The sequence below is a fragment of the Abramis brama genome, assembly GCF_963993115.1.
Source record: "Abramis brama genome assembly, chromosome: 6".
In the NCBI taxonomy this organism is placed as follows: Eukaryota; Metazoa; Chordata; class Actinopteri; order Cypriniformes; family Leuciscidae; genus Abramis; species Abramis brama.
In genome coordinates this window covers 11,460,088-11,532,176 of record NC_139968.1, presented here as the reverse complement: position 1 = coordinate 11,532,176, position 72,089 = coordinate 11,460,088, and the positions used below count along the sequence as shown (strand labels likewise).

Sequence of the window (72,089 nt, the reverse complement as noted above, 5' to 3'; positions counted from 1 at the left end):
CAGTTATACAATGAATTAGAGTAAAATGAATTAAAATAGTAAATAAACTTCTCATCTGGCAAAATACCAGTGTATCTTATTTTGACTCTGAGCCCACCAGATTAGTTATCTGTACCAATCCAGACCAGTAATCTGTACTAATCACCACAGTGTTCTCTTGATAATCAGTACCAGACTAGTAATCTGTACTAGTCACCACAGTGTTCCCTTGACCGTCATGAGTCAATCCCTCTCAAACTCCACAGGACCATCAGGGTTTCCCCCACTACTACAATGCCCTTCACAAAACACCGGTTATCAATCAGTGCCATTTGAGTTCAGTTTAGAATCAAAAGGAGAATGCAGAGATAAAATACAGTGTAATCAGTCGGACGAACAGTGCTCATTCAGTAAATGCACAGCTAAACAGAAGTGTTTTGAGTCTGGATTTGAATGTGATACTGTAGGAGCACATCTGATCTCTTCTGGAAGCTGGTTCCAGCTGCGGCTGGCCTAAAAGCAGACTCATCATGCTTAGAGTGAACCCTTGGTATTTTTAGTTGATGTGATCCTAGTGATCTGAGTGATCTGTCGGGTTTATATTCAGTGAGCATTTCTGCAATGTATTGAGGTCCTAGACCATTGAATGATTTATATGCCTGTAAATAATGATAAGTAAAATGTGTGGAGCACCTTTTAACACAATACCCAAATATTCGAAATATGTGTAATTCCCAAATGCTTTGCTTACATTGATAGACATCTTTAAAAAGAGCAGATACACCCCCACCTCTTCTACCCGCTCTGCATACACTCATAAAAGTAAAGTTAGGAGGGGATGTTTCATTGAGGATTGTTGCACTGCAGCAATCTAGTATTAATTTATTTGTTAGTTTATCTGTCAGGTTTTATTGATTTTTAATATTTGTCCAGGTTTTCTTTATTATAACATTAGAACAACTCAGTGTATGTATTTAAACAGCCTTTTATCTATAAAAGGATTGTTTCAAATTTGGTGAAGATATTCTTGAATGAGTGAATGAATGAGTGAATGAGGCATTTATATAGCGCTTTCATATGTACTACCATACACCCAAAGTGCTTTACAATCATGTCAGGTGATCTCTCCTCAATCCACCACCAGGTGATCTCTCCACCAGTGTGAGCATCCACTTGGATGATGCGACGGCAGCCACAGAACAACGGCGCCAGTGCGCTCACCACACACCAGCTATAGGTGGAGAGGAGAGAGAGTGATAGAGCCAATTCAATGGATGGTGATTATTAGGAGGCCATGATTGGCAAGGGCCATTGGAGGGATTTTGGCCAGGACACCGGGGTTACACCCCTACTCTTTATGAGAGGTGTCATGGGATTTTTAATGACCACGAGGAGTCAGGACCTCGGTTTAACTTTTCATACGAAGGACAGTGCTCTTTGACAGTATAGTGTCCCTGTCACTATACTGGGGCGTTAGGACCCACACAAACCTACACAGGACCACATAGGACCCACACAGCGGCCCCTGCTGGCCTAACTAACACCTAACAACTAACACTTAGAAAGAAATGGTATCTGCAAGGATTTTCAGTCAGGATTTAGACCGTACCATAGTACTGAGACAGCTCTTATTAGAGTCGCAAATGATTTGCTCTTATCATCTGATCGTGATTGTATCTCGCTATTTGTGTTACTCGATCTTAGTGCTGCATTTGATACTATTGACCACAACATTCTTTTAAATAGACTCGAAAATGATGTTGGCATTAGTGGAATTGCATTAGCATGGTTTAAATCATACTTATCCGACCGTTATCAGTTTGTAGCAGTAAATGAAGAGATGTCTTATCAATCAAAAGTTCAGTATGGCGTACCACAAGGCTCAGTACTAGGACCGTTGCTGTTCACTCTGTACATGCTACCCTTAGGAGATATCATTAGAAAGCATGGCATTAGTTTTCACTGTTACTCAGCTCTATATTTCTTCACGCCCTGACGAAACTTACCAATTCACAAAATTAACGGAAGGCATAGCTGATATAAAAAATTGGATGACTAGTAATCAATTTAATTACTTAATTCTGAAAAAAACAGAGATTCTAATTATTGGACAAAAAACTTCCTCATGTAATAACCTAGAGAATACTGTCTAACACTTGATGGCTGCTCTGTCAAGTCTTCGTCGTCGGTTAGGAACCTGGGTGTGCTCTTTGATATCTGTAAAACTGCATTTTTCCATCTTAAAAATATATCTAAATTACGTCATATGAAAAATGCAGAACAATTAGTTTATGCGTTCATAACATCAAGGCTAGATTATTGTAATGCTCTTATGGGTGGTTGCCCTGCATGCTCAATAAACAAATTACAGCTGGTCCAAAACGCAGCAGCTCGAGTTCTTACCAGAACCAGGAAGTATGACCATATTAGCCCCGTTCTGTCAAAACTGCATTGGCTCCATTTTAAACATTGTATACATTTTTAAATATTGCTGATTACTTACAAAGCACTAAATGGTTTAGCTCTGCAGTACTTGAGCTCTTAACGCATTATAATCCTTCATGTCTACTGCAATCTCAAAATTCCAGCCAGTTGAGAATACCTAAAATATCAAAATCGACTGCTGGCAGTAGATCCTTTTCCTATTTAGCACCAAAACTCTAGAACAGTCTTCCTACGTTGTCCAGGAAGCAGACACACTCTGTCAGTTCAAATCTAGACTAAAAACACATCTCTTTGACCTAGCATACACATAACACATTATAGACTTCTATAGCTCAATGTTAGGCTGCATAGATTAGGTCAGCTGGAACCGGGAACACTTCCCATAAATCCTGATACTTGTTACATCATAAGAAGAATGGCGTCTTTTTTCAACAATTTCTTCTCTTCCGTATCAGTCTTTGAGCATCACGATGCATGTGTGTGTGGTGATGACGCAGGAGCTGGCCTTCTGACATATGACCCTGAAACACAGGGCTGTGTTTACAAGCAGAAGAAAACGCACGCTCAGATCATCAGTGCCAAGCGATGCCTACTGAACAGGCAGCTGTGCTGCATCGATTGTGATATTGTCATGCCATCTTGAAAATTTGGATAATTCAGACGATGAGACGACACATGTATCTCGCTGTATAACAGAGGATCCCGGCTTTCCACATGCATGCGTCGTGGTGCTCTTGTGAACGCGCGTCGGAGACTGATACAGAAGAGAAGAAGTTGTTGAATAAAGTCGTTATTTTGTTTTTTTGGCACACAAAAAGAATTCTAATTCATGAACTAAAATGGGAAAAAATATTAATTCTCAATGCAATGAATCATTTTTAACAATTCAACATAGAGGCTACCACTCTTCCTGTTGAGATTAAGAAAATCGTGAGAATTTGATGCATAACTTCAAATAGAAAAACTATTGATTCGTTTGCACTTTCTCACAAAGCTGAGACTTTGTCGTTAATTGCTTGTAACAAGCAAGAGCAGTCACACTCTTTACAAGACCATCTCTAAACTTAGCACTTAGCCGATCTCATATGAGGTAAACTCCAAGGTGTTAGCCACAGGTTAGCAGAGCTGTGCATTCTAGCTATAGGCTACTTGACACCAAACTGTGAAAAAGTTATGTAGCTCATCTTGTTTCAAGGTTGTAACTGAAAAAGGCTTTCAGCTGAAACATCTCTGAATATAGCCTAAGGGTAGGCCTAAAAGTAGGCTAACTGTTCATATCCCAATATCACCCAGCTACTTACCAAATAAACATGAAATACTGATCTAAATTTAAATTAGTTTATAAGGAGAAAGAGAAAGAAGAGATACTGTATATGAAACTATTACAGCTGAAATCAGTTTAACAGCAGTCAGACAAATCTGACCAATGCCCTTTTGTAGGGGTATTTACAGTTAAAGACCCAAGGACCAGATATGATGAATGAAAGACCAGGAGTCAAGAGATGGAATCAACAGAAGAATATTTTGAAGTTTCATCAGCAGCTTCAACACTCAGCAAGGAGTTTGTAGACCGCTCTGCCATACATTCACAAAACCACAGCAATTATACTTTACACAGGTCACTAATCTACATCATTACTTCAGGTTGAATTATTCTGATTGGTTAAGAAATAGATAAACTTAGAAAATCTCCACATATGGACTGATAGACGGAGCCCTATCTCCATTGGTTATCCAGATGACACAAGGATGGCTTTAGACACGAAGTAACTCTCTGAGGTCGTGGAGCCAGTTGTTCACCTCACCAATACAGGACCTGTAACAAAGAATACTATAGCGCACACACAGCTTCTTTATGGTTGAAGTTGATTGAGCTCTTGCTCTAATCAAGATGCATTCCCAAAACATACTGATAACATGTTCGTATTCTCAGTGAGAGGTTCAGACAATATTCATCATTATTTTCTAGTGACTTGAAGATGAAAAAGTGTAGCAAATTAGCTCATAAGTCAAATATGTATAATTACAATGAATTATAAATATTTGGATTAGTTTCAGAATTGACTGTTGCAGAATTAATATTACAATTATTTAATCAGTCCGTCCACCGAACAGACAGCATAATCAATTATAGGATATAAATTATCTTCCTGGCCAAGAAAGAATTTTGCTGATGTACTAGAAGGGTAATAGCATGTAGCAAAACCAAAACGTTTCAGTGACTTATTTGTGAGCGGCAAACACGGAGACAATAAATCGTGGATATAATGGTCTAATAAATGAAACTATGAGTATAGGCTACATACAATTAAACTATAAGCAAAGATTATATACAGTATAAACAAAGTAAAAAAAAGAGAGAGCAAGATGGCAAGATTACAAACAGTTAACCACGGCCTATGAGAAACATCAATGAATCTGGGTCACCTTAAAAAAAAGGCACAACTTTGAGATGCATCTACTGGCTGCAAAACAGAGACATGCATTGACTTTGGTTGCAATAGAGTCCAGACATTCTTGATGATTTTGTTAGGAGTGTGCTGAAGGGTTCTTCTGGATGGACCACGTTGAATCCAACTGTAATAAGGCATCCACTGAAGGCAAGTGTAGATGAGAACCCAAGTGCAATTTATTATAAACAAAACCAAACATGAAACAAAAACATGGCGTGGCATGAAAACTCAAAAATCAAGACATGAACATGAACATGAACATGACTCACAACAGTGGTTACAGGAAACAATACTTGACGAAGACACATGGCAAACATGAGGGCTTAAATACACAGACTGATGACAAGACAAGGGACACCGGTGAACAATGATCAGACAATTAACCAATGACAAGACACATGGCAGGATCACATGACAAACAGGGAATCACATGACAGACATGGAAACATGACATGAACAAACCCAACACGTGACACCAGTGAAGTTATCTTGAAGGTAAAATAGCCGGAGGAGTCAGGAAACGTAGTGTCTAAAAAGAGATCGAGCAAGGATGTTCTAGATAAGGAACTCTAGAGATAGGCCCTATCAGTCACACCCATTTCTGGCACAAAGGCCAATTAGAGATGACCGGGAGGAAGTCTTTGTTCTATCTTCACCCTATTAGCATGTTTATGCTGGTCTGGAGAATTTGTGCAGTTTTGCACAAAAGGATGGTAAAACGGGAGATTGACAGGCGGATCGGTGCAGCTTCTGCAGTAATGCGGTCGCTGTACCGGTCTGTCATGGTGAAGAAGGAGCTGAGCCGCAAGGCGAAGCTCTCGATTTACCGGTCAATCTACGTTCCTACTCTCACCTATGGTCATGAGCTGTGGGTCATGACCGAAAGGACAAGATCCCGGATACAAGCGGCCGAAATGAGCTTTCTCCGTAGGGTGGCTGGGCGATCCCTTAGAGATAGGGTGAGAAGCTCGGTCACTCGGGAGGAGCTCAGAGTAGAGCCGCTGCTCCTCCACATCGAGAGGGGTCAGCTGAGGTGGCTCGGGCATCTTTTCCGGATGCCTCCTGGACGCCTTCCCGGGAAGGTGTTCCGGGCATGTCCCACTGGGAGGAGACCCCGCGGAAGACCTATGACACGCTGGAGAGACTATGTCTCCCGGCTGGCCTGGGAACGCCTCGGTGTCCCCCCGGAAGAGCTGGAGGAAGTGTCCAGGGAGAGGGAAGTCTGGGCATCCCTGCTTAGACTGCTGCCCCCGCGACCCGGCCCCGGATAAGCGGAAGAAGATGGATGGATGGATGGAGGATGGTAAAAATATTATGATGCATTTTATCATAACATACTATACAGCATTAATTATGGAATAAAATGAGGATTATTTTGATACCAAATAGATGGGGTCTATAAACCTTAAAAACAGTGATGCATACATAAACCTGGATTTCAGCATTTGAAGTTTCCCCAAGAATCCCTAAAGAATCACAACTAGGCTAATATAGCCCAGGGACACATAAACACTATATACTGTACAGTTGGGGCATTTTATGTGTATTGCAAGTTTGTCTTTAGGGTCCGCTAGGGTCGGTCAGGGAGAAGTTGAAGAGAAGATGTTTTGTAACTCTTTAGGCAGGGCCAGTGATCAAGTTTGAACAAAGGGAAAAGGGGACTTTTATATGATGCCTCAATCATGAGATCATTTTGATCATGTCAATTTGTTACATAAGAATCGGTCACGTAGGAGACAGGCTGGAGTGACCCCCGGTGACCTCGGCTGTCTTGGTCAACCTCAAGAGTAAATATAGGCTATGTTTTAACATATGTTGGGTGACTTGCCTGACGGCTCATGCTACTGCTAACCCGGACATTGACGTCACTGAAATCACAGTGGTTTGGGAAAAGCATGTAAAAGTCCTGGCAGAAAGCAATGCATAAGGATGTAGTGTAACGACAAATTATTATTATACAACTTAGTGTTAACTAATAATTGTTGCAAACTGGTACTGCCAACAAAATATTAGTGCATTCCTGGAACTGGGTGTCGTTACACTACATCCTTATGCATCACTTTCTGCCAGGACTTTTACAAACTTCCAATGCCTCGTTTTATGAGTACATAACCTATTTGTACTACTGTAGAAGTTTGGTACCATTCTGGGCATTATTAGTTGGGTAATTTACGAGATACATCATAGGATCCATTAGCGCCTGCACTAAGCCATCCGGCTGATTTCTCTAAATAAGCTCTAACTTTAAAAATGTTCAACCAAGGGAAAAAAGGCTTCTGGGGGGGTGTTTGGCTCGAGGTCATGGTGCAAAGGACCCTAGGTTGAAATTATTCCGAACCATCCCTTTAAGGTTGTTCAAGATCCATAACTTGGAAGTTGCTGTAGGTTTGTATTTTGAAATTGTTTGTCTCTGGTTCTCTTCTTTCCAAGAACAAACATTTTTAATAGTCACTTCCTTTTTTAACAGAAGAGTAATAAAATGCAATTCTATCAAGGAACTCATAACAATGATCAGAACACCATTCAACAGACCAACTATAGGGTAAGAGCCGTCTATTGTGTTATTGTGTTAAGTATATAAAAAGGATGTTGTGTAATAACATGATCACTGAACTCACCAAAGATGTGCAGTCTGCCGCCATTGCTGTATTTTGGAGGAACGTCTTTGGTCACTCACACAGTAATAAAGTTGCAAATCATCAACAGTGACATTATATATGAACAGGCGTTGCTTTCTTTGCACTGAATATTTGTGTCTAAATCTATTATTGTAGTAATGAGGAGTTGTACATGAGAAAGTGTGTAATGTCAAAACCGGAGAATCTGGTAGTTTTAGTAATAACCAAGTTAACCTTCTTTACATCAAGATCACAGTTTATAGTCACATTTTACTGTCATCTGTTAGTTGATCTGTTAAAGTCTCTGCAGCTTCACATCATAAGCAAGTCTGCGACATAAACACACACACACAATATGGATCATTATTGTGTCATTAAACATCATAAAGTATTAATTTCCAAAGCACATGATCTTCAGGGTCTTAAAACACTTCAGCAGGACCTAGTCTTGTTACTTTCCCATGACACTATACCTCACAGCTTTAAAACGGTCACACATCAAGAGGAAGTTAAAGTCAGGCTTGCTCTGACCACAAGTGTAGTGTTTAATTCTGTTCACTATATATAGCCTAATCTTTTCACTTTAAAAAAAAATTTGAATTCATACTTCATACTTGTAACAGAAAGCAGTATGAGTCAATATAACACTAATTTGATATTTTCTTCAACTGTAGCCTAAACAGCCATTATATAAATAAATGCTAATGACGTTTTTGGCAGTCAGTAATTTGCTGCACTAAACACTGTGGTCGACACAAAACATGTTTATCCTCAAAGCAAATGAGCATGTATTAAAATTAGCCTGGATTGTATTTCTTTTACTTTTTTTAGTTTTGTTCATGTTTTTTTTTCTTCTTTGGAGTCAGATGGTCTAGTTACATCACCCACCAACAGGGGCTAACAGGCTATGATAACCAGTTTTTTGCTTTTGACTCATGGTGAAGTCCTAGTTCGTTCTTCTTTTTAGGGTAAAACGAAGTTCAAGATATACGTGAGCAGCGATATACTGTTATTGATCATCTGACGCCGCCAACACTGCTGAGAGCGGTGTTTAGATGAATATGTAAATGTTCTGCGTGCTTTCCTCTCAATATCAAAATAAACACAACAAAATTTAAAAAACAGTAAGCATTTTAATAAAGCATAAGAAAAGCAACATGGTTATATTTGCACAAGCTCTATGGCACTCTAGTCATGTCAGTTATTTATATAGCACAACCATTGAAGGGTTTTACATACATTTTTGTAAATACATTACATACATTTTTACATGCAAGTATGTATAATTTATAAAGGATGTTGTGTAATAACATGATCACTGAACTCACCAAAGATGTGCAGTCTGCCGCCATTGCTGTATTTTGGAGGAATGTTTTTGGTCACACAGTAATAAAGTCGCAAATCATCAACAGTGACATTATATATGAACAGGCGTTGCTTTCTTTGCACTGAATATTTGTGTCTAAATCTATTATTGTAGTAATGAGGAGTTGTAGATGAGAAAGTGCGTAATGTCAGAACCGGAGAATCTAGTAGTTTTAGTAATAACCAAGTTAACCTTCTTTACATCAAGATCACAGTTTATAGTCACATTTTACTGCCACAATCTGTTAGTTGATCTGTTAAAGTTCCTGGAGCTTCACACACACACACACACACACACACACACACACACACACACACACACACACACACACACACACACACACACACACACAATATGGATCATTATTGTGTCATTAAACATCATAAAGTATTAATTTCCAAAGCACATGATCTTCAGGGTCTTAAAACACTTCAGCAGGAACTATTCTTGTTACTTTCCCATGACACTATACCTCATAGCTTTAAAACGGTCACACATCAAGAGGAAGTTAAAGTCAGGCTTGCTCTGACCACAAGTGTAGTGTTTAATTCTGTTCACAATATATATAGCCTAATCTTTTCACTTTGTGAAAAAATTTAATCATACTTCATACTTGTAACAGAAAGCAATATGACTCAATATAACACTAATTTGATATTTTCTTTAACTGTAGCCTATACAGCCATTATATAAATAAATGCTAATGACGGTTTTAGCAGTCAGTAATTTGCTGCACTAAACACTGTGGTCGACACAAAACATGTTTATCCTCAAAGCAAATGAGCATGTATTAAAATTAGCCTGGATTGTATTTCTTTTAGTTTTTTTAGTTTTGTTCATGTTTTTTTTTCTTCTTTGGAGTCAGATGGTCTAGTTACATCACTCACCAACAGGGGCTAACAGGCTATGATAACCAGTTTCTTGTTTTTGACTCACGGTGAAGTCCTAGTTCGTTCTTCTTTTAGGGGTAAAACGAAGTTCAAGATATATGTGAGCAGCGATATACTGTTATTGATCATCTGACGCCGCCAACACTGCTGAGAGCGGTGTTTAGATGAATATGTAAATGTGCTGCTTGCTTTCCTCTCAATATCAAAATAAACACAACAAAATTGAGAAAACAGCAAGCATTTTAATAAAGCATAAGAAAAGCAACATGGTTATATTTGCACAAGCTCTACGGCACTCCAGTAAAGTCATGTCATGTTTATTTATATAGCACTTTATACAATAGATTGCTTAAAATCAAGCAGGTTTACCGTATTAAACATGAAAAATAGTGTCAGCTACATTTTCTTCTATAAAGCAGCTCTCCAGTGTGTTCATGTTATCACTTGCGGTCATCTGACCTCAACCGCCTGAACAGGACAACTGAACAAGAAAATATTCTGTCATGAAAGAAGGCGGAGCCTCCGCATACCTACTTATTACGTAATCGCCACGGACCAGTGGGAGTACAAATGTGTTTACCAGCTTTGGCAAGCTGTTTCAAACTCCCAAAACCAACTTTGTTTCGGCCTGATGTTGTTCTAAATGACATCACACCAGTTCGTTCTTCGATTTCGCTTTAAGTGTATCGGGGTCTTGACCCCTGAAAATTTTGTTCGGTTTGAGGAGTTTTTTAAAGTAGGACACGTACAACAGAATCACTGCAAACACGCTGGCTTTTTGCGGGAACAGTGGGCTAGGGCCATAGCCTGACGTCGTCATACTCAGATTCTAGTCAGAATGTGAGTCTGATACTGCTCCATTGAGCTTTGATTATGGGGCGTGTTTCAACCGAAAGAAAATGCCTCTGCACTCAATTGGATAGACCTACAACCAATCAGAGCAACAGAGTAAGTTTTCATTCATGTTTCCGATCCACAAATGCCTTGATCGCGGTTCTCTGTTCCTCTTTTTAAATGAATGCGCGGTCGATATCTTCTATAACAGACGCGATGGCGGAATCTACACATAATGTTTCATAAACAAAGTTCGGCAGGAGCACATTCAAATAATCAATCCAATCAACCGTCTACGGTCTACACTATAAGCATGAGAGGAAACATATATTCACTCTGTCAACTCACCTAACATTCCTTGACAGTTTTCAGCATCCCTCCACTCACTCTCGGCTTGTTCTTCCACAGCCTGGAATACGGGGGGAGTACTTTGGGTTCGGGCCGAATACCGAGCCTGAAGCCCTCTCCTCGGACAGCACGCCAAATATGCATTTATTCTATCTGACTTATTTGTAAGTGTGAACTCGTGAAATCTCAATTCTCCAGCGGCAGTCATCTTTGTTGTAAACGAATTCAACCCAAGCGCTCGTTGGTGACGTAGATGATTACGTTGCTCATCTGTCCATCATCGTATAAAGCCCGCCCTGACAATTTGATTGGTCCGAACAATTTTTGTTCGGGCATAATAGCTCCTCAACGGATCGAGTCCACACCGAACTTCCCGACCTAAACATTTTGTGGGCGGGGCTAAGTTCGGCTGGCATCCAGGCTACTAGGGCCAGCCACACCAAACCTAAACAGGCCCACAGCTTTGGGCTCACCGCGGGCTCTCTGTGGATTAAGCCCATGATGATCCAATGTGGGCTTTTGTACCTTTGGGCCGGTTTTGTGTAGGCAGCCGACTTTCGTTTCCTACGCTCTGTTTGGCTGCTTTTTAAAATGTAATGTGAATTTCAATAAGACTTTCCATTTATAACTCTGCACAGAAGGAATAATAAAACAAAAATATATTATTTGTGCTGGATTGTGTCTACAAGATACCCTGGTAATCCAGAGTTCTCGCGAGAGCACAAGTTGAATTTGCTCAGCGAGTTACTCTGGTGTCGAGTAATGATGCTCATTAAATATGCCCCTCGATCTGAGCTGCACCAATCACATCGGGTTATCTGATATAGGCGGGCCAGAGGCGAGCTAAACAGAAGACGACAGCGCTGTGACGTCGAAGTCATTAGTAAACATTGCAAGATGGCTATGGATGAACACCAGTTGTTTGAAACGACTTTGGACGCTACAATGAACGAGTTAGACTTGGCGTTTTATCTAAAAGAGGAACAGAAGACGGCGCTCAAATCGTTCCTTTACAAGAAGGACGTTTTTGCTGTTTTGCCGGCAGGATACGGTAAGAGTCTAATCTACCAGTTAGCTCCGCTGGTAGCTAAGCGTGTGGGGTTTATTGTTGTGATTGGTCGTAGTGTTATCCAATTGCGTGCTGTGAGATTTTCAAATGCATGCTTGGTGCCGCCCCTCGAGCTGGCCGATTTTCATTAGTCGACGCCAGACCATTAATCTTTTAGATTTATGTCTGGATTTCCACACTGTAAAAAATATTTTTGCAATTTAGTTATTTCAACTTATTTTTGTGAGTAGAGATAACTAGATTGTCCAGACAACAATAAATTTTAAGTTTTCTTGTCCTCAACTAGACTGAAAGTTGAATGAACAACTTAAATTGTTATTTTAACTTAAAAATGTAAGTTAAAACAACTGCACTAAATTTTCTGCGGTAACACTTTACAATAAGGTTCATTAGTTAACTACATTAGTTAACATTAACTAATAATGAACTGCACTTATACAGCATTTGCTCATCTTTGTTAATGTTAATTTCAACATTTACTAATACTTTATTAAAATCTTGTTAACATTAGGTAATGCACTGTGAACTAACATGAACAAACAATGAACAGCTTTATTTTCATTAACTAACATTAACAAAGATTAACAAAAACAGTAGTAAATGTATTGCTCATTGTTAGTTCATGTTAGTTAATACATTTACTAATGTTTAATAAAGGAACCTTATTGTAAAGTGTTTGTCACGGGGGTGACGAAGGCGGGAACCTTTTTTTTTTTGAGAATGTTTCCCCCGGGGAGCGCTTCTGCGGAAACATCAGGACGGTTCCGGGTTCTCACGTGAGTGTCATGGCGGCGGGCGAGGCTTGATGAGGGAAACTCGCGGCAGGTGTGAGAGGAGAGGATACAGGATGGTGATTGGGACATGGAGGAGGAAGGGGGGCTCATAAAAGGACACTTTGGCGGTGAGGAGCGGAGAGAGAGGCACGAGGGAGAGAGAGGCCCGAGCGGAGAGAGAGGCCCGAGGAGGGCACGAGGAGGGCACGAGGAGATGTGAGGCGCGCAGCACGTGAGCGGCCGCGGCCGCGAGAGAAAGAGAAGGACAGAGACAAAAGATTTCGGCTGGATTGCGTGTGTAAGCCGTTGTTTGCACCTTGAGTCTGTTGAATTGCAGTTCTATTGTGGAGATGAGCACGAGTGAACAGTGTGTGGTGAATATACAAGTGTGGGAATTGTGTTTCTGCTGTTCACACGCAGTCACAGCTGTCTATTAACCTCTTCTCTGCCTGAGTCCTGTGAGTGTACAGCTACGCTGGTGAAATACGATTAATCTCTTCTCTGCCTGAGCCTTGTGAGTGTACAGCTATGCTGGTGAAATACGATTAACCTCTTCTCTGCCTGAGTCCTGTGAGTGTACAGCTACGCTGGTGAAATACGATTAACCTCTTCTCTGCCTTAGCCCTGTGAGTGTACAGCTACGCTGGTGAAATACTATTAACCTCTTCTCTGCCTGAGTCCTGTGAGTGTACAGCTACGCTGGTGAAATACGATTAACCTCTTCTCTGCCTGAGCCCTGTGAGTGTGCAGCTACGCTGGTGAGATACATAACCTTTGCTCTGTCTGAGCCCTGTGAGTGTGCAGCTACGCTGATGAGATACGTAACCTCTTCTCTGCCTGAGCCCTGTGAATGTGCAGCTACGCTGCTATGCTGGTGAGATACGTAACCTCTTCTCTGCCTGAGCCCTGTGAGTGTGCAGCTACGCTGATGAGATATGTAACCTCTTCTCTGCCTGAGCCCTGTGAATGTGCAGCTACGCTGCTATGCTGGTGAGATACGTAACCTTTGTTCTGCCTGAGCCCTGTGAGTGTGCAGCTACGCTGATGAGATACGTAACCTCTTCTCTGCCTGAGCCCTGTGAATGTGCAGCTACGCTGCTATGCTGGTGAGATACGTAACCTCTTCTCTGCCTGAGCCCTGTGAGTGTGCAGCTACGCTGGTGAGATACGTGACCTCTTCGCTGCCTGAGCCCTGTGAGAGTGCAGCTACGCTGGTGAGATACGTAACCTCTTCTCTGCCTGAGCCCTGTGAGTGTGCAGCTACGCTGGTGAGATACGTAACCTTTGCTCTGTCTGAGCCCTGTGAGAGTGCAGCTACGCTGATGAGATGCGTAACCTCTTCTCTGCCTGAGCCCTGTGAATGTGCAGCTACGCTGCTATGCTGGTGAGATACGTAACCTTTGTTCTGCCTGAGCCCTGTGAGTGTGCAGCTACGCTGATGAGATACGTAACCTCTTCTCTGCCTGAGCCCTGTGAATGTGCAGCTACGCTGCTATGCTGGTGAGATACGTATCCTCTTCTCTGCCTGAGCCCTGTGAGTGTGCAGCTACGCTGGTGAGATGCGTAACCTCTTCTCTGCCTGAGCCCTGAAGAGAATGCCGAAGAGACTTTTAAGAGACTTTTTATTTATTTAATAAAGTATATTTATTTTGAAGTCTGTGTCTGCCTTTTCCTTTGTGTCCACGGTCAGCTCCTCAGGGGTGGCACGCAAGTGGAGGGGTGGGGGGCCCGCTGGCGCTCCACCCCGACCTGTGACATAAATGGCGTAGTCGGCAGGGCGCCGCCCTGAGTTGAGCGACCGTGGGCCGAAGGTATGGCGACGGTATGGATATTTTTTTTTTTCCCTTTTTTTGGTTTTGCTCTGTTTCTTTTTTCTTTTTTTTCTTTTCTTCGGCGTGGAGCGGATTGGTGGGGGAGGATGTCACGGGGGTGACGAAGGCGGGAACCTTTTTTTTGAGAATGTTTCCCCCGGGGAGCGCTTCTGCGGAAACATCAGGACGGTTCCGGGTTCTCACGTGAGTGTCATGGCGGCGGGCGAGGCTTGATGAGGGAAACTCGCGGCAGGTGTGAGAGGATACAGGATGGTGATTGGGACATGGAGGAGGAAGGGGGGCTCATAAAAGGACACTTTGGCGGAGAGAGAGGCACGAGCGGAGAGAGAGGCACGAGCGGGAGAGAGGCACGAGCAGAGAGAGAAGCCCGAGGAGGGCACGAGGAGATGTGAGGCGCGCAGCACGTGAGCGGCCGCGGCCGCTGATGCGGCGGGAGGCCGCGAGAGAAAGAGAAGGACAGAGACAAAAGATTTCGGCTGGATTGCGTGTGTAAGCCGTTGTTTGCACCTTGAGTCTGTTGAATTGCAGTTCTATTGTGGAGATGAGCACGAGTGAACAGTGTGTGGTGAATATACAAGTGTGGGAATTGTGTTTCTGCTGTTCACAAGCAGTCACAGCTGTCTATTAACCTCTTCTCTGCCTGAGTCCTGTGAGTGTACAGCTACGCTGGTGAAATACGATTAATCTCTTCTCTGCCTGAGCCCTGTGAGTGTACAGCTACGCTGGTGAAATACTATTAACCTCTTCTCTGCCTGAGTCCTGTGAGTGTACAGCTACGCTGGTGAAATACGATTAACCTCTTCTCTGCCTGAGTCCTGTGAGTGTGCAGCTACGCTGGTGAGATACGTGACCTCTTCGCTGCCTGAGCCCTGTGAGTGTGCAGCTACGCTGGTGAGATACGTAACCTTTGCTCTGTCTGAGCCCTGTGAGTGCGCAGCTACGCTGGTGAGATACGTGACCTCTTCGCTGCCTGAGCCCTGTGAGTGTGCAGCTACGCTGGTGAGATACGTGACCTCTTCGCTGCCTGAGCCCTGTGAGAGTGCAGCTACGCTGGTGAGATACGTGACCTCTTCGCTGCCTGAGCCCTGTGAGTGTGCAGCTACGCTGGTGAGATACGTGACCTCTTCGCTGCCTGAGCCCTGTGAGTGTGCAGCTACGCTGGTGAGATACGTAACCTTTGCTCTGTCTGAGCCCTGTGAGAGTGCAGCTACGCTGGTGAGATACGTAACCTCTTCTCTGCCTGAGCCCTGTGAGTGTGCAGCTACGCTGGTGAGATACGTGACCTCTTCGCTGCCTGAGCCCTGTGAATGTGCAGCTACGCTGCTATGCTGGTGAGATACGTAACCTCTTCTCTGCCTGAGCCCTGTGAGTGTGCAGCTACGCTGGTGAGATACGTAACCTTTGCTCTGTCTGAGCCCTGTGAGAGTGCAGCTACGCTGATGAGATACTTAACCTCTTCTCTGCCTGAGCCCTGTGAATGTGCAGCTACGCTGCTATGCTGGTGAGATACGTAACCTCTTCTCTGCCTGAGCCCTGTGAGTGTGCAGCTACGCTGGTGAGATGCGTAACCTCTTCTCTGCCTTTTAAGAGACTTTTAAGAGACTTTTTATTTATTTAATAAAGTATATTTATTTTGAAGTCTGTGTCTGCCTTTTCCTTTGTGTCCACGGTCAGCTCCTCAGGGGTGGCACGCAAGTGGAGGGGTGGGCGGCCCGCTGGCGCTCCACCCCGACCTGTGACATGTTACCTTTTCTGCTGGTTTTACTTCAATTATACTCTAATGAAGTATAAATGACTTTAATAGAAGTAAATTTACTTTGTAAACTAAACTTAGTAAACTAAACTTAATTTATCTATATATCTTGCTGTCTGGTAGACTGCATTAAAACCTAAACTTCAATTTTATTTAGTGTGTAACGATAGCCTACATTAAAAACATTACTGTTATTTAATGAGCACAAATTAATTAAATTACACAAAAAAATTTGTCTAGCTGTTTCAGTTTTTATTCATGGTCAGATTCGAGCGGATTTGAGCGATTCATGAAAATGAACCTCTCAAGATGATTTGGTGAATCATTTTTTTCTCTCTGAGAATTTTCGAGAAGCCCGCGGAAACCGGATGATTTTCCCTGTTGGACCATATGTGTCTTCAGAAGGAGTGATACAGAGTAAGTGAAAGTGGATGCAAGTTTTTAGTTCGTTTTAGAATTATATTATCCATTTCAAGTCAGTGTTTTTGCACATCGCTGATTTTTTTTTTTTTACTTGTGTTCAAGCTTCAGTCAAGTTAAAAGCTGCTCGTTCACCAACCGGACCAAACCGGATTTTTTTTTTTACCTCAGTTTCTCAGTTGCAGAGCGCCAGGTATAGGTAAGTTTTCACCAAAATATTTGAATTAAAAAAAGTAACTGTCAAATTTAATCGATATGGGTGATATAAATATCAAGTAATACGCCTGTGGTTTGAAATGTCACGGTTTTCATTATTAGGCTACTAAGTTATTCAGTGTTTGGATTTTGCCGGCCTCGCGCCATTTCGTTCATGTTTTAAGAAATATTGATAATAGGGTGAATTACTCACGATGTTGTCACGAATTTAAGATTATTGAGTGTATTTCTGCACATAGAAGATTCGCTCATTGTACTTTCTCGTGTTGACTCACAGGTTCAGTCAAGTAACGTTACTTTGACTAAAAGCTTGTTCATCAACCGTAATTTTTTACCTCAGTCACTTAAATTCAACTCAGTTGCAGAGCGCCAGATATAGGTAAGTTTTGACCACAATCTTTGAATTACAAAAGTAAATGTCAAATTGAATCGATATGGTCGATGTACAATTAATACGTCTGTGGTTTGGATGTTTTCATTATTACTATTCTTCGGAGTTTGGATCTTGTGCCATGTCGTCGCGCATGTTCATGTTTTAAGGAATCTTGATAATAGGGTGAATTAGTAACGATGTTGTCACGAATTTAAGATTATTGAGTGTATTTCGAATCAGAGTGTTTTGCACATAGAAGATTATCTCATTGTATTTCCTCGTGTTGACTCACAGGTTCCGTCAAGTTGACTAAAAGCTTGTTCACCAACCGGATTTTTTACTTCAGTCACTAACTTACATAACAGTTGCAGAGCACCAGATACAGGTGAGTTTTCACTGTAATCTTTGGGAATTCTTAAAATTAACTATCAATTTGAATTGATGTGGGTAAAATAAGTAACTTATTATATCTGTACTTTTAAATTTGTCTTTTTGTTATGGGAAATGGTTGTGATTGACACACACTGCATGTTTCAGTGATGCGTGTTTGAGTCACTTGTAATTTGAGAACACATTTCAACCATCTTCCTAAATTCATCATGTGAATCGTTTATAAACCTGTAGTCTGAAGTTTTAGGCATTTGAAAGCAAAAATATTAAAGGGTTAGTTCACCCAAAAATGAAAATTCTGTCATGCATTAATCATTTCTTGTAAAATAATTCAGTAATTACTCATCCTCATGTTGTTCCAACCCCATAACCCCTTATTTCCACCAACTGCGGAATGGCTGCGGATCCGCTCCGGAACGGCGGTGGAGTCAATAGGTTTCCATTAAAGTCAATGTGTGTATTTTCACTGAATGCGGAACGGCTGCGTTCCAACGGCAAGCCCTCCGGAGCAGATACGCAGAGCTTCTATTTTTGCCGGATGCTGGAGAGCTCCGCAACAATTCAGCACTTATATCGCGCGATCATATACGTGAATCTCGTGGGTCCTTGTGACCTCAGCTGTCAGTCATGGCCGCAGCCATTCCGCAACAAATCCGGACCTGGTGGGTATTGAAGGATGATGGAGCACAGAGCCGACACGCAGCGGAGCCGATCCGCAGCCGTTCCGCAGTTGGTGAAAATCCGGATTAAGACTTTCGTTCATCTTTGGAGCACAAATTAAGATATTTTTGATTAAATCTGTGAGCTGTCTCACTTCTCCATAGGCTTCTAGGCAATTTCATTCTGCCGGTCCAGAAAAGTTAGTACAAACATTGTTAAAATAGTCCAAGTGACTACAGTGGCTCAACCTTAAGTTTATCAAGCGACGAGAATACTTTTTGTGCGCAAAAAACAAACAAAAATAATGACTTTATTCAACTCTTCATTTTCTTCCATGTGGGCCTCTGACGTGAGTTCACGAGAGCGCCACGATGCAAGTGTGCATTTCCTGGATGTCCAAATCGTGAGAAACCAAGAAGAAAACGTAAAAGTGCCTTACCAGTGCCGCAAAATTAATGGCTTACCTTTCACACTTTCCCATCAAATGATCGCGAGCGTCATCTTCTCACTTCTCGCACATGCGTTGTGGCGCTCTCGTGAGCTCATTCAGAGGCCCACACAAAATAAAATGAATAGTTGAAAATAGTCTGGGGGTTTTTTTGTACAAAAAGTATTCTCGTCGCTTGATAAACTTAAGGTTGAGCCACTGTAGTCACTTGGACTATTGTAACAATTTTTTTAATAACTTTTCTGGGCTGGCAGACATCGATTACCCAGCAGTCTATGAAGGAGTGAGCCAGCTCTCAGATTTCATCAAAAATATCTTAATTTGTGTTCCGAAGATGAACGAAAGTCTTACGGGGTTGGAACAACACCTTTAATGCTTTTCAGAGTTTCTTTTTGAAAGGAATGTTGTGAACAGGATGTTTCATGTGTCGGTATGTTGTGGGAGTGGCATTTTAGAGTGTTTAGTTTAATTGATGAATTTGTTGAAGCTTGAGAGCATAAATAATTGGTAACTTAGTTGATATTAAAATGGCATTTAAGCCAATTCATAGGTCTTTAATGTGTTTAACAATGTTTAAACGGTTTCTTTTGGAACAAAGGATGTTTCTATATTGAATGCTGTGGGTTGATCTTGTTTAATGTTATTTAACAAATTAATCCACAAGACATGCATTGAGACAGGTGTAAAACACCTTTCCATGAGGTTGTTTTCTGCAATTTCATTGCAGTTCATTGCAAAAAAAATTGTATTGTATATAACACCTGATGTACTCGTTACATCATAAGAAGAATGGCATCTATGCTAATGTTAGTCTTTCTGTTTATTCCAAGGTTTACTGAAGTCAGCCGGATCCGGGCCGTATCCAGATCAGGTGGTGGACCTGCGCCTGGACCCATCCTCAACGCATCCCTGAAGTGCCAGCCTCATCAGCCCTGTGAAGGCCTCATCGACACTACAGCCATCAGCACTGATCCTCAACAAACTCGTCTACATACCGGCGTGACTCCGACTTCCAATCAGATGGAACTGGATAAATATTCTGAATGTTCTGATCCAATCTGACTTCTGATCTGTAATGCTGCCTGGATCATAATCATACACTGTTCGTTCTTTGGCCGGAGGAGAACTGAGCGACTGAGCCTGGGTTCTCCCAAGGTTTTTTTCTCCATTCTGTGACATGTCACCTGATGGAGTTTTGGTTCCTTGCCACTGTTGCCTTGGCTTTTGGCTTGCTTAGTTGCGGACATTTAATATTCAACAATATTATTGATCTGCCTTACTTAAGGTGGAAGATGACGCAATTTTCTTCTAGAAACGAACTTTGTTGTATTTATGTTATCACTGTAAAGCTGCTTTGATACAATCTGTATTGTAAAAAGTGCTATATACATAAAGGTGACTTAACTATTGTAAATTGTATCAGTGATCGTTAATTTTCCATATATATATATTTTTTTAATCAAATGTATTTTACAAATTAATGTTCTAGTAGTAATTAATTATTTGGTACTGCTGCAGGTTTCAAAACACTATTTAGTTGGCTGAACTTATTGGATGTAGTTTAGAAAACTTAACTTTAGTTGACTTAACTTATTGGATGTAGTTTAGAAAACTTAACTTTAGTTTGCTGAACTTATTGGATGTAGTTTAGAAAACTTAACTTTAGTTGACTTAACTTAAATTCGAAGTTAACTTAACTAAATTAAATCAGTTCATTGAACTTCATAACTTGTCAGGTAAACTTTTCCAAATTTGTCAAGTACACTTTTATAAATAAGTTAGTTTAACTTAAAAATATCCATGCAAAAAGATAACAAAAAATAATGAGTTAAGTCAACAAAAGAATTTTTTACAGTGCAGGCTATCTACAAGACGCATGATCCCTTAAAAACCCATGCGCAGATCTTACTTTAAAAAAAATATTATTATTAATTTTTTTTTTTTTTACTGGATATGATGCATGAATTAGGGTCCAAAATTGTACCATGCCAAATGGTGGTAAAAATCTGGCTTGCTCGTAATTTAAAAAAAATCTACCAACCTACTATTAAAGCATGATTTTTTTGCAACTTGAGAGGAAAAAAAGTCAGAATTGTGATATTTACTCAAAATTACGTTTTTATTATTTTTTTTAATCTTTTATTCCGTGTCTTCAATAAACTGCTACAGCAGAACTGTCACTTTCGGCCACCAGGTAGGCCCTGCCCACAAAACACGTCAACACTGTTCGCAAAGACACAAATGGACTATTCAGTGGACAAAAGATAGAAAAAAAACAATTCCATAAAACAGTTGAAAGTTTTGAGTTTTAAAAATAAAGATTTTATGTCTATCTCTCACAGCCTTGTTCTCATATGCATAAAATAAATGTTGGTGTCTACCCCTGGTCTATGACTAATATATAAACAAAATATAAATAAACTCACAGTCGTGAACCATGACTAGAGCTGTGTCAGTTAAGTGACCAAACAGCGGAAAAGTTTGTTTGCAAGAAACCACAGCGCGTCAACCACAAGAGATTAGCAGAAGTGGGTGTTTTAATAGGTTAAAACATTATAAACTATTAATACGCAAGAAAAAAGAAAACGCTGTGATTACAGCTTTTAGATTACAGATTAAGATTTGACATTACCAGCTGCATGTCAAATCTTTATGAAACATAAAAGTAGCAGAACATTTGAGAAAAACAATGCAAGGCAAGAATTTTATATTCAGACGTGCCATCTGATCTGTGGTGAGATTAAGCATTATTTGTTGCAAGTTTCATGAAACTGGGCTAAGAAGCTGCTTTCAGGCCCAAGAAACCCCGTTAGACTGTGGTTTACATGCAATTTCCACTGCTAGTCTGAACAAGTCAGCGCTGTAAAAGCAAGATCTCCATTCAAAACAGCAACATTTAATACCAGACAAGAACAGTATATATCTACCACTCTACAGCATCGACCACACTGCATGTTTAAACATAAAACAATTCATTAAGCAGCAAACAAGGTAACACACAAAAACATGCATGCAAAATACTCTTGTTTGTGCAGATCAACCTCGTGGTTAAAACCACCAGTCGTGGAAACTCCCGTTGGACCGTTAGTCTTTTTGACAATTTCCTGTTGTGGAAAATAGCCCCAGTGCCCACTACTTTCAGCACTTTATGTTCAACCAGTAAGTATTTTAATTCTACTTTTCATAACTTTAAACATTGTGTGTCAAATAATCTCAGAACTGATCATTACTAACTGTCTGCATTCATACAAGTATGAGTACATGATGTCGGCGCCAATGGCATTTGCGCTCGGGCGGCCCGAGTTCGAGTCCTGGCTCGTGGACCTTTCCCGATCCCATCCCCCGTCTCTCTCCCACCTCGTTTCCTGTCATCTCTCTACTGTCCTGTAACAATAAAAGGAAAATCACCAAAAAAACAATATACAAAAAAAAAAAAAAAAAAAGGTATGTACATGACAACAGATTTTGTTCAACTTTGTTTCAAATCTGATCTCGATTTCCATGTTCATTACTGTGCATTTGATATGAATCAGATTACGCAACTAAAGTGTTTAAATCTATGAAATCCCACAAATAGAAGTACAGAAATGTTAAACTTTATATTTTTATTTACAAATTATGAATATTATACAGGTGCTGGTCATATAATTAGAATATCATCAAAAAGTTGATTTATTTCAGTAATTCCATTAAAAAAGTGAAACTTGTATATTATATAGACTCATTACATGCAAAGTGAGATATCTCAAGCCTTTATTTGTTATAATTTTGATGATTATAGCTTACAGCTTGTGAAAACCACAAAATCAAAATCTCAGAAAATTAGAATATTACATGAAATCACACAGTAATTACACAGTAATCCCATGGTCATTGAACCAGGTTTTGGTTATTTTGGCAGTGTGGGCAGGTGCAAATCCTGCTGGAAAATGAAGTCAGCATCTCCATAAAGCTTGTCTGCTGAAGGAAGCATGAAGTGCTCTGGAAATGTCCTGGTAGACGGCTGCGTTGAGTGGACAGCACAGTGGACCAACACCAGCCGATGACATGGCTCCCCAAACCAACACAGACTGTGGAAACTTCACACTGGACTTCCAGCATCTTGGATTGTGTGCCTCTCCATTCTTCCTCCAGACTCTGGGACCTTGGTTTCCAAATGAGATGCAAAATTTGCTCTCATCAGAAAAGAGGACTTTGGTCCACTGTGCTTTATTAAATCCAGAGTCAACGCAGCCGTCTACCAGGACATTTTCAGAGCACTTCATGCTTCCTTCATTTTCCAGCAGGATTTGCACCGGCCCACACTGCCAAAAGAACCAAAACATGGTTCAATGACCATGGTATCACTGTGTAATTTCATGTAATATTCTAATTTTCTGAGATTTTGATTTTGTGGTTTTCACAAGCTGTAAGCCATAATCATCAAAATTATAACAAATAAAGGCTTGAGATATCTCACTTTGCATGTAATGAGTCTATATAATATACAAGTTTCACTTTTTTAACGGAATTACTGAAATAAATCAACTTTTTGATGATATTCTAATTATATGACCAGCACCTGTAAATCATTAAATATCATACATCATTACGTTTTTATTGGCTGTAGAAGAGAGTAGATGGCCTGATCCTGGCAAGACCTGCTTCCACCGGGAGGCATGGATAATTCAATTTCAGCAAACTGAAAGATTAAGATATTAGCAATGAATGGCCATATATGTAAGGAATAATGTACAGCCAGGCGATCATTATAATAAAACAAAACCTCCGACATGAAGTAGATGTGTCTGAACGGGTTTACTTTGCAATAATCAATTAAATCTATAAATGGACATGAAATAGAGATCTGACAAATAGAAGTGCGGTTATGTGAGACATAAAACTAGTGCAATGTACAACAGTCAAATATGCATTTTAGTGGTCGTTATACTGCACTGTATATCACATATTCATTCAAATAATGGATCTACAACACTAATTGAAAATAGTATGCTAATTAAGCCATTTAAAAAAAATTAAGCATTCATTACACAATTATTCTTACCTGAGCTGGAGTTGTACTTTGAGGGTTCTCTGAACTATTTTTAGATCTTCTAGTTGCATGAAGGCAGTTTATCACCACACCTGCAGAAAACAACAGTGAATAAACATCACCTTTTGACAGTTTAAACAAACACAATTAAAAACTAAATTAAGACTGATATAAGATAGGATATTGTTACATTTGTGTAGATCTAGATTTTTTCTACTTGTAGTTCGTTCAGTCACCGTCATTTATATAGTGCTTTTAATAATACAGATTGTTTCAAAGCAGCTTTACAGTGATAATAGGAAATTATTGAACAGAGATTCAATGAGACTTTTAATGTAGTAAAACATGAACAAACCTATTAATGCAATGGTCAGAAGCACATTCAGCAGGACAGATATGATGATGGTCATATTTCTCCATGGTATCTGGTGTTGTGGAGCGTCATCTGTCTGATTCCTGTGGACGGAGTCTGTAAAAGGTTTGTAGTTCAATCTTTATTCAGTTTCAGTCTTTAACAGAACAATAAAACTATTATTAGTTCTTCATACAGTATATTCAATCTGGAATCCATCATGTGGTTTATAAAGACATGAAATGATAAAATAACTCACCGCTGATGTAGATTTTGGTGCCGTTGTTGAATTTAGTTGGTTCACTAGTTTTCACACAATAATAAACTCCTAATTCATCAATGGTGATATTTCTGATGAACAGACGACTGTTAGTTTTCACTGAGTATTTGTGTTCAAAGCTGCTGTTTTCATATTTACCTCCTTCAACTGTTCTATCATAAGTGCGTAAGATCAACACTGGAGGATCCGGTAATTTCAGTTTGTACCAGTAAATCTCCTCTATATCAAGATCACAGGTTATAATCACATCAGATCCTAAAGTTACTGGTACGTTTGTTAGACTCTCTGTGGCTTGATACAACATGAACAGATCTATGAGAGAAAGATAAAAACATTTATTAAGATATAAAATCAAAAGAAAACTGACTCAATCAAATGAGAAATGAGAAACTCACAGATCTGCAGCTGTATGATCTTCATTTTCTGATCCAGATGAATAATATCTGCTATAGTGATCATTCACACATCTCGAACTGTGAGCGGAAACATCAGCAGCTTTAGATAAAACCTCGACCACACAGACCAGAGAGGAAGTCAGAGATGAACTCATGATTGCAAAGCACTTATTTATTCCTTTTTCCAATTAATTTGACATCATATGAAGCAGGGTGGATTATATCAAAGTCTCCTTTGTACAAATATACAAAAAAAGGAAAGCCAAAAAAAGTAAAAAAAAAAGAAAAAAAAAGTAAATTTAAACTGCAAACCAATCAGCCACACAAAAATGGCTAACAGGCTTTTTGTTACGCATATTTATGATTTGTAAAACACCACCAACTCAAGTTGGAATGGAAAGATGCCAAAATCACAATATCACTGACCACAAATTCTACTCTGGGTTTGAAAAATCTGTGCATTTGCAGTTTGAGGATTCCACCAGCAGGTGCTACTGAAGTACTACATTTCCTGAATGTGTAACTGCAATAGAGAATAGTTACTACTAACTAACATGCAATAAGAGGCCCTTGTAATTTTACACAACTGGAACATTTTTTGCAAAGAGTCAAGATGTGCCAAGCTGAAAGACTCCTATCAAACAATTCAATTCAATTCAATTCATAGCGCTTTTCACAATACACAGTTAATCATCTTTACAGAAAATGCATGAGTCCACATTAAAATTTAGAGTGATCTGTTATCAGAGGTAACAGTTATGTATTTCAGAAATTAACGTACAAAATCACCGTTGGCAAAAAATGTATTAATTTAAACAATGTAATAATAATAGCCTCATTGAAGTAATAAATACTTGTTTGTTAACAAATGGACTTGAGTGCTGTAATAAAATCAAATGGTGTTTCAACAAATATTAGTTCAGGAGTGCACACACTTATGCATTTAGTTAGATGAAGTGATAAAGATTGAGAATAGTAATGTCAACAGCAAACACAACTGGTCACTGTTACTAAATGAGGCACTCAAAGCAAAACTCAGATAAAGTGCAGAGTAAGTCCCAATAGAGCAGTTAGGAAAGTCATAATCTTCAGTGATTGTGTTTCCATGGACGAGTTTCTTTGTTTCTGAGCTGGTTCTGCAGGCTTTTCTGTAAGAAAAACAATACAATGTAGAGAAAAGCAGTTCTGTAAATATTCATTAAAGTTGAACAGAGATAAAATGGAAATTTAAAACACCGTCATTTGCCAAACAAGGATTCCATGTACCTTTGACAAAGAGCTGTAGCTTCTTTTCGTCTTTTGATTCTAGAATAAAACAAGTGTAGTTTCCTGCATGAATTAACTCCACATTTGTCAGCGTAATTGAATAGTCTCCTTTTGCATAACCTGAAGACAAACTTTCCGTTCGATTCTGGAATATTGTGTCCTGTTTTTGTAGTGCGAGTTGGCCATTTATAATACTTAACACTTTCCTGCTTACATTGTGTCGCCAAAATACATTACTTTGTTTATTCTCATACAAGCACGGCAAGGTGACGTTGTCTCCAACAACATGCTCAAATTTGCTTGAGGAGTCCTGCAGAAACACTGGGGAAAAGAGTAATTTACGTTAGAAAGCAAACAACAACAAAAACTGCACCAAACTTAAAATACATCAATAGATACCAAATATCTTAACTGAGGTCTGTGAATACTAACCTTGGCCTGTCAGATGTAGAAGTAATACAACGAAGCAGCATCTGCACAAATGAGAGAAAGCAAAGTTAATATTTGATAAACAAAGTCTGCACCATCTATGATTCTTGTCCATTACTATTATGCTTTTTCAAATATTCCCTTTCATGTAGTGTGCAATATAGCCGTTTGTGAATGTAAAGTTCTGCACAGTTGTAAAGTCGAAAGTGCACGATAAATAATGTTTTTATCTCCCAAAAGAAAGAATCGACTCTGAACCACCAATACGAGTCGTTTGGGTTTCGAATCCCACTGCGTGATGGTTCTACATCACTAGAAGACACATTTGCATAATGCTCGTCTATGATGTACGTTGTCCGCGAACAACTTGACCAGCCATTAAATGTAATTTTACTGACGACTGCTTCTCAAATCTCAGAGTTCAACGCAGGTTTCACATGCTCTTGAAAGATGGGTGAGTACCCAGTTTATTTGGACCTGCTTACTCCTCAGAATCACAACCTGTAAGTATGAATAATTATTGATGCATATATTTTCTACTGGGTGTTCAAAATATGTAGTTTTGTGTTTTATATTGTGTAAGTTTCCGGCTAACTCACGTTATTACTGTCTTACTGAAATACTTCTGCTAATCAGCTGTGGCCTGGGCCACTATTACCTAAAACTGTGTCTATTAATGCAGATCGTCTGCCGTTCTCACTACTTGAGTAAAGATGAAGGATGGAGCAAGATTTGTTTTACCAATGTTTACTGTATGTTACATCAGTTATTCACGTTAGTGCTGGGCGAACATATGCTCCGTTATTTATACAGTTCCCGCATGTGCACCGCAATAAATTAGAAATATACACATTGGTTTGTTGATGGACATACTCTTGTTAATTCTGAAGGAAATGAATTACAGTTGCAACATCTCATAATGTACCTCAAACTGAGGAGTGTATCACTGAGAAACAACCTGCAATAAACACTGTCATTGTCACATTATCTTGAGTTCGGAAGAATTTATCGGTTGAAAGGAACGGAGTTCATTACACCCAAACAAACATTTGAGATGCTGTGCACATGAAATTGATTCACTGATTAGTCCAGTTAAACAATCAGATCCTCTGTTGAGGAAAATCAGTTTGTTTCGAAATTAAGGATTTAATCAGTAAATGCTTTTTCTATGTAGTTTGTCTAAATTTATTTATTTTTTTTTTTTTCTGCTTCAATTGAACATATGTTTTTATATGCATTTTTTTTTAGAACTGATACAAAATCTTGGTGTTTCCATCCAGAGGTTATGCAATATCTCAAAATTTGCATAAATATAGGCAAATGGAAACACAGCTAATGACAATTGTGTCCAGAGGAGTGCATGATTTCAAAGCCATACATCATCCTTGTAGTGAAGATAATATTACACACACACACACACACACACCATTTTCAGTCTGGGGGTTTACTGCCCAAGACCAGCCCCATCTTGTTTCAACAATAATAAAAAGTACAGATAGATAAAAACTGACATACTAAACTTCTTAAGCAAACATTCTGCAAACAAACTTCTGTATCTGTACTAGACATGATACATGGGCCTATGCGGATTTTCTCTTTTTCTCTGGGTGTATGAGTGAGTGAGTGAGTGAGAAAAGGGCACCTTTTAATTCATAGCACAAGTAAATGATGCACTGCTTTAAATACAAAGTAAAGATGTGTGATAATTTACTCATTCATTAATTTACTCAGACTCATTAATTCGCCTCACTTGCCAGTTGCCAATAGTTACTGGAAGCCTGATTAATTTCCACGAACAGGTTTGTTTGTTTCAACGAACCAGTTGAGAAAATTATTCAGTGGTTCTTTTACTCCATTGCGTAATGACGTCACTAGAATGTATTTCAACTTAGTGTTATGGTATATCACGTAGAAACAGTCAAAACTGCAACCTATGTTTTTAACTTATGTGTGTTTTTGAATTGTTAGGTTTAATAATTAGGCTAAAAGGGGAGTGACATTTTACCTTTGCGAGTATGACTATGCTTTCACAGTTTGCTGGCTTGAGGAAAAATTCTTCTATTTAACATTTAAAGTGTATGCACATCGGCCAAAAAAAAAAAAAGAAAAAAAAAGAAGATGATTAGTTCACAATGTCTGGGTAAGTGAGTAGAGGTAGTGCTTCGGAGTCTGTAATCCGGTGTTTTGGGTGCCAAGTCAAATGGATCACTAGGCGCGTTTCCATTACAAATTTGTGCAAAACATAACTAGGTAATGGTATCAATTTCAGTATCTATGATCCTCACAAGAGAGCGCTGCTGTCCCAGCATGCAACAAGGCATGACATCTTCACACTCTATATAGGGTAAGGGAAGTGCTGGATGATTACTGACATACAACAGGATGGGTGATATCAGAGTAAAAACATTAGGAGAACTTTAGCTGAAAGTTAGGGGAACTTTCCCTAGTCACTAGGGGCTAACCCTCTAGTCACACAGCGTTTCCCTCAGGCAATGAAAAGTTTTCTTAAGCCCTATGTTCAGTACAAGTTTCTTTATATGATTGCAACCAATTAGAAGGGTTGAAAAAGTTTCAGTCCAATACGGTGTGGGAGTCACTATCAAGCACCATTTGAAGGCGGGACATCCTTTTCTGACACATAGTCACAGGAGCACATGGTGTGAGAAGAATGCAAGGTTTGTATGCTTTAATAATCTTATTTAAAATTACATGAACTGTGCATAAAAAAATATGTGTGTATGTATGAAGGTGTAGAGAAGCCTTTTGGCAGCTTTTATGAAGTTTTTATTTTATTTTGCATGTTCAGAAATTCAGTTTTTCTTTTTGTTGCCTCAGGGCAAAGTTGTGCGATAAGGGGTACTTTTGAAGGATGTATTGGACAATACCTCACACTGGAAAATAATGTGCTACTGCTTTTCTCTCCGATACAGTAGGAAATTAAATTAAATGTGGAGGATGTTAGTTGTGACAAGATGGTTGACAGGTCAGTTTACGTGACAGGATGTGACAGAGAGCAACCGTTAAAGACGCTATTTTATGACAGGATATTATGTCCCAAAGCTTGTCTACTCTTCTGCTAAACACTCGAAAGTATGAACTTTTTCTTCAGAACACAGAATGGATGTCAATGGAGAAGCTTTTGAGCCTAGCCTGCATGATACTCTATTTATTTCTGGAAGCTGTTCTCAAATGTGCAGCATACAGATAAACATTGGGATTATAATGTTAAGGTATACTAAGGTTAAATAAATTTTAACCACAATTTTAACCAGTTTGTTAGCCTTAGGAAGGTCAAACAAATGAGTTGTGGGAAAAAAACAGCGTCTCTTTGACATAGCAGCAGCTCAACCAGGCCTTTTTTGCATATTCTGTGGGCGGGGATTATTTAAATGAGTGACATTTGACATATGACTTCATAAAGCCCGGAAAAAAATTATGTTGTAGTCCAAATGAGCCGTTCGTTCGGTCTGGTCCTTGAGCTTTGTAACCTTGGAGATCTTTTTTATGCTCAAACAGCAACATTTACACTAAATAAAGTTGAAAAAGTGGGAAAGCATAATAAGACCACTTTAATGAATTGAATGCCTGTCCGCTAATCTTCAACATGTTTTACGCTAGACAATCCTTTTGTTGGGAACGATATGTAGATTTAATGAATAAAGAGAAGATCATTTAAAAAAAATAATAATTGTGTTATATTGTATGTTGTTTAATGAAAATAAAAAATGAAGTGTTCTTTCTATCGCTGCCAGTTTAATCTAGTATTGTAATGATTTATGACTGATGTGTGCCTTTTGATGATGATATATTGCTTTTTAATGAATGAAGGTAAAAATTTATTAGCCTTTAGTGCAACTAAAAAAGTCCCATTGTCAGGTAAGGTCCGGTTGCTCGGCGATCTCATGTCGCGTAATCTTATTTCACTGGTTAAGGTTAGGTTCAGGTGTAGGGAAGGTTTAGGGGTTTGAATTTGTTGTAAAATAGCGACACACATCATAATCTGAAAACCATGTCCACTATACATAAAAAGTATCATATCGACCCCTAAAAACAAGCGTTTAAGGACACAAAAGTGGATACAGGCTGGAACGAATGGGTAAATTGTGGGATCCTGACACTCAGTATGCACTAAAAATACACTACTTGTGCAGTAAACATTTTGTCACTGGTAAGTCAAATATCCAAAAGTCAGTTTTATATATTATATTTCAGGGGCCGTATTCACAAAGAATTTTAAGGCTAAAAGTAGCTCCTAACTGGCGAATTTAGGAGCAACTCCTAAAAATAATGGGCGTGTCACTCGTAACTTTAGGACTCCTAATTTTTTTGACTAAGAGTAATTCACGAAGCATTTTAGCCCTAAAAGTAGCACCTAAGTCTGGGACAGCTTAAAAGAAGTCGAGAGGACTCCTAACTCACTAAGACCTATTCACAAACCGCTTTTTGTGGCATTTCACGTTGCAATGTTTTGAAATGCGTATGCGGCGGCTACAGGAGCTTCCAATCGCGAGGGAACAATTTTGCATTGTAGGCATGGATGCAATAACGCCACCAACAACAACCAAAACTAGGCTACTCATTGCATGTAAACTAATTGTAACATTTCATTGTGAATCAAATTAAAATGTTCTTCTCTTTGCAAACGTAGGCAGAGGCATATAGTGACAGATTAATTCAATAATGTTGCAAAGATATTGCATCAATCCATATGTTTCATTAGGCTACTAGGCTATTTGTTTTGCCTTACTCTTTATTCATTTAGGCTATTTATTCAGTTATTCATCATCTTCCGTCCTTCGCACTACTTAGCGCACGCATTCTCAGACCTGTCACCTGTCACTCATCATCGTAGGGGAGGTGTTTGGAATCATTCCCGCGTTACAATCATCAGCCAATCAAGGTGGTCACTCCAGTCAAGTTCGTGCATGAGTAATGACGTCATCCATAGCAACGAAGACTCACTCTTAGTTTAGGAGTTGTAATTATTCTTTACTAAGTGTAGGTCTGAAAGGCGTTGTGAATAACTTTTAAGATAAAACTCCTTGCTAAAATCTTTTAGTGCGATTTAGGAGTAGGCTACTCCTAGTGGTAAGATAAAATGCTTTGTGAATACGGCCCCTGTAAGCTAAGCTACCCTTAGCCCTAGGCTGTCGCCGATTACGTTCCCCTCCAGTGGGCACAGTTCTCAGAGTAATAATATGACACGTTTTGTCTTCTTAAATGCTTGTTTTTTGGGGTTGACAGCTTAAAAAACGTATTTCTGGGTTTTAAGCTTGTTTGCTGTACACCATGTCACTTAGCAGCTTTTAGACATTGTTTTGTTTTTATTATAAGTCAGAAATTACAAGGAGGCAGCTTCTAACAATGCAAAGGCCATCCTTAAAAATATTTTGGTTTGCAGTAACAGCAAAAAAAAAAAAAAAAAGTCGGTAGGTAGGTCTATATTTTTTTTTCAAGATTCAATGTAAAAAATTAAAATAAAATAAAAGTACAATTTTGGTCATGGCGATATCGAATTTAAACACATTTGCATATCATGACGTCACTGACAGTTTTTCCAGATCTTTTGTGCCAAGTTAAAGCGGTGTCGAGAGGAAAAAAAGAGAGATTTTGAGAAGAAAAAAAATTGTTTTATTAAATAACATTTGAAAAACCTGTATAAACTGAACACCAAAGAACAATAGGCTATTAACTATTGAGCGGTGGTGACACGTTCATGTAACATGTGAAGCCACGTCATGGGGTGGCGCCACGCACCTAAAAGCTGTCACAAAGCACCGGCAAAAATAATGATTATGAATATGTCAAATATAGCAAGGAGACCTTTCAATTGTTTATTAATAAAACTAAAACAGAATATGTTTTCTGTGTCAGTGTCGGCTGCAAAGATGAAGTTGACGATGCTGACTCGCGTATAATCAACATAGATGATTTTCATATAATCAACATGGATTATATATATATATATATATATATATATATATAATTTTTTTTAAAACATAAATATGAAACTAAATAGTTTTATTTAATGACTAGGCACAACACATAGGCCTATTAGCCTACAGTAGGCCTACCGAGAAATTTAACGTCAGAGCGGGATTTGAGCGAACGCCGTCTTACCGGTGAGCATGTGGGGGGAGAGGTAGGCTACGATTTTCGAACAATCATCGAATATTATTTTGCTTGATATGCCAATCCTTAACATTTGGTGTTTTAAATGCCTGTTTGAGGTCTCTGTGAAAGTTTTACAACAGTCTTTTAGTGCCACAATCAAAGCGCTCACGTCCGTAACATTGTTTTTTCCTCATAAATGCGAACACGAAAAATAAAATAAAATGAATATTTTATGTTCTGTGGAGAGCCAACCCTTATTCATCCGGTGGTTATATTACTTTTGGTTTGCGCAGTGTAATTGACAGAAATACTAAAAAATATTTTGCCACCTAGAAGTTAAAGATTGTTTGTGTCACGTCGGTAACGCATGTGTATTTCCCTCATATTAAATATAAAACGCATGTGTAGACTGATATTTTTCTAATGTCTGGACTCCTTTATTAAGGGTGTATGGATGTATAAACAGACGTTTCAATATATTGGTATTAAATGCATTTTCTGAGAATTTATATTTCAAGTTTTGACTGCAAATGTCACGTCCATAACGCTGGAATTGCCCAATAGTAATTTAAATATGTGGTAGCATTGGATCTGGATGGGAAGGATAACTCTGAGTTGGAAGGGGTGTGTCGTGATTCTGCCTTCTCACACCGCGACACAGGTACGTGGATCTGAGTGTTGCGATTTCGGTTTCATTTTGCAAATCGTTACAGCCCTAATAATCATAGATTACGCCAAGGGTTTTTATTTAAAAGAAAGAACCATAGCCTACGTTTGTATGTAGACCTATAGGCAATTTATATTCATATTACTTACTAAAATATAATTAATATTATTTTATTGCATTTGTAGCCTATTAGTTGTTCAAAGAGTAAAAAAAAAAAAACCTCGGTCGGTCGGACTAAAAGGAAAAAATAATAATAATTGGGTCGGTCCTAAATTGACAGGGTCGGTCGGGTTACGGCAAACAAGAATATTTTTTAAGGATGGCCAAAGTCAATGGAGACGGTTGGATTGTATTTTGGAGCTCCCGAGTCCCACCCCGTTTTGGGAATCTCCAGGCTGCAGTCACATCCTTCTTCTCCTATCATAAGACAATCTCTGTTAATGGACAATCAATCATGTGACTGCAAAGAAAAGTTTTTTTTTTTTTTCACGAAATGTGCGCTCCAGCATGGAGCTTCATGAGAATTGCGCTGAGTACTCGATACGCGATTTGAAGCTACAGTGTCATCTGACTAACATCACTGTTCATACATTGCATGTGACGTTGCAAGTACTGGCTGGCAGGCAAGAACTTCGTTCACTAGCAACGAAACCCAGTAAACTAATCAAGATCTTGCCAGGACGTCGCTAGTTTTACTATACAGAAGTTGGTGTTTTGAGGTGTAAACGACATGCCAGATAGTTGTTGTGCGATTGGATGCACTAACCGCAGATGAGATAAGCAACCTTCACAGTATAACTTACACGTCTGTGCAGTGATCATTCCATCACTCCATCAAAGGTAATTTCAACATTTGTTTGAATACAAGGTGTATGATGATCATGTAATTAATCGTCTCTTTAAGTTACCCTGTAGTTTCGTCAATCAACACCACCAGCTGGTTCGGCGAGTCAGCTGTTTGTGTTATGAGTCTAAGCTAGGCTAACTGTACGTTCACACCGCCGCCAGCGAGAGCGGCAAAATTCATTGAAAATGAATGACTTCCGGGCACTTTGACGCTCTCGTCAGTGGCGGTGTGAACCATAGACTGTAAAAAAAGATGGACGACGCCCCTTTGCTCTCTTCCATTGATGAGAACTGAAGCCGCCAGTGTCCCGATATGGCGCTGGCATATTGGAACTTGAGTCTGCGCAGTAGCGATCTCGGGACCAGACCTGCGCAGTAGTGAGCAGGAAGTAAAGCCGCGAAATCAACGCTCCGCCCTCACTCTCGCAGAATGCACTCAGGGAGAGAGGATTCTGCACACTTTTTTAAAAATTGATTGCAGTACGACAAGAGGCTTGTTAAAATAAAGTAAATACAATCTCCTCAGTCCTCCGAAGATCCCGAAAAAAATGTCCGTTGGTGCTTCAGTGACTACTTCGCTCAGAGAACCGGTCAATCACAGCTGTCAGTCATGACGTTACACCACCGCATCACGTAACTAACTAAAAAACAACTTATTTTTGAAACAGACACTTGAACTTACATCAGCGTGATAAAAACGACAGCAAATGAAAGAAACCACCTTTGGAAGAAAGATATTTGAAGTGTAATTTAATTGTTTAGTTGGTCTCCCGTCCCGTTGAATAACATGGGGAGGCGGGGCTTATGACCTATACTAGGACCAGCCACCGGGGGGCGATCGAGACGTTTTGGCTTCACTTTTCAGGGCTTGTGAACCAAGCGGCAACATTCTAATCTGAAAAATGAAGCCTACCCGGAAGTGCGAGAAACTGCAATACATCAAAAATCCGCTAGGGGCAGGTCCCAAAAGTCCATAGACCCCATGTTAAAATGTCTGTTTTCACAGCATAAATTCATGTTTTTACAGGTTGGTCCCATGGACTTTTATTGTATTTTTCAATAGGTTCAGAGTGCCTGACAACTGTGAGGGGGGTGAATTTTTTTCTAACTCGTTAGTTTAGATCGTATTTAGATATAAAATGTATGACGAATAAGGGCGTGGTTAACTTTGATTGACAGCTTGATTGACAGCTGATAACGAGCATAGGCTGCGCCAAGGAGAATGACAACATTAGAAGCGCCATTTTTTAATATACAGTTGAAATATAATACTACTGTTTTTGTATCATGAAATGTAGTTTTAAGAGTTTTTCAGGAGAGAATGTAGTTGTTTAAGGCTCAAATCTGTGGTTTATTTATAAAGACGATCACCGGGCGCTCGGCGCTCATGTACCCCGCCTGGAACAGCCTTTCCTCGGCTAGTCGTTCTGACGTTTGCCGCTGACTCTGGCGTCTCTGTAGTGGTTAAACATGAGAGATAATTTGTCTTGTCTATATCTAACGGGTGTTTTTTGGTCTCGTGAATTTATAATTTGTTCCCTGGCCAATCGTTTTGGCTGAGGGCTAAGTGAAGTTTCATAACTTTATATATTTAAGCTATTTAACTTTACCGTTGTATGGTTAGACTAGAGCGCTGACTTTGTATGTTTGACTGAATTGTTTGCTTTATTTGTATAGCTTCTTGTACCTTTTACTTATACTTTTATAATGGCTAATATTGATAAAACTGAAATTTAACAAAAAGAGACTGGGTTGAGTTTTGTCATTTTAAATTTTAATACAACGAATATGATCTGTAATGTTGTTTACTGCAAAATCTGTTGTTTAGTACAAATGCACATATTGCCTGGACCATATTAAAATGTTTAATATTTTTATATTATATTTAAACGAAAAGAGGCAGGGTTGTGTTTTATATTTCGTTTTGTTATAAATAGGCTAACGTTATTGAATATAATCAATACGCGTTGCCTGAACCACATTTGTGTGGCTATAATGTTTAAGATTTCTTTAAATGAAAACGAAAAGAGTTAGTGTGGTGTTTTATAACATATTTCGTTTTATTGTTGCCTAAAATATATATACAGAGATAACCGGAGTAGCAGAGCGAGCTGAGTGACGCGCGCTGTTCCATTTGCAGAATAACCGGATTCGCGTCCTTTACCCATATAGAGCTGGTAAGTCCCGCCCCTTCCGCTAACCCCACTGGACCTCTAGATTGAAAAATCGTCAATGCAAGTGAATGTGAGAAAATAATTATTTTCTGGTCCCGTTTGAATTTTGCCATGAATGTGAACATATGTTGTCTGTGAATGTTTAATATATTTTTTCGTGTGAAGAATGCTACAATTTAGCGGGTAGAAGTTTGATACGGTTAGACTTTGTGTGAGAGCACTTTGTGGACTACAACTAGTTTTTACATCAGACGGGAATCTGAAGAAAGAACAGCCCATTTGGTTTGAATGGTGACATTTGGGTACAAAACACACAGGCATCTCGATCTGTCTCCATAGATTATCGCAGCATTAGCATCGTGATTTGACAAGTGGAGGGAAAATGTGTTATGGGGTGACATCACATAGGCGACATGTAGGCTAGTCTTTCTCGTTATGCCTTTTCCACAACTGCTAGCCAAAGAATCGTACAATATACTGTCAAACTCGTAACATGAAAAATTATTAAAAAAATTCACAGACAACATATAATAAAATAATAATAATGCGACCAAATATCATGTGGTGCGACCACTGCAGACTGTTTTCCATGATAGATATATGTCCTAGATTGGCAGTTTTATGCTTTTATATTCAATTGACAGTTTATATACAAAAAATACTTTAATTTAGTATCATTTGGAATAGATTTTTATGCAATTTGGGATATTTTCTTCATACATTTCAAGTTTGTTTACTCTTTGTACAATATGAGAAAAATGCAACAACAAAAAATTAGAGTGTGAAATGTAATTTCAGTTTAGTAATTATGCATTTATTAGTAGTGTATTTATTATTGCCTATTTATTTATTTAAAACTATTTGAATCTATTTTACCAGATGCCACTGCCAAGCGAAAAAATTCTGACCCTGCAGCAAGAGCGGAGTACCTTGATAGGAGAATAGTGAAATATTATTACAGTATAAAATATCTGTTTTCTATGTGAACATATAGTAAACTGTAATTTATTCCTGTGATCAAAGCTAAATTTAATCTTCAGCATCTTTAATCCAGTCTTCAGTGTCACATGATCCTTCAGAAATCATTCTAATATGTAACCCTGGACCACAAAACCAGTCACATGGGTCAATTTTTTTAAATTTGGATTTATACATCATATGAAAGCTGAAAAAATAAGCTTTCCATTGATGTATGGTTTGTTAAGATAGAACAATATTTGGCCGATACAACTGAAAATCTGGAATCTGAGGGTGCAAAAAAATCGAAACATTGAGAAAATCGCCTTTAATGTTGTCCATTTATGTTACCGATATTGCTATATTCACTCATCAAAAATACATATTTTATATATTTATGGTAGGACATTTACAAAATATGAAACATGATCTTTATTTAATATCCTAATGATTTTTGGAATACAAGAAAAATATTGATAATTTTGACCCATACAATGTATTGTTGGCTATTGCCACAAATATATCCTGTGTGACTTGTGACTGTTTTTTGTGATCCAGGGTCACTAATGATTTGCTGGTCAAGAAACACTTCTGATTATTATCAATGTTCATATTTTTGTGGAAACTGTGATACATTTTATATGTCAGGATTATTTGATGAATAGAAAGTTCAAAAGAACAGCATTTATTTGAAATAGAATCTTTCGTAACATTATAGCCTAAATATCTTTACTGTCACTTTTTATCAACTGAATGTGTCCTTGATTAATAAAAGTATTAATTACTTAAAAAACTATTGACCCCAAATGTTACCTGTATACAATAATTTTATGAAATAATTTATATCTATAACATCATTATTTGTTAGAAAGAAATTCTAAGTCAAGTTAAAAGAAATGGTCCACTTGTGTTTATGCATAAAAAAGTTTATGTTCAGGAAAATTCTGTGAAATTTGTATGAAATCTGGTTTAAATAAAAAAAAATTTGTATAAAATGTATTGTTCATTGATCTCTTTAAATAGATTTTTAACTATATAAGGTCTTCGTATCATTTGGAGCGACCACTTATCATGTGGTGCGACCAATAAAAGCAATCACTGTATTAAATGTAAAATAAAATATCTTATTTCTGTGGCTGAAATATGAATCACTGATACAGTATGCTTTAGTAAATTATATTTTTAAAACATTTATATCAGTTTTATGTGATTTACAGGAAAAGTAAGTCTGTTAACTAGATTTAAGAAGGCAACTCAGAAATTATAGAACAAAAAACGAGATCATTATTTACAAAAACTCAAAAGAAATGCAAAACTTGGTTTCTAAACACTTTAATTACTAAGAACTTGTAAAAAAAATGTTTAAGCATGTTAAGGAAATTAATTAATTTTAAGATAAATCACGGTCGCACCACATGACATTTTTTAAGGCTACGGACAATTCATCTAGATGAAAAAACACTAAAATCACTTAAATTAAATTTTTTAAATGAATTTAGGTGTACACAACATCCTTAATGTTTGAACAATTGCAACAGGTATTATTTTTTTTAGTATTTTAAAATTGACCTGTCGAAAATCCTTATATGTCATTGACCCATAAATTGCTATTAGTCAATTAATGGGGAGATAATCGAATCGAAATCGAATCGGACTGGAAAAAATAATCGCTAGATTAATCGATGCATCGAAAAAATAATCGCTAGATTAATCGTTTAAAAAATAATTGTTTATCCCAGCCCTACTTGTAATTAATACGAAACTTTATAGGTAACCAATGTAGTGATGATAAAATCGGTGTTATATGATCATATTTTCTTGATCTAGTAAGAACTCTAGCGGCGGCATTTTGGACTAACTGTAGCTTGTTTAATGAGGACGCAGGACAACCAGCTAATAAAGCATTACAGTAATCTAGTCTCGAGGTCATGAATGCATGAACTAACTTTTCTGCATCAGAAACTGATAGCATATTACGTAGCTTAGCAATGTTTCTAAGGTGGAAAAAGGCTGTTCTTGTAACATATGAAATATGATTTTCAAAAGACAGGTTGCAATCTAATATACAATAATATATCTATATACAGATTGCAATCTAATATAATACCATACAGTCTATGATGTGAACGCACAGTAACAGCTGTCGTCTTTTGCTAACAACAACAAAAGTGTGTGATAGGTTGTTTTGAGGTTTGTGATATCTATGGTTTTAAATGAGAACCAGAGATGACCCAACAGTAGAGCTAGATTATTTACGGAGGAATTATTACTGCTCGATTATCTTAAAAAAAAAACATGTCTGCTTTACACAATTTAGCTACCTTGGAGTTAATCCTAGTCCATAGTTATGCAGCTAGCTCGCTAACAGACTTGATAGCTAGGCTACTAGAAAGACCTGGAACAGGACTCTACGTTGAAAATACCCGTTTGTTGCCCGCCAGGTATCCATTAGTCACGTGACTGCAAAGTATGAATTCTGAACACATTACAATTTATAGTTGATTCAGTTTATATAGAGGTCTGTGTTTTAGGTTAATATTTTGGTGGAGCTTTGCCCCTCCTGCCCTTACAGACGAGATGCGGCTGTTTGTTTGTTTGTTTTTTTTACTGTAAAATTGCTTAAAAAATATGTTTTATAAAAACCGCTAGTCTATATAAAGTATATTATGCTAGTCTATATAAATAATTGTGCCATGATCATGACTGCCATCGGCAATCTCACCAATCGTTAAGGCCGAACTTCGAAGTTCGAACACACCTAATCCTACTCAAAAATTGTGCATAAAATTGTGTTATAAACACGCGTGTGACATGGGATTGTCAAAGCACAAACATACCGTAGTGTCATGGTTACCATACTGGCCGATCGCCAACAATGATCAGCGGTTTATGCGTCTTCACGTTTCTGTTTTCCAAAATGTTTCTTTCTTTATGGCTGCACTACAAACTCGTATGCCCGTCATCGCATAACACTCTGGCATAATCCATGGAATAGAGCTGGTAAGTCCCGCCCCTTCCGCTAACCCCACTGGACCTCTAGGTTGAAAAATCGTCAATGCAAGTGAATGGGAGAAAATAATTATTTTCTGGTCCCGTTTGAATTGTGCCATGAATGTGAACATATGTTGTCTGTGAATTTTTAATATAATTTTTCGTGTAAAGAATGCTACAATTTAGCGGGTAGAAGTTTGATACGGTTAGACTTTAGGTGTATTCGACATCGGCTGCGGCTGGATGCTATGGCGCGTACTCCGTGCCAAAATCAAACATCCGAACGACCGACCGACCGATCGAACGTCTATCCGAACGTCTTGAACTTTCAAACGGGTGACCCACGTGACGACCTGACGTGACGTCAGCGTCTTGAAATTTGCAGCTTTTTAACCATACAAGTATACAAGCTGATCTGTAAAGACTATAAATGGACATGATAGGCACTAAATAGGCCTACAGATGTTATACGTAAAATAATACTCAACCATTTCCTGCACTTCCCTGAATAAGCCTATTCTAGTGTTGTAGGCTATTCTAAGTGATGAACTGAACAAGTTATCGCCTGTAGGCTATATCATGACTTTCTGTGTATTTCATGACTCTAATGTTTCAAACACCAGACTCACCTATTGTAACTGTATAGGCTACAGTGATAGGCTTTTAATTAATGTTGTTGTATTTTTCCTTTTTTTTTATCTGTCAAACTGATTAATTGTATATTGTCTGATATGTTGTTTTACAAGTAAGAGTTAAAAGTTATAAGATAAAGGGTTTTAATTTCAAAGTCTTCAATGCCATGGACCATGTTGTCATTAGTTGCCCATTGACTTTTCATGGTAGTAACACATTGAGAAAGACGCAGTTAAGATTATCCAATATAATCTATTGCCTATAGGCTACTTTGTTCATTTTTACCATGATTTCATCTTCATTCTGAAATTTACTTTGCTGACTCCGCTGACTCTTGGGCTGCAAGACAGTGAGTTCCTCTAACATAACAAGATGTTGATGTTTTTTTTTTACTCTGATGAACTCTGATATATAAATTCTGTCATAGAGAGAGGTCATGTAAACACTGTTTCTAACATGCATTTTCACTGTCTCTCGTGTTCTCATCTTGTAAACATATTATTGAATAAAGTGCTAAAGGGGCATAAAGTGGGTTGCAGCATGGCATTATAATCGTCCCAAATCCTTGATTTCTGTAAGATTGCATTAACATTAGTGATTCTCCAACTAGGAGCACTTTTGGCACTGTGAGTTTATGGAAAATTCACTCTCTTAAAACACTCTTAAAACAATCTATCTAGCTTCATTCATTTGTCTTCTAACACAATATAACAGTGGGCAGTTTTAGAACTCCATGGATTATTATTACTTTTAACAGTTTTTCTGAAGAGCGCTTTCAAAGATGTCATTTCCACCACTTTTCAATTTATGTATTTTATTACAATATAATATTGTAAAACTGTTATATAAGATTATGTATCAGTCAGCAGCATCAGTGGCTACCTAATCATGTAACAAAATAAATCTTAATACTTCATGAACTTAATGCATTTTTATTTAAAGTTGCTAAATGCCACGAGTTGGGATTTTTGCCTACAGCATCTCATTTTTGCTCAGGTCTATGTTTATTATAAGTCACTCACACATATATTGTAAGTAATGAACTATTACTACTTGATTTAAAATACATTTAGATCCACATCATTGGTTATTCTTATTTTTTTTTTTTCTTAAAAACTAGTGGTGGAAAGTGGTGGAAATGACGGTTTATGGTGAAAGATTGTTTCTGTTTATTTTTACTTAAATTGCCAGTCCAAAATATTTTTAACCATGTATTTTATTATTTAACATATATGAGTTGAACAGTATACCTAATAGTTTAAAAAAATAATGATTACAAATGATATGCAAATTATATGAACCTGCTCAAAACATTCATATAAATATAGATAAATAAAAATAAATTTAGAGTGTACTGGAATGGTGATATATAAAGTTCTCATTTCAAAAGCACAAATATGTCATGAGAACATGCAAATAGCACACAAAAACTACATATATCATGTCCAAAGCTACGCCTGTAATTTCTCAGAGGTGGAAATGACATTTTAGCAGTTTTTCTGCAATATTAGCACTCCCTCATGTCAGGCTTAGCTACTTTTGGACTTATTATGTTGTTTACTCGTAATAAACATAAATACATTATTTTCATATTTGTTGTACATAATTCAACTGAACTACAGCCAAGGTGGAAATTACGCTGAATAAAAATATTCTGTATAAAAGCTTGAGTTACCTTGATTTATTTTCTTGTGCTGAAGAGCGCATGTGCCTGAAGTTTCATCTTCAACTAATACGTCCTTTTCACTATTATTTCCATGATTACCAAGTAAATAAAATATTTAAGGTGGATCTATTAAAGTGGATTTTGTTGAGGGAGGTGGAAATGACGGAAAACCTGGGGACAGACTTATTTCATTCCAAAAATAGTTTAAAATTATGATATACATATGGAATTTCGATGGTATGATATTATTTTATTTGTCCTTGAGACAAACATGTTAAAAAATATTTTTAAATTGATCCTTTAATATAATTTTCTAACATTCAAAGAGGGCCAGTCTGGGTTGGGGACAAGCATAAAACTGCAAAATCTGCTAATAAACAGCCATGCAAAAGCATTTTTAAAAAGAAAAAAGGAGCAAGATTTGGTGGTTACTAGGATGTTGGAGCATGAACTTCATAATGACAATTTATTTGTGCACTTGTTTGTTTATTTATCTACAAAAAAAGGCCAAGGACACAAAAGTGCCTGTAGTTGGAGAATCACCAATTATATATATATATATATATATATATATATATATATATATATATATATATATATATATGTCAGGGTTTTGAGATACGAACCCAAGCACAGACAGAATTAGGTGAAACAGTTTATTGTAGTGTTGAAAACAAGGAAAAGAGATGGAGAAAAATTATGTAGAATATCGTGCTTTTCCAAAATAACCGTTTAAGTATGTCAGGTTTGTCAATAATATTTAGCCTCTGTTATATTTAACTTTAATAATACACCGTACATAACTTTCTAAATCAGCCATTGCAGTAATCAAATGTGGACTAGTTAGAGGATACAATAAGAAGTTAAACTAAGGTAAAAAAAAAAAAAAACGTGTTACAACGTGTCTTCACACGTAAACAACACGTTGGGAAGACGATCAGTTACTCGCACTTTCTTATAGTCACTGAGCCAAATTTATCAGCCAATGAAAAATATGTAATTAACTTTATTATTTTAGCTAAATATTATCTGTCAAGATCTAGCTTGGACGGACATTGGTTATTTTGCATTCAAAAAATTGAACATTGTTGCATTGTCTTAGGAAATGTGTACGGTTATAACAATTTATCCAAAAACAAATCTTTAATTTCAGAAATTTCACTGATATTAGAGGAAATGAAAGTAAAGTATGCTACTGATTTTATTATATTGGGTGGTGACTTTAATATGGTGTATGATGAGTGGTTAGATAGGTCACCAACTAAATATAATGTAAATCATTACAATTCATTATTATTACACTTTTGTAATAAACAAGGCTTAATAGATCCCTGGCGTGAGTCAAACCCCCATTTAAGACAGTTTTCTTGGTTTAAACCTGATGCTTCCTGCAAGTCCCGAATTGATTTTTGGTTAATTTCTCATAGTTTTTTGCCTTATCAAACTATATCTAGTATATCGGCAGCTCCCCTAACAGATCACTGTTCAATTGAATTGATGATATATCATAAAAATAAACCTTTCCGTAACAAGGGTTATTGGAAGTTTAACTCTAACCTTCTCAGAAATGAAGATTATATGAAATTGGTGAAGGATACTGTTTTAAATATTTCTAATGATAATAGCCTGGTTTCCTGGATAAGTAAATGGGAATTCTTTAAATACAAAGTTCGACAGTTATCTATCTCTTATAGTAAACAGTTAAGCAAATCTTATACTTTAAAAGAGACCTCTATTATTAAAGAAATAAATGAATATTCGAACAAATCAGGTTTAACGGAGGATGATAGATCAAGGTTGGTATTTTTGCAATCACAGTTAGATGAAATCTATATGAGAAAAGCTAAGGGGGCATATATTAGATCAAGAGCCAAGTGGATGGAAAAAGGGGAGAAAAACTCAGCTTACTTCTGTAAGTTAGAAAAAAAGCGTCAAGAAAGAAACTCTGTTAAAACTTTAATTATTAATGGTGCAGAGTGTTCTAATCCACAAGTAATAGCGAAAGAAATCGCCAAGTTTTATCAGGACTTATATTCTTCGTCCTCTTCAATATTAGCCCCTAATTCCCTCTTTGAAAAAATTGGAGAATTTGTTCCTCATATAGATGAACACTTCAAAATGTGATGCAGAATTAACAATTGAAGAGCTTGATTCTGCTGTTATGTGTCTGTCATTGGATAAATCACCTGGCCCAGACGGTATAACCTCTAATTTCTATCGCCATTTTTGGGACTTGTTAAAGGATTTTATTTTTGCAGCTTTTCAGGAAATTACTAAAACCTTGGTTTTACCTAATTCAATGAGACAAGGCCTAATCACGCTTATTCCCAAACCAGGAAAAGATTCTAGACTGTTGGACAATTTACGACCTATAACTTTATTAAACAATGACTATAAATTACTAACCCACATATATAATAATCGTTTAAAACTTGGTTTATCAAAAATTATTGGGGAGACACAAACTGGATTCATTAGAGGCCGATCTATACACAACAATATTCGACTGGTTTTGGACTTGCTGGAGTATAATCAAGAAATAGAGGATGATGAGGTTATTTTATTTTTAGATTTCTATAAAGCCTTTGATATGTTAGAACATTCATTTATTTTAAAATGTTTGAAAATGTATGGGTTTGGTGGAAATTTTTGTAATATTATTCAATTATTCTACACAAATACCAATAGCTCAGTGGCCCAACAGGTACTTCACCCAGAATTGATATTAAGAGAGGAGTTAAACAAGGATGCCCCGTCTCACCCTCATTGTTTATTCTGGCTACAGAGATGTTGGCTCTCCTAATTAAAAACTCAAATATTAAAAAATGAAATGTGTTTGGACAGGAAATTATACTTAGTCAATTGGCTGACGATACAACATTATTTTTAAAAGGTCTTGACCAGGTTCCTAAAGTAATTGAGATAGTTAATTATTTTTCTAAATTTTCAGGTTTAAAGCTCAATATCAGCTAATGTGAAATTATTACCATACATGATTGCCCTCTTAAAACTGCATATAATATTCCAGTCAAGTCGAATGTCAGATATTTAGGCATAAACATTTCTAAGGATGAGGTCATGATGGAAAAGCAAAATGTCTGGAATAGATGGAATGAATGCAAAGGGATTTGTCTATCTTTGGTAGAATTTATTTAACTAAAATGGAAAGTCTCTCTAGGTGTATCTATCCTGCATCTTGTCTCTCCATTTCTAATAGAGCTATTAAAACCATTAATCAAATTAATTTCAATTATATATGGAGAAAACGTGTGCACTATATAAAGAGGGCAAATCTTATACAAGATTATGAAAATGGTGGATTACAAGCCTTTGACTTCTATTGTATAAATGGTATGTTGAAGGTCAAATGGCTTAAAAATTTTGTAACAAATGAAACTAGTTTCTGGTTTTGCATTCCCAGAGGTATATTTAGAAAATTGGGTGGAATTGATTTTCTACTGAGATGTGATTTTACTGTTTCCAGACTGCCAATCAAATTATCCTCCTTTCACCAACAGATTTTGTTATATTGGAAGTTATTATATAACCACAACTTTTCTCCACATAGAATCCCTATATGGAACAATAGATTTATTGTATCTAGATACAAGTCTCTATGTATTCTTGATTGGCTTGAAAAAGGTATTTGGTCAGTTCTACATTTATTGGATGAAGAAGGGAGACTGTTAACTTTTAGAGACTTTTGTACTAAATATAATTTACAATGTGAACGCAAACAATTTGAGCGTGTCTTAAATGCCATTCCAAAAAGTTTTATAAATTTAGTACAAAACGCTTCTGTCAACATGCCAGATGGATCTTGTGAACTCCCATCCCTTCTCTTCAATGGTAATGATCTTCAATGGTAATGATCCAACAAACTTATTCGCTCTTGTTTCAATTCTATAGTATATCCAACATGTCGGTATAATAACTGTGTTTTGCAAGCTTATGATAAACCATTTGTTAAAAAATTGCGAACACAGTATATTAGCTTTCCTGTGGCTCCTAAAGCTAAGGAAACCCATTTTAAAATATTCAATGGGATATACCCGGCAAGTGAATTTTTAAGACAACGGTTTAATTTTGAAGAAAATGCCTGTACTTTTTGTCAAGTTGACATAGAGACAACTGACCATCTTTTTTTCTCTTGTGTTTTTTCAAATACTTTTTGGGAAAATATGTCTTATTGGTTGGAGACAAAGATTTGTTCGCTGCCAACTCTTGCTAGAAAGCATATTATGTTTGGAATGCTGTTGGATGAGAAAAGAAATGAATTTTTTATTAATGTAATGTTGATTCTGGGCAAATTTTTCATTCATAGATCTAAATGTATGAAGACGAAACCTTATTTTTCTGTATTAAAAGAGACTTTTTCTGCAATTTCTTTCCATCATTACAATGTATGAAAAGTAAAAAGGCCCAGAAATTGGCTAGAATAATAAGAGACCTTGATCTCTTAGATGAGGAATGAAGAGACCCCTTCTTGTCCTTTTTTTTTTTTTTTTTTTTTTTAATGTATGTAAATTTCTTTGTCATTATCCATTTATTTGACTAACATGTGCCTTGCGTAATACTCATTTATCTGTATTTCTTAATGCCATTGTAGTTGTATAATCTGTTTTGTTATGTTCTTGGTGTTCAATAATTTTTTTTTAAAAAAGAGTTATCCGGCTACTCTCAAATCGCTCTCGCGGTACTTTGATGGCACACGTCACAGTCACATGGCATCGGCGCTGTATCAAGTCGGACAAAATTTCTAACCGGCATGCACTGCTTTAAGTCAGCCGCCGATCGGTCTGCGCAGAGCTGCATAAAGTCGAACAAGCCTAACGTGTGAGAGCACTTTGTGGACTACAACTCTTCGCTGCTTTCGACGCGTTTGAAACGTCACCACCACTCACACACGGACACTAGCTCACGGATCCCGCTAAACATGGCTGTGTCTTTGGTGCACTTCACCGCCTTCTTTCAGGGAGAGGACAAAATCGTTGAGGTTGGCGAAAACCACGGGTAAGTCAACTTTATGGGGTGACGTCACATAGGCTACATGTAGTCTTTCTCGTTATGTCTTTTCCACAACTGCTAGCCGAAGAATCATACCATATGAAAAATTATATAAAAAATTCACAGACAACATATGTTCACATTCATGGCACAATTCAAACAGGACCAGAAAATAATTATTTTCTCACATTCACTTGCATTGATGATTTTTCAACCTAGAGGTCCAGTGGGGTTAGCGGAAGGGGCGGGACTTACCAGCATCACAGTCCCGCCCACAGCCCGAGAGAGCTTAGGTGCCGGAAGTAAATTTCCCATTCATTTCTCCCATTGACGTTTTGGAAAAATCCGTATCTAAAGAGTTTTAGAGCATGTCTGAGAATAACCAGCTACGGCTGAACTCATAAGCATATCATTTCGAGTGAAAAAAACGAAGAGAAGATCCAAAAAAAGTCAAAGGTACAAGACTGTGTAGTGTGTACATATTTTCATTTCCGAGCGAAGGAACTCATCCCATAAACCACCGCGCCTCACTGAAGTCGACTGAAGCCGCCCACAACCGCGAAAGAGCCTTTTGAGCGACTTCCAAATGACGACGGCCACGCAAACTTTTTCTTCGAGTGAATTTTATATAGTGAATGTGCAGTTAATAGCAGTTCTTTCAGTAGTAATTGTGTAAATAATAGTGTTTTATAGGTATTGTGTATTGAATTTTATATTTATCATCGTGTATTTTATATTGTGTGCGTGTGTGTCCATGCTCATTTTATTCATGAAGTTATAGTTCATCCTTAATTTTAATAACATTTAATGTATTTTCTTAATATCCACAACAAAGTGAAAATTAAAAAGTGATGGTCAGCAAACCAGAAAGTGCACCACGCCTGCACTTGAGCTGTCAATGGAGAAATTGTATTGAATTCTTACTTCCGGCACCGGCTGTGGGCGGGACTGTGATGCTCGGTCTTCTTCTTTGTTTTAATGGTGATCGGCATCGAAAAGGTGCCCCGCCACCTACTGTACTGGAGTGTGGGCCTGAGGCAACTTCCTCCCAAGTAAAAAATTGTTCCTTAAATTCTGTTAATTAATCCAGTTCTTCTCAAGTAATTTATTAAACTTTCATTATTACCACCATTAAGTATATCTTTAATGTTAACTTTCATTGTACCTTTCTTCCTAATTTCTTCCTTTAATATTTCTCTTTCCGTGAGGTACTTTTGGAAGTGACTTAATATATGTTCAACTGATTCCTCATCTTGACAATGTTCACATAAGCCATTATGATGTTTCCCTATTATATGTAATGTTTTATTTAATCCTGTGTGTCCCATTCTCAACCGTGTGATTATACCCTCTACTTTATTATTTCCTTTACATACCCTTCTTCTGTATTTTATAATAATGTACCTGTTACTGAATATGTACCTGTCCCAAATATGTTGCCATTCCTTTATTATACTACTCTTAATTATTACTTTGCTTCAGATTTACTATATGGATTTCCATAACTACATTTACCTTACATGCTTCGTTAGCTATAAAATGTCAGCCGTTTCATTTCCTTTTAACTCCTGTATGTCCTGGAATCCACATGAATGCTATTGTCACATTCACTCGCTGAAGTCTAAATAAGATTTAATATATTTCATATATACAGTCCTGTCTGTCCTTTGATGATGACATTGTCTTCATTGAAATCAATGCTGAACTGGAATCTGAACATATAATTACTTTCCGCATACCATTTCCCTCGATCCAGTTCAGAGCATTATATTATTATAGCCATCTATTATAGCCATGACATCAACTCTACTGTATATATTGCCAGGTGATCTGTAGTTTTTATCTTCATTGAAATTGCTAATTCTGGTATAAAAACACCAAAACCCGTCTTTCCTGTATCTAAATTCTTGGAGCCATCTGTGTAAACAAACAATGGTCTCCCAATGTCTTCTTGCATATTAGAAAATATATCATTAATCATTATTGAAAAGAGAATTGGACTTAGTACGCTCCCTTGGGGAGTTCGATTCTCGACATTTCTTTCTGACAATGCTAAAACAATTCTAACTCTTTACAGTAGCTCTCCCAAATACAGTAGCTCTCCCAAATAAAGAGTCTTTAACCCAGTTAAACATCCTTCCTGTGAATTCTAAATAATTTAATTTAATCATTACACCTTCCTTCCTTCCATACCATATCATATGCTTTTTCTATATCAATAAATACTGCCAATACTATCTCCTTATTAACCTGTGCCTTTCTAATTTATGTTTCTAGACAAACTATAGTTCCATAGTACTCCTTCCTCTTCTAAACCCGCTTTGATATAAAATTTTGAATATTACGAGTTTTCCTTAACATCTTAAAGGGGTCATATAATGGTACATGCACTTTTACAAGTTGATTGTACTGAAATGTGTGTTGGCAGTGCCTGTACACAACCATCATAAAATGTTTTTTTTTTTAAATCTTCTTATATGTTTTCCCCTCTCTCAAATCAAGCCGTTCGATTTTGTGACGTCACAAAATCGACACCAGAGTAGACTCGCTCCCTCGGTCAAAATCGAGGGGTCGAGGAGGGTCTGTCGATAAACTTCCCTCGTCCACTTCACGAAGTGGAACTTCCTTCTCCCGAGGGGAAGTGCTTAGGGAAGTTCGCGAGTGCGTGTCTAAAAGTGAAGTGGAACGCAGCCCATGTCGGTTCTTTTGAATAACTCTGTAAACACCGAAAAATATATCTTCCGGTGTAGGCTACTATCGCTTTATTTCAGTGTTGTTGAGCGTGTATTTGACATGGATGATAAAATTAGATGGCGTACGTCATTTAATTCTGAACCGATTCTTAAAAACGAACCGTTTAAAAGAACCGGATCGCATAAATGAACCGGACTTTCCATCACACGTACCGCGCGCACCGCCCTTTCGTGACTCAGACACAGTAAACAACAGGGCTGTACCCCGTGCTCCAAATGACATAGGGCAATATATATTCCTGACAATAATATAAGTTGTTATTATTAATTTAATTCATTTAGCCTATAGCCACGGACAAGTTTCGGAGCTGACACATGACAATTTATTTAAAAAAACGCTCATCATGCAGTGTGGATTTATAGATATTTAAGCAAACACATTTCAACAATCTCTTTATTCTATCACGGTATCTATCACTTTATATCACGGTAGTTTCGTAAAGTGTGTCAGATACTTTGTGGTGAGCTAATAGCATCCAAATTCAGGAAATAATATTATACCTTTCCAAAAAAAATCAGGCAGGCACAAGTTTTCAAAATTCCTACTACTGAATATAACACATTGGCTCCCTCTTCTGGTCGCACTAAGCAAAAAGGAAACAGTAGCCTTCATAAATGCAGAAATGATAAATTCATAAACAACTCCAATAATTGCTACAAAAGTAAACTGCCCTATCTCAGTATTGTTTTTTTCTCAGAGATCAGCAAAACATCTGTTTATTGACCATTGCAATTTTTTTGGGAAATGCATTCTTGATCTATTGTTGTGAGATTTTGAGTTTTCGACTAACGTTAATCAACACTCGGTGGTGTGATACGCGTATGTAGGCCTAGTGCATTTTTATGTTTAGCTAATGGACGTGCATACAATTATTTATCTGTATGAGTGCATATATATTATAGTGATTGAACGATTGGACAGGCCTATATTAGTCCAATTATCACGCTAAATTAATTTTAAGATTCAGAAAGAGATTATCTACATTTGGGGTTCATTGGTAACTTTAATGGCGCTCTGAGCTGTTAACAGAATGAGCTAGATGTGTATTCCTTATTCCTTAGTTTACCATGTGATTTGTCGACACTTTTAAAATCTCTATTCGTTGTAAAGTATGCCTTTTATCATATGGTTAGGTTATTACTTCTGCACAACCAAATTAAGAATGATTTTAAAAGTTTGAAGTGCTTGAACTTTAATATGCTCTTATGCTAAATCTATTGTAGGCTATATTATTAGGCTATTATTATTATCTATATCAAAACTATGTCTGGTAGTTTTGCAGATTCACTGTTTGGGCATGTTGCCCTGTTTGTGAAGTGTTAAAATAATCTCAGTGTCTTTGTGGCTTCTGGATTTATTTATTTATTTATTTTATTTTATTTTTTTATGATGACCATGTTACTCAATTTATTAGAAAATCTCCTGCAGTTTGTATATGTTTGTATTGTTTGAAGGGTCATATTGGCCAAAACGTGAAGTTGTGTATAAAAATAATAATATTTCATATATAAATATTTAGGACCATGAACCATGTTCTCATGTAATTGTCATATCCTGAGTTTGTTTGTTTTATGTTTATTTATTTTTTTGTTTTTCTGTTTGATTCACTTTCATTGCTTCTAGTTCTGCTCCCCTCTGTTCCTCAGTTCAGGTGTGTATGGTTAAGTTACCTTGTTTAGTCTCTATATATTCACTTAGTATCTTAGTATTCTCTATATGGGTCATTCCTGGGATTCGGTAATATTTCAGTCCCCCAGACTTTATTAAAGTGGTGCTTCACCAAAATTAAATATTAAAAGCTTTCCACAATACTTTGGTATGCCCATTATAATGAATAAAAAACATTATTGCATTTAAATAATTGTTATCATAAATGTCACGGTTCTGTTAGTTTGGACTTTTTGTGTTTCACGACCTTCTGCCTGAGTTAGTCGTTTGTTGTCTTGCTCACTCATTATGCTTCTGCACATTCCTATATGCAGGCCTAAACACCACCGCTAAGGGGCAGTTGTCTGGGGAGGGACCTCGGGGGAGCTTTGAGGATTTTGTGGAGTGGGTGCTGGTGTCATGTGGATCACCAATCACTGTCGGACCCATTGACGATTACACCAGCCCCAACCATTCCAACCAACCCCAACCAACCTCGCAACCCAGTGCACAACCATGACCACCCAGATGGCGAGGATCGACAGCAAGAGCCCAACGCAGACGTGAGAGACTTCACCGCAACGTTTAAACCAGCACCCACAGGAGCGACCGAACTGAACATCGCCATGGAGCCTGAGCAACGTGTGTCTGACCTGGAGTGCGAGCCGGCTAAACCTTCCATCGTCGAGGGAGTTCTCGTCGAATTCAAGGGCATGGAAGTGAGCCCCGCCCACCCTCCTGCCACTGAGAGTGAGTTTTGGGTTCCAGCACGGGAAAACTTTGATTATTTTGGAGAATTTGACTTGTTTGCCCCATTATCATCTGAATCTGTCTGTCATGTCCCAAATTCTCAGCCTCCTCTCAGTGGTGTGGTTTCACCGCTGGACTGCTGGGAGTCATCTTATCCTGGGCGTGGGGATCCCTGCTCCGCCTCCAGCCTCAGTGCACTCCACTCCACCTCGACCTGACACCCTGACGCCCTGACTCCCACGCCTGCGCTCCTTCCACCCTCGATGTCTGCAGTGACCATCGGACATTTGGCCTTGCTAGATACCTTCAGAAGTTTATGCAAGAAGTGCATATGTAAAGTGTTTTTTGATGGTTTGTCCTTACGCAAGAAGTGTGTTGTACGCAAGAAGTGCGTCATTGAAGTTTTACGAAAGAAGTGCATTTGTAAAGTGTTTTTTTGTTTGTTTGTTGAAGTTTTTTATTATTTTATATATAAGGAGGAGAACAGTTGATTCGGAGAAAATTAACAAAGTGATTAGAAATTATATAGCCGTATTTAAGCAGAACTGATAGAAAGGATGGAGACGTAGAGATAAAGTGTTTTCTGACTGGGCTATGTGCTCTGCCTATAAAAAGCTGCAGCTGAGCCCTTACGCAAGCAACCTTGGCACCGCTCAGTGTAAAAAGGGAGTTACCAGGCTGAGAAAGCTGAGATAGACAAAGGCTTATGAAAAAATTCCTGCAAGAAATAAGAATGGTGAAACAATGCTATTAAAAGTTTAATGGATAATAAAAATGAAATTAATGAAAGGAAAATAAGAAATCAAACATATCAAAGAACAAAGAATATTCCTCGAAATTGGTTTTGTCGGCTGTTTGGCCATTTTGCTGAATGCAAGCGCACATCCAGATAGGGAAACACAGCCCGTACTGAACAAAAATTTGATAGATTAACTTTGTCTCTCCATTTGTCACAAAAAAATAAATAAAATAAAAATAACGAGTGTGTGTGTGTGTGTGTGAATGAAATCCCGGGTGTGTGAAGGAACAACGTAACAGACTAAATACATTTGTATTGAGATAAAGAAATAAGGAGGGAGAGAGGTGACAGTGATAAAGAGATTTTTTATATTTTTATATTTTTTGAAGCCTGATGATAAGAACACATGTGGACCAGAGTGAGAGATCATTACGAGGCAGAGTGTACCTTCCTGAACAGCAAGACAGAAATGGAACAATGCCAGGAAGAGGAAGAGGAAAGAAAAGACAATACAACAATCAACAGAGGACCCCTGACCCGCAAGGCATGTGTTGGGGATGCAGCCAGCCTGGACACACCAAGAGATTCTGTCCCACTAAACCATGGCCCCAAAATGGGCCTCCACAGGGTCAGATGTACCAGCCATGGCAACAGAGTCATCAGAACCAGTAGCATCAAGTGTCAGGGCCTGTCAACCCATGACGTGGCCCAGAACAAGGCTACTAGGGATCCCTAGATCTGGAAAATACGTCAAGACAGTAGGATTCTTGGGACTGACGCAGCTAATCCCAATGATACCCACCATGCTTTCAACAAGGCTTAGCTGCTGTATATTTTGCTTATGATCAAGCTTCTGCTGTCACCATTGGCTATCCAGTCATAATATACACCCATCATAAAGTTGCTGATTTAATAGAACAAGGATGTTTTGTTTTAACCCAAGCTAGATGCTTAGCATACTCCACTTTACTAACCTATCCTGATACAATAAAGAGATGTACAATGACAAACCCAGCACATTTTGTCCCGCTAGAAGGAGAAGGAACTCGTCTGAGACCCGATTTGGAATCAACACCAATTGTTGATGCAGACGTGGACTATTTTGTAGATGGCTCATGCGTCAGAGACCACTTAGGCAATCATGCTGGTTTTGCTGTTGTACAAAGAGATGGAGACAATTTCAATTAACATTTTAATTCCAGATGCGCATGGTTTTGGCCATTGCGCAAGGGGGAAGATATTGAGAAAGATCGAAAGACAAGGATTCTGGTCAGATACAGGATGGTGTACCCCCTCCGGAGGACTCAGGGTCAGAAGGTGGGAGAGCTCCTGATACTGATGCTAGCAGTGATACATCTGCTGCAGCAACTGCCTCAGTCACAAGGCCTCCAGAAGAGCAGTCTCCTGAAGAAGGACCCTCCACCAGTGAGCCATACCAACAAGAAAAGTTTGTCGCACTCAACCTCCAGGACATTGATCTCCCAGACATCGACCTTCCAGACATTGAATGGAATGAGTCACCATAACATGACTAAACCAACACGAGGTAACAAAACATGCAAACACAATGTAAGAAAGTCCCTGGAGTGGGCTATGGCCACTGATGAGAACTACACCAAAACTGAATATGATTTTGAATCAGAACTAAGAAAGGAAAAGAGAAATTATTGGACACTGCTTATCACAATAAATGGTATAGGTGGGCAGAATATACGGTAAAACAGACAAAAAAGAGCACTTGTGTGTTATGCTCATTGTGCCAGATTTTTTTGGCAGTATTGTGATTGCAAACTGATCGAATAACTCCATATTGCCCAGCAGAATGTCTAGATGAGAATGTCAGAATGTGTTGGGAAGCCAGCATTACCAGAAATTTTATTATCAGAAAGGGTGGGGAAGTGAATGCAAAAAGCTTGATGTAAGAATGTGTCAGTCAAACTATCGGGAGTTGACATCGGGTGCACAAACTCAGGAGTGTACCCAATTGGGCCAGGTCTGGATGAGCTAGATGACTTCCTGTAAGGAGTTCTGGTGAAGGAGTAAGGAACAGGGTACCTTGTTACTTTTTGATTTCTCACAGTTATGATTCTGTTTTTGTAAACAGAGGGAGGTAGCAACACGGTGTATTTTATTTTTGGGGTCAAATTAGATGGGGTAGATGTAGTTAGAGGGTTTTTTCTGTGTTTCTTTGGTTTTATATAAGGACCCCTCTTCCTGAATATATTTTTTACACTTATAATCCTACTGAGAATATTTTTACATATAATCACACTAACTGTTGGGAAGCACTGGAAGAAAAACATGTTATATAAGATGTTTTGAGATGGTCCACCAATAGAAGAAGGTCTAGACGGGGATGTTTTTAATGGTGACAAGGACACAAGGAGGGACAAAAAAGAAGAGATGGATATGAGGATGCCCATTGGGTACCTAGCGATAACAAAAAGGTATAAGACATGAAGACTGGCAATGGTAACTTTAGATGGCCAGCTTGCATCTCACTTTGTTGTTTGTTCAATAAAGTTAATTCTTCTGAGACCTGGAACTTCAACTCTTTGAGATCCGAACCAAAGACTTTGAATTTGCCACTACAGGGGTCGTCGCTGCGGCTCCGTCGAGGTCACCTAGGTCATTGGTGTCCTGTCACTCCATCGACTCTCTAGCTACGCGGTGGGCTCCACCTCCTAAGTCGTCATCGCATCCTGTTGTCACCATGATACCATCCGGCTGTCTTCCCCCATGGCTCCTTCCTCCAGCTACACCGCCATGGAGCGCAGTCCTGGTTGTGCACTGGGGTATCATCTAGGGCTGGGCGATATGGCCAAAAAAAAATGTCACGATCATTTTTTTTATATCAGTCGATATCGATAATTATCACGATAAAAGTCAAATCTTTATTTCTTTCAAGTTTAAAGGCAGATTTTTGCTCCTAACTGAAAGTTGTAGAAACCAAAGCGTTAATTGTGGTTTTAAACTACTCTTTATTCTCAGAGCATAGCATGACAAACACTTGCCAAACTGGTGAACTTTTCACAAATCTGAGGTAGAACATTCAAACATTTGTCATTTTTCCTTAACAAAATAAATATCTTTATTGGACAATTAATTTCTTAGTTTCTACATGTGCTAATTTTTATTTGGTAAAATGTAATATTTTGACTGTTTGAGTTTTATTAAACTTAACCATTGGTCATCTAGTATCATGCATTTAGATCATGATAACCTCACTATCATGGCAAAATGTAACATTATGGTTTCTATGATATTTGTATGAAAAACAGTAGCCTAAATACATTATTAAATACTGTAATTATATTCCATCAGTCCTTTAATACATCGTCTACATTAATAATATAATACAATTCAATATGTATATCCCACATTTCATGGTGCAGTTAATATTACTAGGCTAACGTTACAGTAAATCCATGGTAAATTATGAGAATTTGTAGACGGAAAAGCCTTCTGACTGTATCGTTGCGCACAGTGTTTCTCCTGTTTGTCAGAGCTGTTTCATCTGCCTTTAAACTGGTTTAAATCACTGAGACATCTGTGTTCTTCGCTGAACTCAACTGCTTCTCACTGGATCTCGTGACGAGAGCGATCAGAGTAAACGCATCGGCTCTAGTGAGCTCGCGCTGCGCTGCTGTTTGGACTTTGAGCCGAGCGGATAAATGGTCCGTGTGGCGCGCGGTTCAAATGAGTTTCGTTCCGCTTTTGGCGCATAAACATTATCGAACATTTATCGAACTCTTGATATCGTTTTATCGAGAAAAATTATATCGCGATAATTATCGTTATCGTTTTATCGCCCAGCCCTAGTATCATCTACCTGCCCCTGCTCAAGGCCATCCCATGGATGGGGGCGTTCTGTCATGGTTCTGTTAGTTTGGACTTTTTGGCTGTTTCTCAATTCCAAGAACGCAGAGAACGGACTTGTGTTCTCGTGGAGACCGGTCTTGCCAAGCTTCCTTGGAAGAACGAACTCGGAACCGGCCGCAATGACTTCTGGGACACCAGGCGAGTACTAGCTCAAGTCTGCATTCGATGCATCCTCGGTATCAAGAACACATCCGGGTTCTTTCATGCGTCCTCTGTACTTGCGTTCTTGAGAATTGGGTCTGAACTTCGACGGTTAATGATGACGTAAAACGAGAACACAAGGACGCAAGATCGCTGAAGAACGCATATTGAGAAACACCCTTTGTGTTTCACCACCTTCTGCCTGAGTTAGTCGTTTGTTGTCTTGGTCACTCATTATGTTCAGCTGTGCACTCATTATCTACCTCGATATCACGTGTACTTAAGTTCAGTTCTGTTTGTGTTCATTGTCAAGTATTGTCTATGTTACATTTGTGTGAGTAGCTCTCTTTCTGGTTTGGATTTATGCCTGTGATATAATTAAAGAGACTTTCCGCTTCATCATCGTGTTCATATCGATCATCTACACAGCATATGTGACAATAAAATAATGTCTTATTTCTATTGTAAACTAAGCATTTTGGTACTTCACTGCTTCACAACTATTCTCCACCTATAATAATTTAGACTCCACCCATATGTGACATTTACCAGAAATTAAATCATTCAGGTCTTTTTAACAGTGTTGCATAAGATGGTAAGTTGTATCATACTTTTTATTAATATTTTTGAGGCCTGTTATAGTCAAGGGAGGGTACTGTCAAGCTTAAAAACTCAACCCCATCACATACAAATTTATGTCTTTTTGTTGATCCAAAAAGAAGGGCACAATATGAGAAAGAAAAAATATTTACAAAATATATAAAATTGAAGGCAATGCCTCCCTTAACACCGGTTACAGTCTTCAACCCCGGCACACTATCCTCAACCTTGTCACATTAGTATTTTTGGAAAAAAATAGGGAAAGCAATTAAAAATCACCTGTACCTGTTGTTTATCAACCATGGACTACTTAGGCACACACCTCAGTCACACACATCGTCTGTTCTCACAAGCGGATACTAGACTGACAATTCTTACCTGTTGACAACGTCTCTATGAAAGATTACTATACCTTCTCCAGCGTTCCACAATCTCCACTCTGTCACCATCTCCATAGTCATTCTCCTTTGTCTCTGTGTGTTTCTGTCACCGTGGTCTCCTTCTGGTCTTCAACAACTGAGGTGTGTGCTTCTGCTATCCCATGTCTGCTATTAACGTGTGGTCATTCAAATTCAATAAACTGATGTTAACTGTTCTCCTGGTGAGCTCTCTGAGTCTACAGTATAGACCCTTTTACAGTTGGTAAACACAGTGACGTATTTGTGTGGGCAGGGCTTAGCTGGAGGCAGAAAGATCCCTCTGGCCGATTCACTAACGCTAGTTTGCAAGTTTTGTTAGCTTGTTTTTTAACAGTGACTGGAGAAAATCCGATTTTGTCTTAATGTGCAAGGTCACTCACTGTCCAGGACCGCGATTGTTATTTGCAAAAGTTCATTTTAACGGACGGAACCAGATGACCGTACACGCGCTCAGTCAATGGACGATCTGACAGGATTAACGTAAACGCTACCTCCGGTTGAGTGGCCTGACTTCTACACCTACCCGATAGAGAAACCGAGGGTAAAGAGAAACTGAGGGCATATATATTTAGATGCCTATAACTATGTGCTGAATGGTCATGTAAAGACTTTTGTGGTACGATCCGCATTTCTGCCTAGCCAGCGCCAAGAAGACGACAATGAATGTAAAGAGTGACACTACGGTGCAATTTTAATGATATGAATATTTTCTAGAAATAAAAATTCCAGATACAGCAAACTCATTTTTCATAGATTCTTGCACCCAACAACACAACAAGATGACATTTAATAATAAAAAAAATAATTTAAGCTCCTTATTATGTAGCCGAACCTGTGCTGGTTTGCATTGGCCGCCTCCAGTTTTCCATTTGTTTTGCCTCCAGCTAGCGCCGTGACGTAACTGTGACGTCCGCGCAAAAGGGGTCTATATTGTTACACACAGACACACAATTTGTCTATTTTTATCTTCAGTCCCCCAAAAATGTGAAAAGTATCATAAATGTTACATTTGTAGTTATTAAATTGTTATGAGGGACACATGAGCAGTAGGTAAATGCTGCCAAGTCCATGTTAAACCAAGTCCATATTGTCTGTTACGGGGTTTGCGAATAAAAGGTGTTAAAATCTGAAACACTGAAATTAATAAAAGGTTTTAAATGCCTGAGGTGGGAAAATATTATATATTTTTTGGAGGTTTAATATGTGCCTAATTATGTGGGCTATTTAGAAAATTATTATATGTAGTTTAAAAAACAAACAAATCCAAGTTGAAATATTACCGAATCCCAGGAATGACACATATATTCTCCTCTTTCTTTGTCTGGTGTTAGTTGTGTAACTGTTGGTGTGCTATTGTGTTCTCCTGTGATTATTTGCATCAATGGATTTAAGATCACCTTCCTTGGACTCTTGCCTCATGTGCCTTTGTCTCTACACAGCACTCTACACAGTAATGTCTGTTAATGTATATGTAAATATGAAAGTTCTATTTGAATAGTTTAAGATATTGCAAATTATTTTGAATGTTTTGTGAGATAATGGCTGTATCATAAAACTGCTCAGAGACGCAAAGGTTGAGGATCCAAATGCAGTTGTTTATGAAAGGGTAATCCAGATACGTAATCCAAAAAAAAAAAAACCCAGGCAGTCTAAACCAGGGGTGCCCAATCCTGCTCCTGCCGATCAACTGTCCTGCACAGTTCATCTCCAACCATAATCAAACACACCTGAAGCAACCAATTAAGGTCTTCAGGATCACTTGAAAATTAAAGGCAGGTGTGTTTGATTAGGGTTGGAGATGAACTGTGCAGGACAGTCGATTGGCAAGAGCAGGATTGGGCACCCCTGGTATAAACAAAAAGAGAATCCAGGGCAGAGGCAAAACAGAGAAATACAAAGGAACCAGACAGAAAGTCAAAAACTATGAACATGAAAAACCAAAGACAGAGCTCTCAGAAATGCAGCAGTGACACACACAAGACTTCATAATGAATGACTGAGGCTGCGTTTACACTTGGCATTAACATGCGATCAACGTGATCCGATCAAGCAGATCGGATCATAAGCCAATCAGGACGCGGTGCGTTTACTCAGATGGCTCCGGTGCAAAGTCGACCTGAAGTGGTCGGTTTTCTTTTAAAAACAGTTTTCAGTCGGGGTACATTTTACAAATCTCGCAAAATGAGGGTGAAGAGACCACAAGTACTAATAATGTGGATATATTCCATAATGGAAACGGTACAGATAAACATATTCGAGAACGTTGCCAGCTGTGGTGGGAAAAAATGCGTGTTCTTTACAGAAAATAAATTGGTTCTGCAACTTTAGGGTGCGGAAGCAACAGTATGTTTGCGATGTACTTCGTACTCGACTGTATTGCAAAACCACACAGCTACAAGCAGCAATTCCTGGAGAGAGGAGGGGGAGACAGTGGGCGGGGTTTTGTGTGACGTACCTGTGAATGCAGACACGATGGCTGGATTGCTTTCACATTACACTGAGAATGACTGAGTGATCACAATGCGTCCTCGACTACCTCCGAACCTGCTGGTGACAAGCTGAATTCAGCTGACAGTAATTAACATCCCACAAATACCAAAATATACTGCATACAGAGTATTGTAGCTCCAGTGCTTACATATCCTGACCCAGGGCATCCATTCATCATTGGCACCGATGTCAGCAATGTGGAAGTGGGTGCAGTGCTATCCCAGGCATGTGACAATAGGGGTACGTTATCATGTACAACAGTCAGGCTTTCAATAAAGCTGAGAGGAGGTGTGTCACTTGCCGGGGGCTGTTGGTGCTCCACCATTTCCAGGCCATACCTTTACGGAAGAAGTTTCCGGCTACAGACTCACTGACCACGCTTCCACTACCTGGCTGTTAAGAAACCCAGAGGGTCAGGTGGCCTGATGGCTAGAGGTCCTTCAAGATTACACCTTCAAAATACAGCACGGGACCAAATGACCCATTGCCAGTGTGAGGTGACACTGCTGTTATTGCCAAAGACTGAAGGAATGGGAGCAAACAAAGATAGAGAAGATGGTGCAGCCGGTCACAGAGGAAGATGGCGACTGGGCACTCCTGGAATGACATGAATTGCAGCAGCTACAGGAGACAGCCCTACCCTGATGCGAGTAGCTGGTGACTGGGCAGGGACCAGATGGAGATAACAGCACGCAGCTTCTGTTGTCTCACACATTTAGATGCTGGATCCTACAGTTGGTCCACGGCTCAGTGTGAACTGGCCATGGCTAAGACCTTGAAATGGCTAAGGATTCAGTTCCATTGGGCAGGGTGTTGTCAGGATGTGGAGCTCCATGACCATTGCAGCGATGCAGCCTGAAAAGGTCCCATGCAGTGACCACATGCCACTCTGCAGCGGGACCTTGTGGGGGCTCTGATGGAGCAGTTCAACATCTCCAACATCCAACACCTGAGTCAATATTCTGGGGCCCTTTCAATTTCAGAGGCTGGGAACAGCTATGTTTTAGTCAACATGATCTACTTCACTATGTGGTCACACTATGTGGTACCTGATCAGCCAAGATGCTGATCCAGAAGAAATTCACAGTTACCAGGGATGCAAATTTGGGGAAGTCTGTTGGCTCCTTGGAATAATTAAGGCCTGCACTCCTCCCCTCCCATCCACAAAGCGATGGCCTAGTGGAGCGGTTTTATCCGCACTATGTCCAACCAGCTGGCTATCCTGACTAGTGAACACCAGCGTAACTGGGACCGTCACCTACCTCTTGTCCTGTGGTCCTATTGGACAGTGTACTAGGGGTCCAAATGCTGAACACTGGCTGTTCTCATATTACATCTGTTTTTACCAGTGGTTGATGATAAAGAGTATAGGCTAATTGCTCATGTATTGGAACTTGAGTGTTGAAATGTTTAACTCTGTTTAACTCTGACTGTTTCAGGGGTTGAAGAGTAGCATTCCTGCAACAATCTCAAACTTGTAAAGTTCAGTTAACTAGAATGCAGCACCCATCTCCACCTGGACTTTTTAGTTCTGTTAAAAGTGAGAATAGTTTGAATAGAGACAGATCCTATAACTTCAATCAATCTATTTTACACAGAGAAGTCTAAACACAGACTGCATAGGAAAATATAAAAATTTCAACTGCTTAAAAAAACAGCAGAAGATTTAAACACATGGCACACTGGGACAAGTATTGTATAGTATTAGCAAGCAAACAAAGTTTTGGTCACAACCCACCAGATGTATTGATATAAATTATGGTAAACCATAGAAAAACCACACACACACCAACTGAAAAAAAAATGCACATAAAAGCAAAGTTAAATGTAAAAATGAATAAAAGGTAATCTGAAGAGGCACTCTAAATATACTGTACACAGCATTAAAGACACATTATATTCACCGAACACAAACACCACAAAAGCTCTGGGTAATAACTGATTCATTCCTGTACAGTTAAACAAAATGTTTTCTCCTTATTTCTTTGGCTATATCACACAATTGATTTATATTAATGTTTTTAAAATGCACAGTAGCACAAATGCTCAAGTAATTCAGGAGAATGCACAGTAAGAACATCCGAGTAAACTCCAAAATATTCACATCAAACTTTCTTCCATTAGTGACTTGACATGTAGCCAATTATGGTGTCCAATACTCTCTCTCACACACACACTGTGAACACACCATCTATACAAATGGTGTAATATAGCAGCTCATTTGCACACCATCTATACAAAAGAAAATCACCTACCAGACTGCCACTGGTATCTGTTCAACCCTAAATGCCAGATCACATCGCAAAAACTACATACTAAAACAAAACGAGATTGAATCATTCCACAGCTTCTCAGGAGAAGACAAAATCAAGCTGGCTATTCTCAAAACAACCACTTCATGTACACTGAACATGGAGCCCCTCTCTCACAAACATAAAGACATACCGTTTACATTCCATCTCAGTCAGGAGATATTTGTCCTTTTTGCTTCTGTGTTTCAACAACAATATGAAATACATTTTTTTTTTCAGAGCTGGTTTTTCAATTTTTAAACTTATTTTAATATTTTACATTGCAAATTTTCTATTTTAAACCTATTATGCAAAATTCACTTTTGCATGGTGTTTGAACCACCCTAAAAAATCCATGGTAAAAAATCCACCCACTCTTATTTTTAATCCCCATAAATCATCATAAATCCACTGCAATGGTTGAATATTAATGTTTAATAATTATTACATGAAGTCACGTGAAGGCCAAGCATGGTAACCTATACTTGGAATTTGTCCTCTGCATTTAACCCATCCAAGTTAGTGCACACACATTAGGAGCAGTGAGTAGTGAACACACAGGAGTGATTGCGGGTTATGTGCCTTGCTCAAGGGCAACTCAAGTCATTTCCTGCCAGTATTGAAAATCGAACCCACAATCTTTGGGCAACAATCTTCAATCTGAGCAACACACATACTCACACACTGTTGCCTTGATGCTATATGCACGCAATCATACCAGCATGTACACATAACACCAACAAACACACACACACACACACACACACACACACACACACACAAAAACTGTGGTTTTTCTGTTGTGTCCAGTTAAATACGGTTCCCTTTCTGGGAAAAACTGGCAGTTCCTGAAATTATAGACAAAATAGTGTAGGGCTATATATATATATATATAACCTTTTTTGTTTTGTTTTTTTTAGGGCTTTTCACACTGCATTTAACCCCGGGTTATTGTTGTTCTAAACCCTGCTTTTAACCCCTGGTAAAGAAATGTTTCACACATGTAATTTACAAGCAAGTGTTAGCATCACCTTTTACCCAGGGTTATTAAACCCTGCTCCGGAGGTCGTTGCTCAGTTTCGCTGGTCTGGACATGTTGTACGTGTGGCAGATTCACGCCTGCCAAAGGAGGTTTTCTTTGGCCAGCTCCAAAGTGGTATGCGCTCTCAAGGAGCGCAACTCAAACGTTACAAGGACGGCCTATTGAAATGTGAAACTATGCAACGTGAACCCAAATGACGGTCGCAGAGAGGAACATCATTAAGAACACACTCCTTTGAGTCCAGCCAGAGAACCATTGCAGTAGAGAAATGAAGACACTGAAAGCACAATACCTTAAAAATAACAACATCTAGTCAGTTTATGTGCGACACCTGTGGCCGGCTACATCGTAGGACGCACCAACAACAAATGTGATGAGATCGTGTCGACAGCTCAGAGCATCGACAGGGTGGACTGGAGTTTGATAAACTAATTTAATGGTTTTACACATTATAAAATTGTTATGACAATAAACTGTATTTTTTTTGCCAAAGAGAATTAGTAAATGTACATGATAATAATCAAAATTGCTAATTTAGAACAAATATGTAACCATATATTTGAATGTTGAGTTGAAAACATGATTGGGGAAAAATCTAGCCTCTCTTTGTTTTCCACAACTGAAGAAAATTAGAGAAAATAAGCAGTACAGTACCATTTAAGGAACAAGTCTATGCTTGCTACATACTAATGTATATGTACTACAGCAGTAGAAAAACAGTCATTTTATCCCTAGTCAAGCATGGAATGTTAAAAAGATAAGTTTTTTTTTTTTTTTTTTTTTTTTACCAGTATCTAGTAAAGGGAAAAATGCTTGGAGAGTCTGCTGGAATAGCATGACTAGCTTGTTTGAACTTGTAGGGTACAGCTTGATTAGGCACATCTTGAGGAAAACATGCTTTTCGTTAGTCAGGGAGGGAGGTATGCATTTTGTCATTATTTTCATTTTATTTTGGTAGGATATTTAGTTTTGTTCTTCCTTTAGTATGATTCAAACACACACACACACACACACACACACACACACACACACACACACACACAAACACTTAATTATTTTCCAAATAACCAAATAAAGTTTTTGTTAAGCTTTTATCTGCTGTGGTTTATCTATTTTTATTCTGTGTCTTCTTGTTGCATTAATATTTGTTATTTCTTTCCCTAACCATAGACTGGGGTAAGAATGTAACACATTTGTATTATAAATACATTCTCTAATAAAACTAACATACAACTCAGAAGGGGCACCAACACAAATTGATCACAACCACACACTAGTCACAAATGCCCAACATAAAATGCAGCCTTACCACCATAAAATGTCCACAACACCACAAAATTTCTTATATCCTATACCATTAAAAGCACATGATTCTGGCCACATAATATACAACATCAATGTTAAAAGCAACATGATTAATGTGACACTCAAAAGAGAGGAAAGGAGGTATGTGATAAAACATTATATAACTATAAATGCAATGAACTATTCAAAAACAATTAAGATAATTACTTACCGAACAGTGACTGGAATCTGTTGTTTAAATAGCAGTTGTTTAAATCTGTTGTTTAATCATGTGCAAAAACCACCGTAACTCATACTCCCACAAGAATCACTTCCTTGACAATCACAAATGCTCAATTCCAGTACAAATGGTCCCTCCCACACAATGGTAAAGGTCTGTTTACATGCCATATCAGTCCAGTGGTTATATAAGTGACATATAAAGATTAAATTCTGTCAAGTCATGCTTGGGTCACATTTCACACCACAATCAGAAAGAAAGGCACATTAAGTTAATTTGTCATTAACTACATCTCAATCTAGATGCTCACGAGTTGTAAGAAAAAATAATGAATTAGTCAATCTTTTCCCACAAACTTTCCTCTGTTGTTCCGCTCATGCAGTTTCAGATCCTTTTCATGCGTTTCCACATGGGAAGAATAAAAACACAAGCAATGCTCCACATCTCCTTCTACTAACCTCAAAGTTTTTTGGTCAGCTCAGTTTAAATAATCTGCTTGTTATGCATATTCATTTATCATAGAAAAAACTTGTACTTCTGTTTACCAAAAGTCTTATTTCAATACATTGCATAATACATGGTCCACACAATAAAACCAACAGAATGATAGTTGAAATCAACTTTTTCACTCACCAGCCAATTTGGCTACTAAATTTTTATGTTACTGGTAGTGATGGCAAAATGAGGCTTCCTGAACCACTGAGACCTCGCAGCCCATTGCTTCAGCCAAAGGTTCATTACTCAAAGCTTCATTCAGCATTGCTCACTAGTGACACCTAGCTACTGTGCAAAGAAATAGAAGACAAATTAATTCATTCTGAACCAGTGTGTGTCCCCCCTCCCCCCGGTCTGTTTTATTTTTTATTTTTTTATTTTTTCTTCTCACTGTTAATGTCTGTAACCTTTCATTTGCAATAATAAAAAGACCTGAGCAGACATTTGTCCATTGCTTGGGTATAATATAAAATATGTAGGCTATCTTTCTCTGTCTGAATTTACTTGTGCAGAGACAACTGTCACACACACAGTTAATTAATTATTCATAAATTGTTTGGATAGTGACAGTATGAACAGCAAAAGTGACACTGTGCAGTGCTTATGGTGGAGGGAGTATAATAAAGTAAACTGCAACAGAATAGTCTGGGATGGTAAAAATTGTTTCTGGTTTTTTTTTTGTGTGCTGTGAACTGTTACTAGTTTTAGTGCAGTGTTGTGCTTATTGGACTGGGGATATAGAGGAGCAAACTGCAACACTGCAGTTTGGGGTGGGTGAAGGAAGGATTACAATAGATTTTTATTGAGAAACAGAATTATTTCAAGTGTGTTGGGGTTTAGACGATTCCTCTTCTCGGACAAAATCTCTCCAGCCTTGGAAAAGATCCTTTCACAAGGAACAGAGGATGCAGGGGAACATAAAAATGCCAGTGCCAGCTGGTATAAATGAGGACACTGACGCCCTGGCAGAGCTTCTGTTGAGCCCAGACAGGGGAGGATTTCCTCTTTCTTGCTGACTCCATTACCAGGAAAAAGGAAGAGGTCACAAAAAGCAAACAAATCCAAAAGGGCAATCCAAATCAAAAAGCAGTCCAGTCCAGATCCAAAAATCCAAAGAAATCCAAATAATCTTATCTAATTAATATAACAAGACTATAATATAGCTACTATAATTAATGATAACAATATACTATAACTATTCTAACCTGATAATGTAATAATATACAGCCCTAACACATATATGACACAATAATGACAATGATAGTTCTCTAACTCTCTGACTCTCTGACACTACTACAACTGCTTCTACTACTCCTGACAACACCCACAAGGTGGCGCAAGTTTCGAACCGCCTTTTTCCAAAAGCGACACTCAGACCGAACCGATGACGTATCCACACAAACCGAGGCCTCGTTTGTCATTAGTCCCGTGATTTTCACGTTAACAATACAAGCCTCGAATCGCGGCTTCATCTGGCACTCCCATTTTTTTCTCGACACTCCGACACCTCGCTTCAAATGTCACATCACTAGTTACCGGCCATTCAGAACTTCTACTAGCCGAAACAAAATTATCATTAATAAATCAGATTATCAAAGTCACATCTTAGATATAAATATATGTATTATTAAATCTGATTCTGAATCATTGAATTGCCTTCAGCCTTATGACAGCCATTCACTGTTCATGCATACAGTACCATTACTGTAACGATGAGGCAAGGACGAAGCAGAGAGGGAATCCACATACAAGCACTACTTTAATGAAACATTACAGCCGAACATGGAACTCAGGACAGGAACAAGGAAAAGTTAACAGCAAACAGCTACAACAACCATACCATCAACAACTGAAGCACAGTGGTTTAAATACACACGCAAACAAGCTCAACAAGATAACAAGGGGGCGGGGATAATTAGAAACACCTGGAGAGACTAATAAACAAGACAAAAAACAATAGGTTACTGTCGTAGCCCCGGTTCTCTGAAACATCGAGTGGAGAGATCCACCTATGGGAAGGGCATCCGTACCTGACCTCTGCAGAAGCATCCAATTGCACCAAGTCTGGCTAGACAGATAGAAGCGCGCAGCCAATGCCAGTTAAGGCCACACCCCTTACCTAGGCATATAACTTCTCCGCGCACTGCTATTCCTCAGTAAGTATATTCGCTTCTCGTGCGGCAAGCGGGGCAACGCTGGTGGATCTCTCCACTCGATGTTTCAGAGAACCGGGGTTACGACAGTAACCTATTGTTCTCTTTCATCATCTCGTTTCGAGATCCACCTATGGGAGAGACATGGACAGCTCCCCGATTGCCCAATACACTCACAGTGAGGTTCTGAAGGCCAGAGAAGGACGGTCACCTCAGAGAGGCGGTGCCTGACACGTCCCACAAACATGACCCTGCAAAGGTGACGCCACGCTAAACTGCTGTGGACAAGCAGGGCATGAAACATGCATGAGACCCATACATGATAATGGCCCCCGCACCACCAATGCACATAGCTAAACCCAAGAAGGAATGCAAATGCTTGGTGACAGGAATGAACATGGCCAGCCGGCCTATTCACTCCTAGTTGGTTAACCCAACGGGGCTGTGGGAAAGGGCTAAGAGGACGTTCTGGTGACATCCAACCGGTAGTAACGCTCAAAGGTATGAGGAGAGGCCCAGCTGGCAGCGGAGCAGATGTCCTGCAGTGGCACTCCCCTGAACAAAGCCCAAGAGGTGGCTAAGCCCCTTGTGGAATGAGCTCTGATGCCCCCTGGGGGCTGCACTCCCTTTGCTTCATAAGCCATAGTATAGCGTCCACAAGCCAATGTGAGAGGCATTGCTTTGAAATGGGACTCCTCTTGTGCGGGGGGAGCCCTTGAAACAAAGCGCTCTTGCGGAAAGCACTGGTCCTGGTCATATATGCTTGCAGAGCACGGACGGGACACAGAGCATTTAGCCTCTGATCCTCCGGGGAGGCAAAAAAGGTGGAGGGTGAAAAGCGGATAGCTCCAAAACCTCCGAAGTGAACGCAGGGAAGCATTTCGGCATGAAGGCCGGGTTAGGCTTAAAGGAAACCCTATCTCCACTTAGGGAGAATTTGGCACACGAGGGGTGAACCGAGAGTGCATGTAGCTCACTGACCCGTTTAGCAGATGCCACGGCCGAGAGCAAAGCTGTCTTGAGGGACAGCAGCTTAAGGGACATACTCCCCAGAGGCTCAAAAGATACAGAGGCCGCGCTTCCAGCACTATGGAGAGGTCCCACTCTGGAACAGATCTCCTGATGACCGGCAAAGAGCGGCGTGCACCCTTCATAAAACTGCGGGTTAGAGGGTGTGATGGTGGAGCCCTCAAAACCCACATGACAGGCTGAAATCGCAGCCAGGTAGACCTTAATGGTGGAAAAGGACCTGCCTCTATCCATGAGGTCTTGCATGAAACCCAAAATATCAGGCACCGAGCACTGATAAGATGTGAGACCACACCCATCACACCACCCATTGAACACTTGCCACTTACAGCCATATAGGGATCGCGTGGAAACGGCCCTGGCATTCTGAGTAGTGGCGATTACACGCGGCGGGAGCCCCAGTGCATTTAGGTTCGTCCTCTCACGGGCCAGGCCCAGAGAGCCACCCTGTCCGGATGGGGGTGGTAAATCTCCCCTTTGGCTTAGGACAGTATGTCCGTGCGAGGGGGGAGGCGCCATGGCTCGGCGTATAACAGAGGGATTATCTCTGCCAGCCACGGGGCTTTGGGCCACCTGAGTGCTATCAGAATGAGAGACAGGCCGTGCTCTCTCACCCTGGCCAGTGTGAAAATTATCAGGCACAGGGGAGGAAAAGCATACAGCAGTACTTTGGGCCATGGGTGGGCCAGTGCGTCTGCCCCGAGGGGCGCGTCCATGTCCTTTAGCGAGAAGAACATAGGACAATGGTGGTTCTCGCGCAAGGCGAAAAGATCTACGGCTGCCTGTCCAAATCTCATCCATAACATCTTCACTATCTACGGGTGAAGACGCCAATCCTCGTAGATTGGGTTTCCCCTCGATAGCAGATCCGGCGCCTCTGTTCAGAATGCCCGGATCATGAGTCACGCGTAATGACAGAAAAACCCGTCTGCTCCACATCAAAAACCTGTAAGCTAGAGCGTGGAGTTTCGACGAGCACATGCCGGCCTGACGGTTGATATAAGCCACTGCCGTAGTATTATCGTACCGTACTAGAACGGGATGTCCCTGCAGGCGAGGCAGAAAATGATTCAGAGCTTTCCAAATGGTAAAAGCTCTAAATAGTTAATGTGCGCTGAACGTAGTCTGCTCAGCCACAGACCGTTCAGCATTCTGCCTTCCTGGGTGGTTCCCCAGCCTGTTAAGGAAGCATCTGTCGTCACAACTTTCCGCATCGTAACCGTCCCGAGGGGGGTTCCCCGTGCGTAAAAGTTCTCGCTCTCCCAATGGCGCAGGGCCACCGAGCAGGCGCGCGTCACCGTTACCGAGCGGCAGAGATCGCAAATCAGGCTGAAATGTAGTGACAAAACCCATTTCGTGAAAGCTCTCATTCTCAGGAGACCCATTGGCACAACTTGGATAGATGAAGCCATGAGACCCTGCAGCCTTTAGCATGTGCGATATTGTACTCTCGCCCCTTCTCTGAACTGAGACAGACCGTCCATCAGCGAGCGAACGCGCTCTTGAGAGAGACGCGCTCGCATGGAGACTGAGTTCAATTCCAAGCCCAGGAAAATTACATTCTGACTGGGAGTCAGATTGCTTTTGCTCGCATTCACCTTGAACCCGAGGGATGTGATGTGCGCGAGCACCCGGCCGGTGACCAGCGACACCTTCTCCTTCGATTTGGCTATGATGAGCCAATCGTCTATGCAAGTACGAATTCTTAGCCCTGCTAGTCTCAGGGGCGCCATGCCCGCCTCCGCACACAGACAGAAAGTTCGGGGACTCAAATTGCGCCCGAACGGAATAACTGTGAATTCGTAACAAATGCCTTGGTAGGCAAAACGAAGATATTTCCTGTGTGGAGGGTAGATGCTTATGTGAAAGAAAGCATCTTTCAGATCGACTGATGTGAACCAGTCGTTCTGCTTTATAGCACGGGCGAGAGAGCCTTGTGTCACATTCTGAAATTGTATTTCCTCAAATGTTTGTTCAACACTTGAAGGTCCAATATAGGGCGGGGGGCGCCACGCCTTTTGGATAATGAAAATACCAGGAATAAAAACCATGGTTTATCAGATTGGGTGGCACCATCTGAATCGCTCCCTTGTTTAGGAGGGAGGAAATTTCCTCTTTCAGAATGTGTGAGGCGTTTTCTTCTGTGTGAGAAGAGAGAACGCCGTTAAAATGCGGAGGTTTTATTGCAAACTGCAGCCTGTAACCCTGGGTTACGGTACGCGAAACCCACTTGGGCGCTGAAACGGCTTGCCAAGCCGCTTCGTGACTCGCGAGCGCCCCCGCTCGGGCCGGAGCGGGGCTGTATGGGCCCAGCTGGATCATTTGTGATGCAAATGTGCCATCTAGTGGGCACACTAGAGGCGACATGCAGGGGTTCGGAGGGATTTCCTCTCTCTGCAGTGAGAAGTTTTCTCTGCGGAGAGAGGTCTTCTTTCCAAAACGTATTCATTTGATTC

The 72,089-nt window shown here is 39.0% G+C and overlaps 1 protein-coding gene and 1 long non-coding RNA gene across 4 annotated transcripts; one reads left to right on the top strand and one right to left on the bottom strand.

Annotated features, from left to right (window-relative positions):
- Positions 1 to 15,557: 15,557 nt before the first annotated feature.
- On the top strand, positions 15,558 to 20,251 carry LOC311084728. 2 transcript variants are annotated; one of them, XR_014606577.1, is made up of 4 exons: positions 15,558 to 16,979; positions 17,274 to 17,375; positions 17,664 to 17,754; positions 19,698 to 20,251. It is a non-coding gene; the product is annotated as an uncharacterized lncRNA (long non-coding RNA). The 2 variants fall into 2 exon arrangements; XR_014606578.1 differs by having other exon boundaries at positions 15,558 to 17,375.
- A 1,135-nt stretch (positions 20,252 to 21,386) lies between these two features.
- LOC311084347 (uncharacterized protein) lies at positions 21,387 to 66,153 on the bottom strand. 2 transcript variants are annotated; one of them, XM_084116316.1, is made up of 9 exons: positions 65,948 to 66,153; positions 26,625 to 26,665; positions 26,193 to 26,513; positions 24,927 to 26,074; positions 24,511 to 24,843; positions 24,255 to 24,368; positions 23,912 to 23,991; positions 23,460 to 23,548; positions 21,387 to 22,251 (listed from the first exon to the last, which is right to left on the bottom strand). In XM_084116316.1, the coding sequence occupies exons 4-9, from the start codon at positions 24,988 to 24,990 to the stop codon at positions 22,236 to 22,238; spliced, it is 696 nt and encodes a 231-aa protein (XP_083972442.1). In that variant the 5' UTR covers positions 24,991 to 26,074; positions 26,193 to 26,513; positions 26,625 to 26,665; positions 65,948 to 66,153; the 3' UTR covers positions 21,387 to 22,235. The 2 variants fall into 2 exon arrangements, with proteins under 2 accessions (XP_083972442.1, XP_083972441.1); XM_084116315.1 differs by lacking the exon at positions 65,948 to 66,153 and adding an exon at positions 40,217 to 43,134.
- Positions 66,154 to 72,089: the final 5,936 nt, after the last annotated feature.

Coding starts and splice junctions, on each gene's coding strand:
- LOC311084347 (XM_084116316.1), bottom strand. CDS start 24,990: ATGATCACTATAGCAGATATTATTCATCTGGATCAGAAAATGAAGATC. Junction 24,844..24,926: donor GATCATACAGCTGCAGATCT/GTGAGTTTCTCA, acceptor TTTCTCTCATAG/ATCTGTTCATGTTGTATCAA. Junction 23,549..23,911: donor AAAGTACAACTCCAGCTCAG/GTAAGAATAATT, acceptor TTAATCTTTCAG/TTTGCTGAAATTGAATTATC.